The sequence below is a fragment of the Bos indicus genome, chromosome 14 (genome assembly GCF_029378745.1).
Source record: "Bos indicus isolate NIAB-ARS_2022 breed Sahiwal x Tharparkar chromosome 14, NIAB-ARS_B.indTharparkar_mat_pri_1.0, whole genome shotgun sequence".
Taxonomy (NCBI): Eukaryota; Metazoa; Chordata; class Mammalia; order Artiodactyla; family Bovidae; genus Bos; species Bos indicus.
Window position 1 is genome coordinate 45308884 of NC_091773.1, and position 72089 is coordinate 45380972.

At 41.6% G+C, this 72089-nt stretch overlaps 1 protein-coding gene across 1 annotated transcript; it reads right to left on the bottom strand.

Moving 5' to 3' along the window:
* Window positions 1-6502: 6502 nt before the first annotated feature.
* Window positions 6503-39736, bottom strand: MAL2 (mal, T cell differentiation protein 2). The gene is made up of 4 exons (XM_019974021.2): window positions 39521-39736; window positions 23757-23927; window positions 11422-11577; window positions 6503-8790 (listed from the first exon to the last, which is right to left on the bottom strand). Exons 1-4 carry the CDS (start codon window positions 39650-39652, stop codon window positions 8719-8721), a joined length of 531 nt encoding a protein of 176 aa, XP_019829580.1. The 5' UTR covers window positions 39653-39736; the 3' UTR covers window positions 6503-8718.
* Window positions 39737-72089: the final 32353 nt, after the last annotated feature.

The window sequence follows — 72089 nt, forward strand, 5'->3', positions numbered from 1 at the left end:
TAGATTCCTTGCTGCTGCTAAGTCACTTCAGTCGTGTCTGACTCTGTGCGACCCCATAGATGGCAGCCCACCAGGCTCCCCCGTCCCTGGGATTCTCCAGGCAAGAACACTGGAGTGGGTTGCCATTTCCTTCTCCAATGCATGAAAGTGAAAAGTGAAAGTGAAGCTGCTCAGTCATGTCCAACTTGCAGCGACCCCAGGGACTGCAGTCTTCCAGGCTCCTCCATCCATGGGATTTTCCAGGCAAGAGTACTGGAGTGGGGTGCCATTGCCTTCTCCGGTAGACTCCTTACTAGGTAAATATAATGTCCCTAACATAGGAGGATGTCTCCATGGAGAGGAATACTCTGGGTGATGTGATAACTCAGGTCTTTGAAAACACAGAGGAAATGACATATAAGATTATAAACACAGTGAGAATAACACAGCTAAAGAGCACACTCAAGATCTGGCGGGTTTACTGAATCGCAAAGGATTCTCTACCAAGGCAAATCTGCGATGCTAAATTCAGCATCCTGAGGAGGAAAGCCTGGGCCCTTGAAACATGGGATGGGGATGGAATATGTGTGCATGTGTAGTCATGTCCAACTCTTTTCGAACCCACGGACTGTAACCCACGAGTCTCCTCTATCCATGGGGATTCTCCAGGCAAGAATACTGGAGTGGGTTGCCATTTCCTACTCCAGGGGATCTTCCTGACCAAGGGATCAAACCCAGTCTCCAGCTTCTCTGCATCGACAGGAGGGTTCTTTACCACTGTGCCACCTGGGAAGCCCAGATATTGTCGAAGACTGTGGCTCTCTAGAATTCCCTGAAACACTTGGAGCTTTAGAGGTAATTCATCCCTCATCCTCCTTATTAAAAGTTAGTACTGATAGTGAGAGGGCAATTCTGGGAGCCCTGGAGGCGCATAGGAAGAGGCTCAAAGGAAGCATTGCTCTTTGTGAGGCATGTGTGTCCTGGGATCAAGGCTTACTAGAAACTTCTTTTTTTGCATTTGGCCTGTGCGGTGGGACTGATTGCTGTGGGGGTAGGGACCCACCTCGTCCTGAATTTATTTAAAAAAAATAAAAAAAAATAAAATAAAAGTTAGTACTTTCCCCTGCAGAAAGAAAAGAGAGGGGAAAGAAACTCTTCTCCAGGACATGTCCCCACCTTTCTACTGAACACCTCCCTCAGAATAGCCCTGCTGAATTCATGTTGGGTCTGATAAAAAAATAAAAAAGAAAGAAAGAGATTATACTCCAAGACAGTTGCAAAAATTAACTAGCATTTTATTCACAGGAGCAGGGGAGTACCAATGGAATTAGATCTTAAGGATGCTTGATCAAGAAAAGAAGAACATAAGAGCGAGTAAGAAAATTCCTTAACTCCAGGGGACAGTGCAGACCCCTCAGAGATGAGGGTTTGGGTCACAACACCGGGGACGTGAAAGATCTGAAAAGGAAGGTGCAAGGTAGATAATCACAGAGAGATTACGAGTGTCAGTTATGGCTCCAAGTCCACCTACAGTAATGAGGCTAGTAGTTTGGTGTAACGTCCCTGATGTAATTCTTCTCAGAGGCCCACAGGAACCCTGGAGGAGTGGCTCCATGACACACGTGGAGAAGTGGACTTGTATGACACACAGAGCAGCAAGTGGCAGTAACCAAGAGTGCCGTGCAGAGCTGCAACAAGGACCCACCCTCCGGGAGTGCAGGCACCTGACAACCTCCGGGTGCAGATGCCTTCCATCTTCCTTCATCTTTTCAGTCAGCGAGCTGAGGTCATAGTCTTTCTGGGCAACCCGCAGCCAGTGACTGAGCACGGTGTAGGCATAAGGGCTCATCTCTTCTAGCTAGTGTGGGATGCCTCTATGGTGCTGGAGCTCCCTGCTGAGTTGGTTGAGTCTTTCTCAGAGCTAGAACACAACCTGGAACTCTTCCTGACTACTTTTTCCCCCCTTTCCTCTTGACCTTTCATAGCATTACTTCCAATAAATTGCTTGAACTTTTAACTCTATCTTGGGTTCTTGATTCCCAAGGACCTACTGCCACAGGTTTGTAACTCTGCTCACCATTGACAGATGAGGAATAGGCTTGGATAAATGGACTCACCTCAAATCATACAGCTCTTAATGGAATATTATTTCCTATTTAAATGTTTATTTAGTTTCATGCTGAATAATATCCATGAAACCATACCTTTTATATGCAAATTATATTTTCCTAATTCACACTGAGGGCTTCCCTGGTGGCTCAATTTCTGCCTGCAATACAGGAAACATGAGAGATGTGGGTTTGATCCCTGGTTTGGGAAGATCCCCTGGAGAAGGGAATGGCTATCCACTCCAGTATTCTTGCCTGGAGAATCTCCTGGACAGAGGAGCCTGGCAGGCTATAGTCCATGGGGTTGTAGAGTCTGACACAACTGAAGCAACTTAAGACGCAAGCATAATCCATGTTGAAAGTATGACTATATATTAAAAAAACAAAAACAAAAAACTGAGGCAACTCTCACTCATTTTACATTGGAAAAGAGCCCTAATATATCCATGTGCTGAGAATTTATTTGTTCTTAAAAGTTTGTTTGGCCAAGAGTTGATTTCTGAGATTTAGACAACTTTTTCACTCAAAAGAAATGGAGGAGCTGTCATCTCACCAGGAATCTAAAGCCAAGGTATTGTTAAAGTCAAAGCCTTGTGGCCACCAGACCCTAAAATAGACATCTTCTCTTACCAAAATGTGTGTCTAAATAAGACATTAATTTAACACTTCTGTCAAACAAAATATAATATTTTAACTATTTTTTTTAATTTAAAATTAAAATGCTTAGGGAATTTCCTAGGGGTCCAGTGATTAGGACTCTGTGCTTTCACTGCTGAGGGCCAGTGTTTGATCTCTGGTCAGGGAACTAAGGTCTCAGAAGTCATGAGGCAGCCAAAAAAGAAAAAAATTAAAATGCTTTACTAATACTTAAAATAGGTTGACACTAGTTCATACATTTTATATGCTAAATAGGGTTCAGTTCAGTTCAGTTCAGTCGCTCAGTTGTGTCCAACTCTTTGCGACCCCATGAATCACAGCACGCCAGGCCTCCCTGTCCATCACCAACTCCCGGACTTCACTCAAACTCAAGTCCATCGAGTTGGTGATGCCATCCAGCCATCTCATCCTCTGTCGTCCCCTTTTCCTCCTGCCCCAATCCCTCCCAGCATCAGAGTCTTTTCCAATGAGTCAACTCTTCGCATGAGGTAGCCAAAGTACTGGAGTTTCAGCTCCAGCATAATTCCTTCCAAAGAATACCCAGGGCTGATCTCCTTTAGAACGGACTGGTTGGATCTCCTTGCAGTCCAAGGGACTCTCAAGAGTCTTCTCCAGCACCACAGTTCAAAAGCATCAATTCTTAAGTGCTCAGCTTTCTTCACAGTCCAACTCTCGCATCCATACACGACCACTGGAAAAACCATAGCCTTGACTAGATGGACCTTTGTTGGCAAAGTAATGTCTCTGCTTTTCAATATGCTATCTAGGTTGGTCATAACTTTTTTTCCAAGGGTACGTATGTTCAAAAATTGAGACAACTGTTAAACAGCCTAAAAGTATCAAATCTTTATTCAATTGCTGTTAAATACTTTATATACTTATATATGTAAATAAATGAGTTTACTCCACTTTAAAAAAATTTCCATACAAAAACTGCAGTGTATTCAGCAAGATGGCATACTTAAAAATCAATAGCAAGTAGAATTTCATAAAAAGGCAACGCGGCCCAGGATACTGATGCATCAGAACATCATTGGGTCAGCTAAACTGTACCTTGACTCAGGATATCAGGCCTACTTAGGTTGGCGCATTAAACTGAATACAGGGAATCCAACAACATCCTTCATCTAGAATACCTCTCATAAATACATACCCAAGGATAAACCTTGGAGTTGGGAGACATGGAAAATCAAAATGCCACCTTATAGATACCTCTACCTCTTGTTAGGTTTACAACAGTAACTCTCATAATTTCTGGCCAACACTACTAGCCAGAGCCCTCCACTCCAATCATTTATAGAAAAATGACAGTCTTTTTAACAATTAATTCTTAGTTCTCATGATACTTTCAGGATTATTTAAGTCAGTTGAGTGTACAGTTATATCTTTAGTCATGAAAATGTTTGAATACAAATTTAATGAGTTTATGTGAAATGCTAAATTTTTATTATTACAGTTTCTCTGCTATAGAAGACTGATTATACAACATTTTGGTTATATACATACATTTAATTAGTACATGACCTGTAAGGTTAGGCTTCACCCGAAATACATCCAGAACTAGGTGAAAAACATACCAGAAATTTTCAAATGCTGGTAAGATCAATTTTTATAGAACATATTGATAGAATACAAGAGTAAGTTATTGTCATTAATATTCATTCTCTAACTCAGTATATAATTACCAAGTACCTGCTCTTTGCTATGCTCTATTCTAGGCACCAGAGATAAAGCGCTAAACAAAAATATTCCTCTCCATAAGCCTTACACTCCAGTGGAGAAGAGGAGAAACAAAATAAACAAAATATGTGCTATATGTTGAAAATCCATATCATAAGTGCCATGGAGAAAATGCAGGAAAGAACAGGAGTGCTGGTGTGAGATTCAAGCTTAAACTCAGTTCTCAGGGAGGGCCTGCAAAGGTGACAGCTGCAAAGGTGAGACCCAAAGAGAGTGAGAAAGCAAGCCATGAAGACTTGACAAAAGAAGGCTCCAGAGAGAGGAACTTATTTACCTGTTGCTCAGGGTACAGCCTAATACATGCTCACTCGAAAAAGCTGAACTTTCAAAATACTATATATATATATATATATATATATATATATATATATATATATTCACCTGTCTCCAAAACCCTGGACCCTTCTCCCATGAATACATTCAGCTCCCATGAATACATTCAGCTGCCACCTGCAAAGCTGGATCACTTAGTGACAAACTTGAAGCATGATGTTGAGGATAGAACCTTCCATGATGATGACTTAGAATTCCAGATTCTGGCATATGCAGAGATGCATATTCATACTTCATGTGTAAAGGTTGAATGGTGTATCTCAGACTAGAAAACCTTTCTAATGTCAGTTCCAGGGGTGATCAAAAAGCCAGGTCAATTTAAGACTTGATGAATGAGGGCTAAACTGATATAAGGCAATGGAATGACTGAAGCCCCGAGTCCAGAACCAGAATGAATGGACCAGAGCAATATTCAGGTTGTCTGGATAACTTTGCAGACCACAGTTGCTTCACTTTTTCCCCCACTATGTAACTTTGGTCTAAGTTCTTACAGCTAAACTCGTGAACCCTTGGTTGTGACCAAAAAAAAAAAAAAAAGTTCTAGAAGGTAACATCTAAAATAAGCAGTTTTGTGTGTTAAGCATTCTAAAATCTTTGAAAGGCTGCTGCTACTGCTGCTAAGTCGCTTCAGTCGTGTCCCACTCTGTGCGACCCCATAGACAGCAGCCCACCAGGCTCCCCTATCCCTGGGATTCTCCAGGCAAGAACACCGGAGTGGGTTGCCATTTCCTTCTCCAATGCATGAAAGTGAAAAGTGAAAGTGAAGCCACTCAGTCGTGTCTGACTTGCAGCGACCCCAGGGACTGCAGCCTACCAGGCTCCTCCATCCATGGGATTTTCCAGGCAAGAGTACTGGAGTGGGGTGCCATTGCCTTCTCCGATATTTTGATATACTGGGTATTAGAACATGTGAACATATGAATCTGAGGGGAAAGAGTCATATTTTTGGTTATACAAAATTTGTAAAATCTGGGAGGACTAAGGGATCAACAACCATAACGAACCTGGACTTTGCAGCCAGACTGAGGTTTACATACCAGCTTTCCCACTTGATAGGCACATGACCCTGGGTGTTTCTTATGGTCTGTGTTTTGGCTCCCTTGTCTTTGAAATGTGACAATAATATCTACTGCATAGAGTTGTTACAATGAGGATTAAATTAGTTAATATTTGAAAAAAATGTTCAGAACACTGCCTGGCATATATTAAGCCTATATAAATGCTTTTAAAATAAAATAAAGTGTAATTTAAGCTTCCTTTATAATACTTCCCTAGTGGGTCAGACAGTAAAGTGTCTGTCTACAATGCAGGAGACCTGGGTTCGATCCCTGGGTCGGGAAGATCTCCTGGAGAAGGAAATGGCAACCCACTCCAGTACTCTTGCTTGGAAAATCCCATGGATGGAGGAGCCTGGTAGGCTACAGTCCACAGGGTTGCAAAGAGTTGGACACAACTGAGTGACTTCACTTCACTTCACTTATAAAACTTTCAAAGAGTTACCTCTTAAATCTTCACCAAAAATAAAAATAAAAAAGACTTGCTGGCAAAGACTGTCTTTTACATAGAAATGTTTAAAGCAGAACTCTGATATATTATGAGTCTAGAAGCTCCAAATCTGTCAAGTTTATATCAAATCTTTAACTGAATTTCAAAGTGAATTGTATAAAAAATAGATGACCCCCAAAGATTATCAAATGAATACTTTATTAGAGTCATAACACTTATAAAATAAATTTATTTTCATCATGGAGTTACCAGATTTTAAGACCAACCAACACGTTCTCATTTTTACGGCTAAGGTATACAAAGAAATTCTCAAATGCTATAATTTTTGTTCAGTGCTTTGTCAGTCAACTCCCAAATCTAGATCATGATTTATCTACAATTCTAAGTATTCACAGTTAAATGACTTCTAGGCTTGGTTCTTTATGATCGAGAAGCAATCCATTTATAAAAGTGCCACCAAGGCAGTTTCATGAAATCATTTAATTTAATGCCACCAAGCAGCATGGACCTGTTATACCTTGGAAATAAAAATAGAATCTCACGACTAAATCTAGCAGACTTTTAACAATTCCAGCCGGAATGGATGATATATCCTTATGGCACATTTATGACTTTGTAATAGACCATTTATAATACAGGTTTAAGTGTGTGGTATGGAACTGGAAAAACCAAGGAAGTTGGATTTTTATAGAAAAGCTATGATAAAGTCACAAGACTGGTTTCCTCTTGCCACATATTAAATATACCTTTTATCTTTACGGTTACATCACAAACCAAACCCTAATAAGATTCCTCTTCCTAAGGGATTGTTACATAAACAGCATTTGATCACTGAGCATTGATTATGCTGCTCATTCAGGATTGTTCCATGTTCCACGAACTCTAACTGCTCAATTTATACATGGCACTTGTAGGGGATGATTCAACCAAAATACAAAGGGCTGAAAGTATAAAACAATCAAAAGCCCTCTTTTCCCAGAGGTAGCCCTCTTGGGGCAAGAGATAAGTATCTCATTTGGACAGGTGGTGTGAGCTGGGGCCTAACTCTAACTTGTTCTCAAGCCATTTTGGCACTTTGTCATGACCAGGGTCTCTGAGGTGGGTTAAAATACTTTTCTGTGCTATTCAGCCAGAGATAGCTTTTGTGACCACTGTTGCTTGAAAACTGAGTCTGTGTATTTCTTACCAGTGCAAAACAACATAGGACTATTCTCTAGATGAGAATCTACAACTTTAAGTTACATCTCATGTTCTGTGTGAATTTAACTTAGAGTCATGTAAAAGAATTAGAAGTAAAAAGTTTACCCTTTGGAGAGCTCTATTGGGTAAAGCCTCAGATATCCACATAAAAATACTCACCTATTCATGCACAGGACAAACAGCTGCTATTTGAAGCATAAATAAACCCAAAGTAAAACATCAGGTACTGTATACCCATTTCAGGAGTGGCTTAGGGGTCTCTGGGGCTCTCGTTTTAAGAATGCCAGGTAAGCATTTTGCTCAGTTGTTAGGAAAACACTTAGGTGGATTAAGCCACTAGGGTTCACTTCATAAATTACTTTTTCTTGTACTCAAGACTCTGCTTGAATTAGCTTGAGATGCTATAGCTGCTTCAAGGGTAAGTGTTTGACCATTAACCCAAAGGCAATGTGATTATTGAATGAGACTAAATATTATGTGGCTCGTCAAATTCACTTTAGACCTTTGAGGATCAGTTCAATAAAATACAAAACCCATAACCAAGGTTTTAAACCAGAGGTCAACATACGACAGCCTGTATCCCACAGGCCAAGTCCAGCCTGCTGCTGGTTTTTGTAAATAAAGATTTATTGGAACATACAGCTACACTCACTCATTTCATATTGTCTGTGGCTGTTTTCATAGTAACAGCAGACGTGAGTACTTGTGACAGAGACTGTGTGGCTCACAAAGCCTAAAATATTTACTATCTGTACATTTAGAGAAAAAGAATGCTGATCTCCATTTTACACTAAAACACAGAGTTCGGCGGGAATCTTATTTTAAATGTGTTTTTCTTCGGGAGTTTTAGTTACCTATTAAAATTAAGGTTCAGGTGATTTGGCAACTAAATACAAGAGATACCCCTTTTTCATGAATGACGTCTATGTATTTTATGGATGTAAAGGGAAATTTTTTTTAAAAATGAGAAAAAAAGAGAGAGATAAATGTAAAACTAAAGGCCATTTCTCTGTTTAACATCATAATAAAATTTCCATCCATGAAATGAACCAAACTTATACTTAGATTCTCTCTGTATACCAAACAATTATTTGAGGGATATTGTTATATCTGAACAAAACGGTACCCAAATTGATCAAGACATAAAAAGTACACAAATGAAACTAACACACAAGCAGTTCGTCTTTAAGGAGTGTTACGGTCGCCATCTTCGTAAAGCCAGCCCCAAACTGCAACCATAACAAGCTGTCGTCACAAAGGCAAAAATCTAAGAAAGAAGAAACAAAAATTCTTATCAGATTTATAACACTGACTTTAAGAAATCATTTGTCCAAAGGAACAACTGTCTGAAAACTGATCAGCCTCCTTAAAGATACTTCAACACTTAAGAAAACTAAATCACTAAGATGATTTAGATTCATCTTTTTTTTTTTTTCTTGGATGACTTTAGCCCCTCATACCATTAACCCCTTCTTTTAAACATTCTAGCCCCTAATAATGGGATATCATTTGTGGACAGCCTTGGGTTGAGCTTTTGTTCACACACTGGACTCACTTGTTAGGCACTGGTGAGACCCCTAACATGGTGCATATTCAAAACTTCATGATGAGATGTCTACCTGCACAGTGATCTCACAGCCACACACAGTGCAGCTCTCAGGGCCCGAGGATGGAGCAGATTATTTCTGTGACAATGGAAGTGACTGTAGAGCTAAACAGAGAAAACCCACAGGAATGAATCATCAGGTTGGCGTGGGAGATAGTTCTCAAATGTGCATGAGTTCTGAATTACTGTCCTTCGTATTCAAAAAGGATTTTTTTAGCATCAACTATGAATGCATCGGTACATTTGGTACATACAGACAAGTAACAGGCATTGTCCTCACCCTTCTGGGGTTTATAATCCACAGAAAACTCCCCAAACCATTAAATATGTTAAAACATTATGATGTAGCACAGGAATCCTTTTTCCAGGAAACCAGAGCTCTGAGAAGGAATATCAGATCCACGTACGAAACATTTTTACAGTGTAATTACCATGCTGCTACTTTCCCCACCCTTCTTCCGCTGGTTGTCTCTCAGATACAGCTCTCTTTTTTAAGGAAACTTTCCTAGCGTACAGTTGCTTTCCAATGCTGTGTTAGTTTCTAGCGCACAGCAAAGTGAATCAGGAATACATTCACATACATATCTTACATCTCTCATCTAGACATTTCTTTTCTGTTGAAAGAGAAAGACCACTTTATTTTAAAGTACAAATGTGAATATTTACTTAGAACATGAAAAGAAATCACAACCGCCATGAATTCTGAAAAGCTGACAAATGTCACAAATATTCCAAATCGAAAACAACTTTGTTTTACTATCTGCCTGATAACATCTTACTTCTGAGGACCCACTTTCTTTGCTATCCTTTCACAAGACTATTTCAGAAGACAATAGCATGAGAGAGATTTTGTAATCTTGGATAAAATCCACTGTTTCTTCTTTGATGATTGATTAAAATTTGTTTTGTTTTGTTTCGATAACAACAAAAGTTTCTCTCGGTTTTATACGTATTTGTAGTAACATGAAAACTGTGCAGGTTTGTCAAATTTGAGAAACTCTCTATCATATTTCATACATGATTTATAAAATTTCAGGATATTTCAAAATTTCTTGAGGAATGATGCTCTTAAACCATAAATCTCAAAGTGTAAATCTTACCGCACTTTGAGTTGCTCATGTGTAGTTACAATTGCCCTCCATGTCTTCCTTGTACTGGCAGATGATGAAATTCACATTACCCCCATTGAATTCTGGGGGCCTTTATGCAAGTGGTTCCCTTAGTTCTATTTATAATACTGCTCTAATGTTTGCACGGAATTTCTGATAAGTTCCATCTCAAATGATTCTCATAAAAAAAAAAAGCCTGGTGCATTTTTTATTTTATGTCACGTATACAACTGCCAGGAGGGAGTTTCTGTTTTGACCAGGAGTCCACTTACATTTTTGTGCATCAGTTGATCTGATCTGCAAGGTGCTTCCCCTTGTTGTGAGTCAGTTCATCAGCTCAGTGGATTTCCCTCACCACTCTGGGCTGACTGGTCCCTGCATGAATGACTACTTTTGATATCTATTACTAGTGAAAAGGAGTTCTCTCTAAGGCAGAGGTCACCAACCTCCAGGATCTAATGCCTGATGATCTGAGGTGGAACCGATGAGAACAGAAATAACAGAAATAAAGTGCACAGTAAATGCACCACGAATGTGATGTGCTTGAATCATCCTGAGACCATCCCCTGCACCCCTGGGCCGTGAAAACACTGTCTTCCACAGAACTAGTCCCTGGTGCCAGAAAGGCTGGATGGAGACTGCTGCTCTAAGGTATACTGAAATGAAAAGTGAGGGACTCAGTAGAACATCACAAATGAATAGCTCATGCACTTAAGTGTTATTAAAACTCAGAAACTAAAGATTTACGTGTATGGGTAAAATGGGGGTTAATGCAGAACTTAAAGCATGGAGAAGTTTACTAAGGCAGCTTCACTTAGGCAGAAAAAGGGAAGGACAAATCTGTGTCTGTGACAAAGACCACGTCTGAAGCTACATGGAGTAGAAAGCACAATTAATTCTTTGCACAATGTAGACTTTGTTGCGCAAGGCCAACCACTAGCACTCATGTAGGTACGGTCTTATATAAATGTCAACCTCCTGGTGCTTCAGTTTCATCATCCACAGCACTGGGGTAATGACAGTACTTGGCTTGGTTCATAAGGTTAACTGTACAGATAAACAGCTATTATATGTTTAATGCTGCTGGCTATTATTAAAGAAAACTACTGTTGCCAGAGGAGTTTCTTAGAGACCTTGATGGGGGAGGGGAAGCGTGGGTAAACCGTGTTCACCCCACACTTACTGTGGCTGCCACGTTTATGTTATACTGGTTATCACTCAGGAGTGGCTGCACGGTCATGGTTCTATTGCAGCGTAGGTCGTGCAGCGACGTGGTGGCTGCCTCCAGCAAAAAGGCTCCAAAGTAGAATACGAAGACTGTAAAATGGTAAGCGAAGTCCTGAAACAGGATGGAAAAGAGAGTCATCTGCCAGTAAAGACAATAAGCTTTTCCAAGAGTTTCTTATTTCGAACCAAGTTTAGGTTCAGGAAAAACAGAACCTTTAATCAAACAGTCTTTAACCACATTGGCCATTTCTTTTGGCTCCCTTAGCAATGTCAAGCTGTTAGAATCCCAAGGAAAATCAACCAACTCGTTGTAATTGGCACAGTGGCAAACCTTCGGATAGACTGAATTTTATAAAATACATAATTCAGTTTAGATAAGGCACCACAGAATTCCTGTCCTTAAAATTCAAGTAAAACAGCATTTACATTATATCTTGTTAGAGTAATTATATAACTATATATAATAACATACACAAATTTCATAATTAAGTTTTTATTTTTGAGCAGTTTTTATTTTTATTCATTAGATTGCCGTTCCATACACTGAAAGATATAGAATATCTATGAAATCATTGAATTCAATACCATATCTCTAGACATTTTAAAAAGCAAAATAAATATATACTTCTACAAAAAGTAGAGGAAGTTTTCATGCAAAACTCAACAGTTATTAAGTTATTTTATCTGTCACTGGCATTAATGTGACACATAACTATTAAAATTCCCATTGTCTAACCTGACTCAATGTACCATCAACACACTGCTGGGTATTTTTGTTAACAATTTCTATAGCAGGCACTTCACATTTATTATTAATCACCCTTACAACCACCATTTATTATTTCCATTTAACAAACAAGGAATTTCCTCTTCTTTTTTTGGTGAAGTGATGAAATGACTGTCCCAAAGCCCCACAAAGCTGAACTTCTGAAGGGAGACCTCAAACCTACACCAGTCTGTCTGATTCCAAAGTCCATTTGCTTTCTTTTCTATCAAACTGTTCTTGATACAACTATAGTACAAAAAAAAAAAAAGGAACACTGCATGGCTTTTATGTAAATGCCCATTCAGCAAGCAAAACTGTCCAGAGAAATTGTTTTTATTCTCCCTAGAATAATAAGGATGAAGTTAACTAACTAGGAGTGAGAATAACCAAAGTACAATGGTAAAAATGCTTTCTACTTAACACTTCTCATTTATAAATTGACCCACCAGTGCCTTCAAAAGATGTAAGAAAAAAGTTATATAATATACTAGCCACATGTCTAATCTATAGGAGAAATGCTTAAACATTTACATGTGCTTAGTCAATAAATGTTCACTGATGAAGGTCAAAATCCAATGTCACTACTTTGAGAGAGAAAATGCAATAGTTGGGTCTTACTTAAGGTAGTAATGAAGACTGAGAGAAAAATACATTTCAGACCATTCAGACTCATCTAATTTACCAAAGGGGACTCTCAGGAATAGCTCATTTCATCCCAAAAGGAATGGGAAGAGTTGGATGACATGGCCTGAAACTCTTGGGATGATGTGGTCTTTGCCTTCTTTGCCAGCCTCATCTGATGTCACCATCTTTCCCCTTTGAACATCAGCCATGCTGGTCTCATTTTGGTCCCAAGGAATCACTCTGTACCTCAAGATTGATACTCTTTACACGTGGCAATCTCTCTGACTGAGTCTTCCCACAACCAATGACCACGTGCCCCTACCCTCCAGCCCTCTACACACACACACACACACACACACACACACACACACACACACACACACCCTCCAGCCCTCTACACACACACACACACACACACACACACACACACACACACACACACACACACACACACACCACTGTTCCATTCCTGCCTAATTTTGCCTCCTCCCTCCTTGGGCTTCCCTGATGGCTCAGCAAGTAAAGAATCCACCTGCAATGTAGGAGGCACAGATTCATTCCCTGGGGTGGGAAGATCCCCTGGAGAAGGGCATGGTAACCCACTCCAGTATTCTTGTCTGGAAAATTCCATGAACAGAGGAGCCTGGCAGGAGTCCATGGGGTTGCAAATAGTCAGACACAACTAAGCACATGGCACATATACTCCTTTACAGGGGCATCAGAACCGAGTTGTGGCAAAGGCTTTCAGATCCAATCCTGTATCCTCCCCCAACATCTTTCATAGGTGTTACCATCCAATAAACTTCCTGCACGTTCAGCTGTGTATGGCTTGGGTCATACCATCCCATCCTTCATATTAGCCTTAGGGTCCCATGTACCGCAAAGTATGCGTTTCCCAGGTGGTGCTAAGGATAAAGAACCTGTCTGCCAATGCAGGAGACTTAAGAGACGTGGGTCCAATCCCTGGGTGGGGAAGATCCCCTGGAGAAGGAAATGGCAACCCATTCCAGGATTCTTGCTTAGAGAATCCCATGGACAGAGGAGCCTAGTGGGCTATAATCCATGGGGTCACAAAGAGCTGGACATGACTGAAGTGACTCAGCATAAAAGTACCCTAAAATGTAAGAGGAACTCATGGCAACAGTGGTGAGAAAATCACTATGTCAGCTCCCGGAGTTATAGAATCAGGCATGTCACCTGTATTGGGGAATTACACATCTTGGAAAAGCATCTCCTGGTGTCCCCCTGGGCCCTTGTAGGGAAGGAACACTTGATCTTGAGACAACAAAAGATAAAGTATCCAGAACTGCCCATTATGAATGATGTTCTCTCAAAGCCACTAACTCATAGTCACAACACTGCTTCTTCAGGTGGGAAGGGGACATCAGAGTTCAAACTGAGCTGGGCTAGTGGGCCTGAGTCTGTTGTGTGAGCAGGTGGCCCAGGCCCCCATGTCACCCACCAGAATGGGACTGCCCTCCTCCCTCAGCCCAAGCCTATAGCCACATAAGGGAGGAGATCCCCAGGGTCCAGATGAAGGGGAAGAAAAACACCTAAGCTTGTTTCTCATGATGGGCTGTCACAAGGCGAAAAGGGATAGCAGCTGTATTGAGTTCAGTTCAGTCACTCAGTCGTGTCCAACTCTTTGTGACCCCGCGAATCGCAGTAGGCCAGGCCTCCCTGTCCATCACCATCTCCCAGAGTCCACTCAAACTCATGTCCATCGAGTTGGTGATGCCATCCAGCCATCTCATCTTCTGTCGCCCCCTTCTCCTCCTGCTCCCAATCCCTCCCAGCATCAGAGTCTTTACCAATGAGTCAACTCTTTGCATAAGGTGGCCAAGGTACTGGAGTTCCAGCTTCAGCATCATTCCTTCCAAAGAACACCCAGGACTGATCTCCTCTAGAATGGACTGGTTGGATCTCCTTGCAGTCCAAGGGACTCTCAAGAGTTTTCTCCAACACCACAGTTCAAAAGCATCAATTCTTCAGCGCTCAGCCTTCTTCACAGTCCAACTCTTGCATCCATACATGACCACTGGAAAAACCATAGCCTTGACTAGACGGACCTTTGTTGGCAAAGTAATGTCTCTGCTTTTCAATATGCTATCTAGGTTGGACATAACTTTTCTTCCAAGGAGTAGGCGTCTTTTAATTTCATGACTGCAATCACCATCTGCAGTGATTTTGGAGCCCAAAAAAATAAAGTCTGACACTGTTTCCACTGTTTCCCCATCTATTTCCCATGAAGTGATGGGACCAGATGCCATGATCTTTGTTTTCTGAATGTTGAGCTTTAAGCCAACTTTTTCACTCTCCACTTTCACCTTCATCAAGAGGCTTTTTAGTTCCTCTTCACTTTCTGCCATAAGGGTGGTGTCATCTGCATATCTGAGGTTATTGATATTTCTCCCGGCAATCTTGATTCTAGCTTGTGCTTCCACCAGTCCAGCGTTTCTCATGATGTACTCTGCATATAAGTTAAATAAGCAGGGTGACAATATGCTTTAGAGACACGTTAAGAGCTGGCTGTGGAAGAGCAGTTAGGGAACGTCTTCCTAATGGATGGAACTCTGAGTGGTGCAGCACGTCATACACTTTGTTAAGAAAGCAAAGTGGCCCAACGTGAGAACCCACAGAGACTCATCCGCAGTGGGGAAAGGTCTGGCAAGCTGGTCAGGGCCCTGGAAAATAAAAGTTCAGAGACAAGGAAGAATGGAGCAGCGAGATGGACATACGGGATTAAGCATGAAATGTGAAGTGTGACCTTTCTTTTATGTGGTCACATCCACTAGAAGCATCCATATGGAAGATGACCTGGCCATTTGATGCAACCAATTAAAAAGCAAGGGACATTACTTAGCCAACAAACATCCATCTAGTCAAAGCTATAGTTTTCTAGTAGTCACATATGGATGTGAGAGTTGGACTATAAAGAAAACTAAGTGCCAAAGATTTGATGCTTTTGAACTGTGGTGTTGGAGAAGACTTTTGAGAATCCCTTGGACTGTAAGGAGACCAAACCAGTCAATCCTCAAGGAAATTAGTCCTGAATATTCTTTGGAAGGACTGATGCTGAAACTGAAACTCCCATACTGATGGGAAGAACCGACTCCTTAGAAAAGACCCTGCTGGGGAAGACTGAAGGCAGGAGAAGGGGATGACAGAGAATGAGATGGTTGGATGCATCACCGACTCGATGGACATGAGCTTGAACAAGCTCAAGGAATTGGTGATGGAGTCCTAGTGTGCTGCAGTCCATGGGATAGCAAAGAGTTGGATACAACTGAGCGACTGAACTCACTGATCTGGTTCCTGGCATTTTGGGTACATGAACAGAGTGGCCATGGCTGGGGAGGCGCGTCTATGTCATGGCCCAATAGTGCGGACTCCCAACAGCCAAAGCTGACAAGCCTCTTATCCGTATACTTCAGAAGCCAGAAAGAATGAAAACCACAATCACAGAAAACTAACCAAACTGATCACAAGGATCACAGCCTTGTCTAACTCAATGAAACTACGAGCCATGCCATGTAGGGCCACTCAAGACAGATGGGTCACAGTGGAGAGTTCTGACAAAACGTGGTCCACTGGAGAAGGGAATGGAACACCACTTTAGCATTCTTTCCTTGAGAACCCCATGAACAGTATGAAAAGCTGACCTACCTCTTGCCTTTTCTGAATGTTGAATGTGCCAGCAACAGAGACTGATTCTGAGACCCTGACATGGTGCTTTTCTCACCTGGTATCAAACTGATGAAACTCAGTTCCCATCTTCCTGGGAGGCATAAAGTTTCATTCTCACAAAATGGACACTCACTGTGAGTATGGATTTGCTTTTCCTCTCTGCAGAACCTCTGCCACTACCACTGTCCAGGGACTTACAGAATATGCCTGATTTATCAGCATCCACTCAATACATCTGACCAAGGGATTAACTTCTCAGCAGAGGATGAGTGGGAATGGGCCCACAACCCTGAGTTGTATCCTATCCTGCACCATCTAGGACCCGCTGGCCTGACAGCATGCTGGGATGGCTGGCTGAAGGCACAGCCTGGAGGAACCACCCTGTGAGGATGTGTGGCCATACTTCAGGATGCAGTAGATACAATGAAGAAGAGTTTTCAACATGGCATCGTATCCCCACTGGAAGAGTGGGAACCAAGGGTGGAAGGAGTTTCTCCTCTTACCATCGTCACTCCCAGTGATCTCGTGAAAGACTTTTTTAACTGCTGTCCCTGCACTCTGGACTCTGCATGATCAGAGGTCCCACCCCGAGGGGTGTACTCTTGCTAGAGGATCCAGCAAGCAGCCCATTGACTGTGAGCTATGACTGCTACCTGTGTGCTTTGGTTCTTTGTGCTCAGGGGTCAAAAGGTGAGAGAGGAGGGGTCACCATCTTGACAAGAGTAGGTGTGGCTGCTGATACCCAGGAGGGCGGGAAGGAGTCTGTGTGGAACTTGGGCGCTCTACTCAGGGTCCTATTAGAACCCTCTTGCCCAAGTGTGAGTAAAATGGAGCAACACTGGCCTGAAAAGGATATAGTTACCAGAGGGGTTACAGTCCTTCAGGCAGAAGGGATTGGATTATACCACCAGGTAAACCGCAGAGACCAGCAGATGTGAAGTGGTGAGCAAGAGGAGTTTAAAATGGTCAACAGAGCCGGGGAGGTGACCGAGACCAGTTGTGGCTCTGAGACCAACTCAGTCAGAGGGGCTGCAGTTTGTCTCTGTAGCCTCTCTAAGTTCTGCTTCAGGAAGAGAGGTACACTGGGACCTTGGAGGAGCAACGCCCCACACATATATGGTGGAGTGGATCCACGGGCTGCAAGAAGTCTGGGGCATCTTCAGATGCACGTGTGTCCCTTCTAGACATAGCCTGATGTTCCACTGTGAGGACCATAGTCAGCTGACAGCTTTGGCTTCAGTGGATTTGGGATCTACTGCTGAGACTGGGCTAAGCCCATGTTCTTTGGCAGCCCACAGCCAGTGATGGTGCAGCGTGGACACTGACACCTGGCCACTTTCACCCAACACAAGAGTCTGAAAGGGAAGGCTGTGCTCTGAAGCTTCACACTAGGCTGGCGAGGACTTGGTCACACTCTAAGACTTCTTTGCTTTATCTTACTTCCTTCTTTTAAAGGTGTTGCCTCCTCCCCTTTCCCTCAAAAAACAAAACAAAACAAAACAAAACCCACACAAAAAAACTCTTGTACTTCAAAATCCATCTTAGAATCCATGTCCCGGTGGCCTGGAGATGACATATATATATATATATATATATATATATGCACTATTCTCATTCCCTTTTTGGCCATTAACATAATTATAATTATTGCATCAGGCTTCCAGGTGGCTCAGTGGTAAAGACTCCGCTTGCCAATGCAAGAGATGCAGGTTTGATCCCTGGATTGGGAAGATCCCCTGGAGAAGGGATAGGCTACCCACTCTAGTATTCTTGGGCTTCCCTGGTGGCTCAGCTGGTAAAGAATCCTCCTGCAATGCAGGAAACCAGGGTTCGATCCCTGGGTTGGGAAGATTCCTTGGAGAAGGGAAAGGCTACCCACTCCAGTATTCTGGCCTGGAGAGGTCCATGGACTGTAGAGTCCCTAGGGTCACAAAGAGTTGGACACTGCTGAGTGACTTTCATTTTCCAGTATTATAGCCAGGAAAATTTCATGGACAGAGGAGCCTGGCAGGCTGCAGGCTGCTGCTGCTGCTAAGTCGCTTCAGTCGTGTCCGACTCTGTGTGACCCCATAGACGGCAGCCCACTAGGCTCCTCTGTCCCTGGGATTCTCCAGGCAAGAATACTGGAGTGGGTTGCCATTTCCTTCTCCAATGCATGAAAGTGAAAAGTGAAAGTGAAGTTGCTCAGTCGTGCCCGACTCTTAGCGACCCCATGGACTGGAGCCTACCATGGACTGGAGCCTACCAGGCTCCTCTGTCCATGGGATTTTCCAGGCTGCAGTCCATGGGGTTGCAAAAGAGTTGGATGTGACTGAGCAACTGAGTACAGATACAATTCTTGCATCAGTTGTATAATCATTTCCTCACTGCTACTGTCCACTCCAACAAACTCTCTGAGAGCCACTCCCAGTCCTATCTTGTTCCCCATATTTCAAGAGACTTAGGAAGGATCAGGTACATCCTAGGTGCTCAGTATATCTCCCTCCACCCTTGCCTGGAGAGCCACACCTGTGTTTATATTTGGCCACTCTGGATATCTTATTCCAGTTCCTGCTCTGTGTGGGATGTGTGCACGAAGGTCTTCCACAATTTCACTCATTGTTTTGGACAATGAATGTTATTTATTCTAAGCCAGAGGGTCTCAAAAGTGAGTGTGCATCAGAAGCACTTGAAAAGTTTGTTAAAACACAGACTACTGGGCCCCAACCCCAGAATTTCTGACTTAGATGTCTGGGTGGAACCTGAGAATCTGCATTCCTAATACGTTCCCAGGTGATGACAGTGCTGTGGGGCAGGGACCACCCTTTGAGGACCACGTGCCTGAAGCCTTGGCACTCCTCTGTTAGCGGAGGAGCCCATCCCCTTTCTGAGTTTTCTTCACATACTTTTGCTTCTCTGCCAATCTTCCCAACACTCACACACCATAAAATGTAGCTCATCTGCCTTCACCACCAGTAAACTCAGGCTCAGCTACAGCCTGAATCTTTTCAGCAGCAAGTTATTCTCTCCTACAATCTTATCTCCAGACCATGTTTTGCTTCTTGGCTCAGGATCAAACTTTCACTAACTATTAAAAAAGAAAAAACTACACTGTATATAGAGGGATCTTCTTTTACACAATGGCAGCATGAAAAAAGGATAATAGTCACTCTGAGCTTTAATTTCCTCATTTGTAAAAATGAGGACAATGCTAGTTTCCCATAAGGTCAAACAGGCAAATGAATGTGACAACAGAAAACAAAGCTCAGGACACTTTAAGACATCAAGTGATTTCCACACTAGGCAAATGATCATGTGTGTGCCAGCTACATATTGAGGAATAAAGGGAAACCCCTTTAAAATTGTACAGGACCTTTTTTGGGGGGGATATCTTTTATTTCTCTAACATACATCTTTCCTTACCACTCCACCTCTCAAAAAAGGGAAAATAAATGTGATATCTCTTGTTTAAAGCTAGGTGAAATGACACCACCCTTATGGCAGAAACTGAAGAGGAACTAAAGAGCCTCTTGATGAAAGTGAAAGAGGAGAGAGAAAAAGCTGGCTTAAAACTCAACATTCAGAAAACTAAGACCATGGCATCTGGTCCCATCACTTCACGACAAATAGATGGGGAAACAATGGAAACAGTGAGAGACTTTGTTTTCTTGGGCTCCAAAATCACGGCAGATGGTGACTGCAGCCATGAAATTAAAAGATATTTGCTCCTTGGAAGAAAAGCTATGACCAACTTAGACAGCATGTTACAAAGCAGAGACATTACTTTACAAACAAAGGTCCGTCTAGTTGAAGCCATGGTTTTTCCAGTGGTCATGTATGGATGTGAGAGTTGGACTAGAAAGAAAGCTGAGCACCGAAGAATTGATGTTTTTGAACTGTGGTGTTGGAGAAGACTCTGGAGAGTCCCTTGGACTGCAAGGAGATCCAACCAGTCAATCCTCCAGGAAATCAGTCCTGAATATTCATTGGGAGGACTGATGCTGAAGTTCCAATATTTTGGCTAAATGATGTGAAGAACTGACTCCTTGGAAAAAACCCTGATGCTGGGAAGGATTGAAGGCAGGAGGAGAAGGGGATGACAGAGGATGAGATGGCTGGATGGCATCACCAACTTGATGGACATGAGTTTGAGCAAGTCCCTGTGGACTGCACACCAGGACAAGGAAGCCTGGTGTGCAGTCCACAGGGTTGCAAAGAGTCGGACATGACTGAGCGACTGATCTGAACTGAACTGAAATGGTATTATTACTTCTCCATCAAATACAATAAGAAAAACCATCTCAAAATTAAAATCTGCTTCTTTCCCCAAGTTAGAAGGGGGCAAGTTATTAGCACTTACTATATGTTTTTGTGTGTGTGTGTGTGTATGTGTGTGTTCTCTGTCCTGTCTGACTCTTTGTGACCCCGTGGACTGTAGCCTGCCAGGCTCCTTTGTCCATGGGCTTTTCCAGGCAGGAATACTGGAATGGATTGAAACTTCCTCCCAGAGATCTTCCTGACTCAGGGATTGAACCTGCATCTCCTGCATTGGCAGGCAGATTCTTTACCACTGGCACCACCTGGGAAGCCCAACATATGTTATCACATAGGATATTTTTATTTCACCATTTATACCAACACTAGAAAAAATACTGAGAAAAAAAGTCATGACTGAAGACATCAGTCATGAATGCTAATTAAATCTCGTATCAGTAAAAACTAGAAGCTATACATATTGTAGGTAACATCCCACAATGAACAGTTCTAGAAAATAATTTATCAAAATGCATTCCTACTTCCTTCATGCATGGCATACAGGTGACAGACATTAAACAATTATCATGGGGGGAACCAATAATTTTTTAAGCAATTAATGTTTAACAACTCCAGAAGGCAGCAATTAAAAATTGTTACCATCTGGTGACAACTGCATGATACGCATGGCTCAAAAATTCTCCTGGCTGAGTGTACAAAATAAATTACAAAACCTATCAAAAGCAACCATGTGGTCAGAAATGACTAAGAATGCAGAAAATCACAAAAGAAGGGGGAAAGGGTGCCCTTTCTAAATACTATGTAAGCATATAAGCAAATTTCTTGAAGGCAAGAGTTGGCTTTTTGAAACTATACCCACTATATGACAAGACAGTACTAATAAGCTCCATAAAGTGTACTGTGTGTTGCTGTCCCCAGCTTTCTCTCAGTAAAAGTGGACTACTCTAACTAAAAACCCATAGGATGAACTCTGCAGGTGACCTATGGAACAGACTGGTCATTTCAACTGCTCCTTTAATGAAGTGGGCATAATAAAAAAAAAAAAAACATGCTTTATTGTATGAACACCAGATACAATGCAACAAAAACTGTGAAGAAATACAAGTTTAGAAAACCTAATTAAACCTAATAAATTTAGAAAAAATATTAATGCTTGGGCTCAATACCAAAAATAAGGCTCAATATGAGCAAAAGAGAAAAAGAGGATATGAACGTACATCTAATAAAACCAGGAGTGATATTAGAAACATATTTTAACAATTGGTAAGACATGTGCCTCAACCAGTTAGAGAGAATGCTGAGCATTGCAGGATCCTGGAGACTCACTACTTTTCCAAATATTGACTCATTACTTGCAGGGCTATTAGGAGGTCCAGGAAGGTCCCAAAGAAAGGGTCAGGTTATGGGGATTAGGAAGAGGCAGTAGGTTGGGGCAAAATCTATATATTAATTTAGTACCAAAGTACCAGTAGAGCTGTTCTGCTGGTACATACTGGCCAAGTACTATCTTCAAGTCTGATATTAAAAGAGCTTGGTAGCACTCTCCAACATGAAGGATTGACTGATTCATTCATATGTTATTGAAAGAAAGTCAGGCATTTAGAAAAAGGCAATAAGCATCTATAATATTTATAACTTAAATGGGGATTTTTGATCTTCATCACTTGAACAATAATTAGAAATCTTTTCTCATCATTAATGAGAATCAAGGCAAACATGAGAAATACATTGTGTCAGCAACCTAAGAAATAGGACTTCGTAAGTTTCAAACTGCAAGCCTCAACACATTTAAGGAGTTCGATGATTTACTGATCACTTACTATAAATCAGACACAAAGCTGAACGCTTAACAATACATGGATTCCATTGTTTCTTAACAACATCTGGTGAGGCTGGTATTATTATTATCATTTTACAGAGGAAGAAATGAGGCTCAGTATTTTGCCCAAGGCTACTTGGTTAGTAAGCAGACCCAACTAATCTCAAAGCCTGGGCAGGATTATAACCAGTGCACTACACGTCCTCCTTAGCTGGCCCTGGCTGACTGAATGGGCAGTCACATTTGCTAGACTTCACTGCTGATAACATCTGAGATGATGCTCCTCAGTATGGTCTATAAATAAGTCAAGAACAGATATTTTTTCTTGATGCTGAATAAAACACTACCACACATAAAAGAAAATATAAAGCCTGACTGAAGGTCTGATTTAAGTTTCTAACTGCCAAAGTGTGAAAGAACCTAGCGGGGGTTCTTCATGAACCTTATTAAACTGATCACCGATGGACTGCCTTTCATGCTCCACTGGGCCATGGACAGATAACCCCAGAGAATGAATGACCACAAGCATGAAAGAGATTTGACTACATGATACGAGAAAAAGGAAATGTAAGTTGACCCAATATAATGGTATCGTAATTTTTAAAATGGTGTCAATTGCAAATTCATTTCTTAAAATGTATCTACTCTTGCTAATCTAGGACAGACATTGAAAATAAATGTAAAATATCCCCTTGACTTTTCTAAGTTATCTGAAGAGTAGAATACAGAGCTACTTGTTTTCTGAAAAGAATATATGTATTTGGTATCTGAAGCAGGAATCAATGGAAAACTTTAAGATATATGGCACAGCATCCATCTCCCAAATGCATCTGTTCAATAGTTCAATAACTGTAATGTGATTCATTTGTTGTGTGAAATAAAATCGTCTTTGCATAAAGGTCATCTAACTCATAAGGGAGTAACAGAGAGATGGTTGAGGTATGTCAACGCTGGAATTGCACAAACTGGGACCCTGCTGTCCAGTTGGGCCGGCCGCATGGCAACACAGCAGCCGCTGTGCTCTGACCTCTTCTCTCCCATTAGAGGCAATGGATAGAACCAGAGATCTGGCATCTCAGGACAAAACAAGATACTCATAAGTTTCTCGCATTTTCCAGAAAGAGACATAAAGATCCCTTACCAGGAAATTCCAATTGGCATTAATCTGAGTCACCACGCCAGAGAGGAACACGCCCAGGAAGAGAAGGGAACAGACGAAAGCTGTCACAGACACGAACATGACCCATCCTTGCAACAGAGGTAGAGGAACATTGGAGGAGGCGACTAGGATCCACACGAGTCCTCCGAACACCTGCAGGGGAAAAGAAACACAGTGACAGACTTGGGCACAGAACTGGACATGCCTGCATCAGGCTTCCTCGCTGTCTTAGCTCCTCCCCAGACCCCTGCATGTGTTCCTGCAACCCCGCCAGTGACTTGTCTCCATCATTACTGGAGATGCCTTCTCTCAGCTGCAAGCAAGAGCTTCTGCTCTGAGGCCTGATCCGACTCCACACCTATTTCTGAACCCGCCTTTCTGCTGGACTCTTGTCCTCAGTCTATGACCAGGTTCAGCATGCTTTCACCATCTAAAAGTGTTTTCCTTTAAAAGAATTTGAAAAAGAATAAATATATGTATGTGTATTATATAACTGAATGACTTCGCTATACACTGAAACACAACATTGTTAATCAACTATGCTCAAAAAAAAAAAAAAATTAAGCATTTTCCTTTGGCTTTGCTGCCTCTCTAGTTTCCTCTCTAAGAATTTCTTTTCAATTCACCGTTTTTACAAATCTATCTCTCCACCTCCTCTCCTTATTACCATCTACTGGCTTCTGCTCTCGCCACTTTCTCGGAGAGTCTATTAGCAAAGATCAGCCATAAATTTCCAACCTGTCACTTCTCATGGCCATGCTTCAGTCCTTATCATGACCTATTCACATAGGTGAGATTTGCCAATACGTGGTGACTCAGATGGTAAAGAACCTGCCTACAATGCAGGAGACCTGGGTTTGATCCCTGGGTTGGGAAGATCCCCTGGGAGGGAACAGCTACCCACTACAATATTCCTGCCTGGAGAATTCCATGGACAGAGGAGCCTGGTGGGCTATAGTCAGTCCATAGCGTCACAAAGAGTTGGACATGACTGAACGACTAATGCTAACTGAATAGCTGTAGTACTGTACATGATTGGAGAAGGAAACGACAACCCACTCCAGTATTCTTGCCTGAAGAATCCCATGGACAGAGAAGCCTGGCAGGCTACAGTCCATGGGGTCAAAAGAGTTGGACACGACTCAGCAACTAAACCACCACCGCTGTACATGATAGAAAACGATGAAATCTTATGTGTTGGACATAATAAGTACTTTAGGTATTTCTACACCTAATATTCAATAAATACCTATGTCTGGCACTGTGTTGGGTGAAAGGCATAAAACGGTAAACAATGGTCTCAGCCATCACAGAGGTCATAGTGTCTTATAGTAAAGGAAATTAAGTAAGTCTCTCAAATGCTGCTTCATGTGTGGCACAATTGGGCAAATGCTGGGTGCTAAATCCAGATGTGAAAGTCAGAAAACACTGCCTAAAAGCAACAACTCAAAGGACAGTGCAAGGGAGAAGGGCAGAGGGCAGAGGGTTTCAGGGCAGGAGGTAAACCTTGACATGATTTGGGGCAGGGGGGCAGAGGGGCTGAGAAACAGCCTGGCAGAGCTGAAAGGCAGAGCTCCGGGTGATGGAGCAGCAGGCTGGGACGTGACAGCAAAAGAACGGATGAAGAAAATACGCAGATTTATGGCTGGGGCAGGTAGCAGTGAGTGAGAAAACAGAGGAGGAGGAGGAGTTAGCAGGTGAAGACAGTTTTATGAATCTGACAGCAACAGTCTCCTCCATGCTACCACCAAAGAGATAAAGACTAGGGACTCTCCTAGTGGTCCAGTGGTTAAAACACCTCCCTGGTTGGGGACCTAAGATCCCACATGTCATGCAGCCAACAAAAAGAGAGAGTGTGAGATAAAGGCTACACATCCTTTACAGGGTGTTCCAGGCCCTTTATGAGCTAACCTGTCTTTTCCATACTTGTCTCTTGCCACTAAGCCCCTCACATCTTACATTATAGAAAAAGAAATGTACAGTCCAGAGACAAAGCTCTTTCACAGTTGAGTGGCCTGACTTATCTTGGCCCAGAATATTGTTCCTTCCCTATGTGTTTCTGAGAAACTCCCATGCATAGCTCACCATGGATAGCACATCAACCAGAAGGCCTTTCCTGAGTTCCATCCCACACTCAGGCCATCTTCCAGCCCTCTGGGCAAACTCCCTATTGTGGATTTGTTACATGGATGAGAAACATGTATTAATAATTAATGCCCCTGGCTTTCAGACCAACTTAACTACTAGACCTTCTTGGCAGCAGGCTGTCTTATATGCCTCTGTATCTAGTATCATTTATTTATCTACAAGTTAATTCTTGCCTAACTCTCGGTCAGGCATTGTGTCATATCTGGCAATGAAAACCTAGGTTATGGAAGTATCCTGGAGACACAAATAGGTAAGTGGGAATCAATCCCCAGCTCCACACACAATACCACAATATAGGTGACGTCATAGAAGCAGGTTATGTCTGGCGTATGGCAGGCTGTTAGATATTTGCTTCGTGAACAAACAAGCTCTTATTTCCCATGGGAGAACAAGCGGAGCACCAAGTATTAAAAAAACAATAATCATGTGTATCTTGCTAGATAATATCCAACTTGCTCATTAGAAGTTAAAAATACAAGTATTAATTCGTTTCTTAAAAAAAAAAAAAAAAGAGGCCCACACAATTCATTAGTACTTTGAAAAACATTTTGGAAAGCCTAAGTTATCACTTGAACAACAATAATGAAAGAGCCAGTCTAATAAATTGATAATAATGTTGTTATATCTCAAGTCCTAATTCCAAACGAAACATGAACAATCAACCCGGAAAGTTTTATGAAGTAAATCTAAGTCATGAATATTAATATATATTTTAAAATATATAACCATAACCTTAGTAGCTATGAAAGAAACAGTGTTCCTGGTAAAAGATTCTCTGCTCTTTCTTACTGTTTAATACATATTTGAAGGTGATAAGATCTTCCATTTTTTCTTTTTTCTCAGCCTCTTCTTCTTGGTACATTGTTCTTACTCTCCCCCCAACAAATAAGCAACATTATTTTAAATACTACTTAAGAAATATACATCACTACTGAATATCTATTAATTCAAGAATCATTTTTGAGACTCCAGGTGTCAAAATAAAGAATAATAAAGAACAACCTGCCACTGTCCATTGGGGACAAGCAGACTCAGAAGGATAAGCATCATTATACGATACAAATGTTATGATCACGTGACACCTCTAAAGAAGATGCTATATGATGTCTTGGAATTAAGCATAACATGTAATAAACCTGGACTGGACCTCAAACTGGCCAGCCTCAAATCTGCTGCCAAGCACTGTAGAAGGACACTGAGAAAAAAGGTGGAAAAAAAAAAGGCAAGGTTCTGTCTCCAGGAGCGCTCAATAAGGGAGAAATAGACACCATCAAATCTGATTCAGGAGCAGATTGTGGTGAGTGCTATAAAAAGAGCTCAACGCTGTGTGCTCCGGGAGATGGGGAGAGGGAAGAAGGAGCAGAAGGGGAAGAATGCAGAAGGCAGGCTGGGGAGGCAGGCCCTGAAGCAGGCTTTCAAGGCAGATGAGGGCTGTGACCAGGGATGCTAACGTGACACAGTAGAGATGAACTGTCCTTGTCAGACCCGAAACTACTGTCCTTCCCATACCTCAAAGGCTAGGAAAGGGAACTAAGTGTGTATATGAGAAGAGAACAGACTTGCGTTCCTGTCTGTGATGTGGGTATGGCTGGAAAGAGGGGAGGGGAGGCAGGAAGGTGTATGAATGCCTTCCCCTCTGCCCCCACAAATGGTTTTGCACGCATGCGCATGCACACACACCCACACTCTACATCCTCAGATCAGAGATTCTGTGAAACCCAGATTTAAGTCTTGCTCACTGCAGTAGACAGAGGATGGGCCAGAGAAGAGAATTAAGCCACTCTGGAGATCCACCTTTCTCGTTGCAAGACTGTCACATTGGTGAACAGGTCCATAGGGCCTTGACACAGTATTTCTCCTTACTCCACAATACACTACCTCTTCTTTTTGCCAAAAGCTACTTTTCTCCTGAGCATCCAAATCTGGCTCCAACTTTAAAAAAAACTGAGCCTTTACTAACATTACCAATGTTGAGTATATTCTCTTCACCTGATTCTAGGCATTCCTAAGTTCAGAATATTTACCAGCCACGTTAATTATCAGCATCCTTATTCAGAAGACGTGACTCTGGAGGAAGCTTTGTTTTTAGAAGTGAAAAGCAGAACACAAAAATGGTTAAAATCCGAGGGAGAACAGTCGATAACATCTTGCAGCAACTGGAGCATGCACGTGGCCTGAAGAAGCGGGGAATGCCAGTTCACTGGTGGTGTGTGTGCCTTGGATCTGAGTCCACTTCTGACCTCTTGTCTATTATGGCCTTCCACCACTCTCTGGTGTCCTAAAAAGTCTGATAATTACATACAAGACTCCTTAAGGCACCACCTTTTGAAATTTCTTCCAGGAATAAAGTCAGGGCTCATGACTTTGAATCTCAGCCCTGACAAGAAGACAATCCGACTTCCAGGTAATGCAAAAGTAAATAACCTCTTCAAGCAGGTATCGGTCTTCCCCTCTTACCCCTTGCCTCCTGAGCTCAAATTTAAGTGTACTTGGCATGCACCTTAAGTGCTCAAATACACCCCGAGTTGCAGTGACTAAGTTGCTACCCATTCCTAAACCCAGGGGTCTCCTTTGTGGCTTAGTGTATGCTCATCACTTCAGATTGGCTCCTACAGGCCAGAGGGTGTGACCTGGCTGAAGCCTTGCCATAAGAAAACCAGGCAAGCATTCATCCACACATCACACCAAACTGAACCCTCACAGTTGGAGCTAAAACATGTTTTCACTAGAAACTGTGGACAGACAAAAATACGTAACCCCACGGGAAACCATGGTCTTGAGTAACTGATAATTCTGGCTGCATGGATTACAGGCTTCTCAACTTGGTTCCTATTTGGATGGCCTTCCTATGTCCCCAAAGGATGCCTTTTGCAAACACCCTTTTTCTTTTCAAATGTCACTTATTTCCTAACAGCGTGCTTTTAAACATGCCCTCCGACAACTTAGCTAATAATTTCCAAACCACTTTGACACCTTCATCTTAGTATACTCTTATTATTCACTAAATAAACAGGCCAATTTCTATGCTGACCTATTTTCGGTCAATATTTGGAATGAGACCAGGAAAAGGTAAGTGAAGCTGAAGGTATGAAGGGCTGGTCAGACTGCCCCTAAGGAGAAACACTTCAATACTGTGAACTTTCTGTATGTAATGCATAACCCTCTCTTTCCAATTTCCCTACTATTTACATATTGGACATTTCATCACTTTATATCAGTGGAATGAAAAAACCAGAATGCCTAGAGGAAAAAAACGTCTCCCAACCTGGCTTACATATGAGGTTAAAGCTGATGAGGCTAAGAGAAATATGAGCTAGTATTTACCTAGCTCTTGTGTTCCAAGCACTGTTCTGAGGGTTTTATTTGTACCAACTTAAGCCTTACAAACACTGAGAGATAAGCACTATTATTATTCCCATTTTATAGATAAGCTATTCAAGATAGAGTCATTAATAACTTTCTCTAAATCATACAGTTAATAAATATTAGTCCTGGGATCTGAACTTATACTCTTAACATTATGCTATTCCAGCCCCCAAAAGTCTAATGTTTATTCCAGAGCAGAGTTTTTGTAATTTGGCCATGGATTGGCTTGGGGGAAAGGGCCAGACTGATTCTCCAAAATCATATCAAATTGTGTAGGTAAGTGCATATACATTTTTTCTGTATACAGTCTTCTGTATACAGTCATATATAGTCTTCAATGTCCATCAGAATCACAAAGGGGTTTGAGGCCCTCCAAAAGTTCAGAACACCTTATCTTCTTGATAATCTCTCCTATTTCAATGGATGCCGACCAATCGGGTTCCTGCACATGAAACAATATGGTTAAAGGACGTTTAACATGTTCAGACTATTTATCTTCTAGTGACTAGATCACCTATAACTCTGTTTTATATACAACATGTGTTCCAAAGAATGTTTTTAAGTGGAATATACTTCAGTCAACAGATACAATAACTGATAGATGTATTTACAAGGCAGCCCATAAAAGTGCAAAGTCATTCACGACATGACTGCAGTCCAGTGGAGATAGCACGGGGGAGACTCCTGTCAGCCTCTCCAAGCTCACCCTCTCCCCTGCGGTGCTCCTTTCCCTGCTGCTCTCTCTCTGCACTGCAGCCTCTGCCTTTCTTCCCCTGCATACAAAGAGGCCATCACACTGGTCCATGCTTCTGCCCAGCATGCTGCCTTGAGACTTTTTGTTGGATAACAAAACTCTGCTACCAAGTCTTAACAGAAAGACTTCCCTGAATGGTTGAAATCAGAGGCTCGCATGCATGTTTTGCCCACTGGATTGTGAGGTCAGAGTCGGCCACATTGCCTAAACATCTCTGTATGCTCAGAACCCAGGCCAGCACTTTATACTGAGGATGCTCAATTGCATTCTCTTTGAAATGAAGGAAACTCACCAGTGTGTTTAATAGATGGTTCTAGAGGACATTGCTCCAGAGGAGCAGCTTGAGACGCTGGGAACACACTGCTGTCTGGAGCTTGGCTCATTCCTTGGTACATGGTGGGTGTTCAAAAATAGGCATGAAGACTTGGGAAGCAGGAACATGTCCTTCTCAAATTTTAAGTTATTATTGGCAACACCCACAGCCTCGTACAAGATCTTAGGAGCCTAGGGTGGCAAGTTATGGGGAAGCTGGCACCTTTTGAAATCTAGCTCATGATACCTCTTTCAATCTTCTTTCTAATTCTTCATTTGAGCCCAAGATTTTATTCAGTTTACCTATTCTACTGCAATGGCCATGGGACGAGTGACCAAAGTAGTGCCTGTCTTGTGCCTTGCCCCATCTACCCTGGCTCCTCTCCATCAATCACCATCTGCCTTCTCACCATGCTGATTTCCATTCAAACTGTTCCTGGACTAGCCCTGGTACAGTTCTCAGAAGCAAACATTGTCAAGGTGTTTCGTTTGTTTTGTTTTTAATCGGGGAAAAAAAGGACAAATTCTGAGAAGCAACAAGAAATGACATCTACAGAAAAGACCTAATGCAAATGAGGATTTGCTATTTCAATTTACATTTGAAAGATTTAAAAATACATTTGACAGTGTCATCAAGAATTAGACTTTTTCCTTGTCCATCTGACCTAAACTTCCATTTTGGTTTCTCAAATAGCTGTTGCTGCTGCTGCTGCTGCTGCTAAGTCGCCCCAGTGGTGTCCGACTCTGTGCAACCCCATAGACGGCAGCCCACCAGGCTCCGCCGTCCCTGGGATTCTCCAGGTAAAAATACTGGAGTGGGTTGCCATTTACTAACCCTAAAATGGAAAGCCCATATTATAGGGAAGATGTATGTTCTGGCTCTTTTTTATTCTTATTTATAATTTCCCTTGATTTTTAAAATCTGTTTTTCATATGTTTATAGGTAGCAAGTTATCCTCCAGGTTAAAATGTTCATGCAGAAATACCAATGCTTTAGCATCAACAAGGACTGTACAAGTCATTGCCTCTTATCTTTCTTTTTATCCCCCTTCTTCTGAAAGCTATTACACAAAAGTTAGGAATGTCATCTCTGGTGACTATTCAAGGGCATGGCCCTTTTCATATAAAATAGGACACAGGAAAGTCAAGTAAACTATAAGCTCCTGAAGAAGAGTCATGACATTTTAGATGTTGGGCAATAATAAGTGCTGGAGAAGGTGTGGAGAAAAAGGAACACTCCTACCCTGTTGTTGGGAATGTAAATTGGTACATCCACCATGGAGAACAGAATGGAGGTTCCTTAAAAAACTAAAAATAGTGATACCATATAATCTAGCCATCCTACTCCTGGACAAATATCCTGAGAAAACCATATTTTGAAAAGATAAATGCACCCAAATATTCATTGCAGTATTATCAACAATCGCTAAGACACGGAATCTGTGTTCATTGACAGACAAATGGATAAAGAAGATGTGGTTAATACACACAATGGACTCAGCCATAAAAAGAATAAAATAATGCCATTTGCAGCAACATGGATGGACCTAGAGGTGATCGTACTAAGTGACGTAAGCCAGAAAGAGAAAGATGAGTATCACATGATACTGCTTATATGTGGAATCTCAAAAACGCTAAAAATGAACTTACTTACAAAACAGAAATGGACTCACAGATGTAGAAAACAAACTTATGGTTACCAAATGGGAAAGTGTGGAAGGATAAATTAGGAGATTGGGATTAAAATATATATACTACTATACAAAACAGAGCATCAATAAGGACCTACTGCATAGCACAGGGAACTATACTCAATATCCTGTAATAACCTATAATGAAAGAGAATGTAAAAAAAAATATGTACACTGATATATGGAGAAGGACATGGCAACACACTCCACAATTCTTGCCTGGGAAATCCCATGGACAGAGAAGCTGATGTGCTACAGTCCATGGGGTCACAAAGAGTTGGCTATGACTTAGTGAGTAAACAACAGCAACAATACTTATATATATGTATAACTGAATCACTTTGCTGTTTGTATGAAACTAACACAACACTGTAAATCAACTATCTATATTTCAGTAAAAAATTTTTTTGTTTCCTCTCCAATGTTTTATTATAAAAAAAAATCATAAAGAAAAGAAGACTGAATTTTACAGTGAATACTTACAGCACCTAGATTTTTCCATTTAGTTTTTACTATTTTCTTTTCTTATTTTTTTTTAATTATGAAAGTATGATAACACATTTACAGGAGACTTGGAAGATACAGAACAAGGTTACATATAGTTCCACTATATATATATATATATATCAATTATTTTTTAAGTAGATAAATTAAGATTTTTAGTTGGAATTTCAATATCAAACTCTCAAAAATTAATAGCAAGAATATACAGAGAAGCAGAAGAATATAACAGACTGAAAAGCACTGTGAATGAATTCTATATGAAGAGTTATACAATTTTCACACAACAATATAAATAAAATTTTTTTTAATAAAATGTTTCCTTTCTTCTAGAAAGAAATTGGACAAGCCCCAAGCATCCAGTATTGCACATCGAACCTGGACTGGTGACTCGTTTCATACATGATATTATACATGTTTAATGCCATTATCCCAAATCTTCCCACCCTCTCCCTCTCCCACAGAGTCCATCAGTGTCTCTTTTGCTGTCTCGTATACAGGGTTATTGTTACCATCTTTCTAAATTCCATATATATGTGTTAGTATACTGTATTGGTGTTTTTCTTTCTGGCTTACTTCACTCTGTATAATAGGCTCCAGTTTCATCCATCTCATTAGAACTGATTCAAATGAATTCTTTTTAATGGCTGAGTAATACTCCATCGTGTATATGTACCATAGCTTTCTTACCCATTTATCTGCTGTTGGGGCTGGTGCACTGGGATGACCCAGAGGGATGGTATGGGGAGGGAGGAGGGAGGAGGGTTCAGGATGGGGAACACATGTATACCTGTGGCGGATTCATTTTGATATTTGGCAAAACCAATACAATATTGTAAAGTTTAAAAATAAAATAAAATTAAAAAAAATAAAAACAACTAACTTGTTATAAAAAAAAAAAAAGAAATTGGACAAGACTTTGAGCAGGCATACTTCAAAGCTGCCCTTCCCAGCTCCAGACAGTTTCTCTGAAATATTTTCACACACTCTTCAATGTGTCCTACAGAACAATCACACAGCGTTTGTTAAGTACTGCACATGCGTGGTATTGGGTACACCAGCCTGGCTCCTGTCCCCTGTCATTACACAGTCTTTCCTCTTCAGTTGTATCAATGCAGACACACTCTGTCCCCGGCTCCTGCCACTAGGTACAACATTTCTATCGGACTCCACAAGACAAATCTCTCCTTTACCTTTTCCTTTGGAGCTCAAGGTCAAGGTTTTCAGCAACTTGGTTTAAAGTTTCCCATATTTCAGTTCTTCATATTTCTTAGGGAGCTGCCAATCAGGGCAAATGACTGCTGAAAATAATCTTTGGCAGGGGCTTTTTTTTTTCTCTTATGAAGTTTTAAAGACTCCTTTCTCATGGATAGAGATTCTCAACTCAGAGGCAAAGGAAAAATCTTACCTAAGAATTAAAATCCTTTTAACACAATGGCACCCCACTCCAGCACTCTTGCCTGGAAAATCCCATGGACGGAGGAGTCTGGAAGGCTGCAGTCCATGGGGTCATTGAGGGTTGTACATGGCTGAGTGACTTCACTTTCACTTTTCACTTTCATGCACTGGAGAAGGAAATGGCAACCCACTCCAGTGTTCTTGCCTGGAGAATCCCAGGGACAGGGAAGCCTGGTGGGCTGCCGTCTATGGGGTCGCACAGAGTCGGACACTACTGAAGTGACTTAGCACCTACACAGGGAAATATACTCACAGATAGCCCCATCTTCACCACTGCAGACACACAACGTCCCTTTGCAACCATTATCTATTTTCTGGGCAAGAGAGGAAAACTCTACACAGTGAAACATTTATGTGTTAGTCCATCTACAGTCAAAGCTGTGGGTTGAAAATAACCTGAAATCCTTGTCATAAATTTATCTGCATGACTGCACATGCCTGCTGCATAAGCCCATCCCTCCCCATCATCCTTTCATTAACATTTTGTTTTTCTGGTATAATTCCTCTGTGTTATATATTATACTCAAGTTTGGTCTAGGATCATTTCAGGCCACGTCACAACTTTACATCATGGTTGACCTTCTAAACATCAAGTCTCTGTCTCTTCTCTGCTTCTTTTCTTTGTCATACTTCTGGTTTGCATTATCCCTCATCCAAACTACTGCAGTAAGCCCCTTAGCTATCATCCCTGCCTTCAATCTCTCTGCATTATGACCAACCTTCACTACTCAAAGATTTCTACAACACAAGTCTGATCAAGTTTATCTCTGTCCTTCAGCAGCTCCCCATCACAGACAGAATAAATGTTATGCCTTGGCTGACCATTTCTCAGCAAACCACATCTTGAACTCTACCTGCCCTTTTTCCTTCCCTGCCACCTTCCCATGAGTCATGTAAAAAAACAAACATTGAAAAACACTAATTGTTGCCAGGACCTCTATGCCATGGTCTTTCTTGTCTCTGGGGTTTGCACATATTCTCGTTTCTATCTGGAATTCTCTTTCCCATTTTTTTTCTGTCTATTGAACCTCTACGCATACTTTCAGATTAAACTCAAACGTCACCGTCCCATTGAAGCTGCCTTATATGACCTTCCCAGTGGCCAGATGTACTCCACCCTGTTTTTAAACAGTACTTTTCATAGACCAATTTTATCACTTCAAACATAGCATTATAATTCTCTCCCGGCTTGTACTTCACTGTATAGGAATTTCTTTTAAGAGAAGGAGTTATGTTAATTGTCCTATTTTCAGGGCATAAAAGAAGGTGTGATACATAGCTAGTTCTTAATCATTTGTGGAATACATGAAAATTATTGTGGCATCCTAAACACTGCAGTTGGAAGCCTATGAATAAGAGTCCTAGACTATCTCACATAAAGAGAGATGTTCAGGATTATCCTGGGGGAGTGCAGATGGTTTCCTAAACACTGAAACTGTGAGTTTCAGTGGATGACGATGGATGGCATCACTGATTCGATGGATGTGAGTCTGAGTGAACTCCAGGAGTTGGTGATGGACAGGGAGGCCTGGCGTGCTGCGATTCATGGGGTTGCAAAGAGTCGGACACGACTGACTGACTGGACTGAACTGAACTGAACTGAAACTGTGAAACACACTGAGTACGATAACGACCTTTACTATTTTCCATGTGTAATACATTCGTACTTCTGATCTTCTTGTGCATTATATTAATACAAGACAAGCTCATTAAGGACAAGAACCGAAAACAGCTTGCTCAGCCCAAAAGTTCAGATGCTCCAATGGCATCTTCCTAAACAGACCTGCCTAGAGAGTGTTTTGCCTATAGTTCACTTTCCATGGTTGAGTCTTTATTCCCTGAATGGTAGTTATTTGGGGACATATCCTCTCAACCAGGTTACAAGCTCTTTCAGATGAGGCAGGGTCTAAACATCTTTGTTCCTAGAATGATGTCTTGTACACAATAGATATTCACTAATTACCTGGTGAATAATTTGGAAAACATTAATTCAGGAACCACTGAATCAAAGCATTAGATTTTGAAAATGATAACTTTTGAAGGGTTCCCATCTTAAACTAAAAAGCTTTGCTTTGCAAAACTAACTTAGTATTAAACTCTTCATAGCAAGCACATGTTGGTAAGTACAGCTGAGTGCAAAATGCCAGAGGAGGACGACTTAGGTGTCTAAGAGTTGCACTATCTCCACCTGGGAACCCAGCACTATAAACTACTTTACCTGGTGCATGGAGGCTGACAATACCTGTATCTTTTGAGTTATCTCCCCAACAACTGCCTTACACTTGAGAGACTGTGAATATGGTATAATAAGGTGAATTGAAATAAAATTATCGGAGCAAAGTTACTGCTTAGTGTGAGACATGAACTCCAAGATCATGGTTTCATCAATGATTGATAGTCCAGCCCATCTTTGTCAGGTTTGGTTTTCAAGTGTTCAGTTTTGACAGCACTGGACATAAAGAAATTGCAAGGACAGGTAGATCTGATAAAAGGTCAAAATTAAGGGGTCTGGGCATATTTAGAAACCTCTCAGGAGCTCAAATAAGGCCTCCCCAGAAAGGAGATCATCAGTGTTTAGAACTACTTCTCACATTAATTTACAGAGAAATTTCTGAAGAGGAGCCATGGGAGACTCAACAATTTCAAGGGATCAGAACATTAGAGGGAAATTAAGAAATCAAGGACCAAGGGTGCTTTAAAAATGTCTCCTTTGCTCATGTCTGTCCACACCTTCTCAGTGTGGACTTTCTAGATAGGAAGAGGGGACCAAGGTGGTCTCCATCTCAGCGCTCTTAAAGCACATAATCCAACAGCACTACGTGGTACATGATGAGGGTCAAGAAGGAGCTATACTTTGGTTCCAATGTGGTCTCTGCTTTCTCTAAGGTCACCAATTCCACTGAAATATTTTAGTCCTTTTATTTTTCATGGGTTGGGTTGGGAAGGAGGGATGTTGCTATCACGTGAAAGGTAATGGGGGGCTCAGATTTAAACCTATCAAGATATTTGGCCATAACAAGTGAAAATTAAATGCAAGTGGCTTTCGGAAGTGATGACGTTCTATCTAGATAAGGACCCTAGAAGTGCTTGTGGGATACGAAGCCAGAGGAAATGAAGAGACAAGAGGAAAGAGACTGGATATTTCTTGGATTGAAATATCCAGAAGTCTGGGACTTCTCCTGGAATGGAGTGAAGCAAAAGTTCTAGCAGGGAGAGAGGCTTCTTGTCAACAGAGTCCCATAAAGGTCTCCCTTGGTGGTTCTCAGCCAAGACTGCATTAGTACCTCTGAGGAGATTTTGAAAAACCTCATGGACTTGAGGTGCTCCCCTAGAGAGTCTGATTTAATTAGTCTGGCCTAGGGACTATTTTGATAATCTGCCTGAGCAATTAAGTATGGCGGGAGTTGAGAACCACTGGGTTAGATAAATAAAGAGGATACTGGGGTGGGAGAGAGGAAATAGAATAAATCATTTTCCACTTTTTTCCCTCAGAATTAAGCAGAGTTTCCAGAAAGTGTCACATAAACTCAGGTGGTTCTTGAGATGGCATGTGATTTGATAGCACAGGGATAAGCCTTCTTTGCATATATATACATATATTTATGTCACATATGGTTACATATACATGTACCTGCTCTGCTCTGCTAAGTCATTTCATTCTTGTCCAACCCTTTGTGACCCCATGGACTGTAGCCTGCCAGGTTCCCCTGTTCACAGGATTCTTTGGCAAGAATACTGTAATGGGTTGCCGTGCCCTCCTCCAGGGGATGCTCCCAAGCCAGGGATTGAATTTACATCTCCTACATTGGCAGGCAGGTTCTTTACCACTAGCACCACCTGGGAAGCCTGTATATACATACATATGCATATATTTACAAGTATCTATTTGAATAAATATTAGAAAAATATAACCAGCATATCACATTTGAGAATTCATGTTTTTAATGCTTAGGATGAGGGTACGATAAGGTTCTGAAGTGCAGAAGGTAAATGCATTTAAGTGCACAATCTGAAAATTCTAGAACAAGTGGATATGGCAAAAATTTCTGACAGAGGTATGCAAACAACTGGAGTTTGAAGAATAGCAAACTCAATTGGCTCAAAACCTGTGAATTCTTTCTTGCCAGGCCTCACTGGTCTACACTGTCTCCCTTGGCCTAGCGGTGCAGACCGCACAAAGCCACCCTTTCCCGGCTCTTCTCACCTGGATGCCCGTCCCTCATCCCAAGGTATTCAGATACTTCCAAACCGGGCACAGACTCAAATCGGCCTCTTCCAGCCTCGTAGTCACGATCCGATTACTGATGTTAAAGCCTGAAACTTGTCTCCTTTTTCAGATTCAAATCTGAGCTAAAACCTAACTTAGGGTGCCTTAGCACAATAGGGCGGAAAACCAATGCTCACCAGGCGTCCCAGCCCCGCAAGCACAAAAGTGAAACCGAAGCGACCCAAATCCAGGTTATGCAAGCGCAAAGGAGGGGGTTGAGGGGACGAAAGGAAAACTCCCCAAAGCGAGCAAACAAATCCCGCCTGCAGAAAAGGCGCCGACTCGCGAACGTTCCCCTCTGTATTTGCCGTTCTCAGGGCATGATGCAACCCCAGGTTGCCTAATTTATATTTGCACATTTTTCCTAGCGAGCTTCAAAACCTCCCAACTCCATAAAATGACGTTTTAAAAGTTCAAGTCTGCAGCCCAAAAAGCCTGCATGACAGGCCGGATAACTCGACGGTCACCTAAGCCCAAGGAACTGGGCTGAGTCTCAAAGGTAGACGAGGAAGGGAGAGGCGCAAAGGCAGGCAGCTAGGAACTTGACAGCCACGTCTGTACCTTTCCCCTACCAGCCTCAGTTCACTGGATTAGCTACTGCCAAGGGCAACCGTCTGTGCTTCACCTTTCCCCTGCTCTGCTTCTTGAGCCCTGCTCCTCTCCGGATCCAAAGGGCGCTCAGAGTGGCAAAACGAGAAAACTAAAACCCCCCAAAAAAGTGCCCAGGTCTTTAGCCTTCCTCCTCCTCTTTCTGGTACCTCCCGCTCCCGCTTTCCACATCCTGGCGGCCTCCTGGTCACTCAGTCATCGGCTACACCTTGCACCACCCAATAAAATGGCAGGTAGCAACAGGCGAGGCCTCCAGCCCCGCGCGCCTCCCACCCCGGGCAAGCCTCCTGGAGTCTCCGACGGTACCCCCAAACCCAAATAGCCCGTCTACTCTTCAAGTCCCCAATCCTCGGCCCCGCGAGGCCTCCTGATCGCTCTCCCGGGACCATTTCTGTCGCCAGCGGAGGAGCAGGTTGCCGCGTAACAGGTGCCAGGCGAGAGGGCCCGGGCGGTGGCGCCGCCGCCCAGATGCGGGCTGCGCTGGGCACCGGGAAGACCCCGGTAGGAGCGCCGGAGGAGGCCACGTCGGGGGGACGGGAGCCGGGGTACCACGCAGAGGGAGACAGCTCCCGGGGTTCAGGATGCGGCCGCCCGTCCTCGCCACCCAGGGCGCAACCCTCGCCCAGGCTGCCCCACTTACAATCTCCAGGCACACGAAGGCGCCCGAGTAGGTCCGCAGGATGTCGGGGCCGGCGGGCAGGGTGACCCGCGGCGCGGGGAAGGACATGGCGGGATTCGGGGGCGGCGGAACTGGTGCTCCGCCGGCCGACATGCTGCCGCTGCTGCGTCTCCGCGCGCCGCCACCTCCCTCCGCCCGCCTCCGCCTCCCGGGCTCCCGCCGCCGCCGCCGCTCGGGCCCGCCGGGTCCTGGCGCGCCGCTCGGGAGGGAGGGGGGCGTGGCCGCGCCGTCCTCGGCCAGGCCGGGCCCCGCCCCGTCACGTGGGCCCAGGTGAGCGCGCCTCCGCCACTGCGCCTGCGCGGGTCACGTGCACAGGTGCGGCGGCCACCTGGCCCGATTCTTCCGGCGCCCGTTCTCCCGGTCCCCTGTGCCACCCAGCGGCCAGCGCTCCTGGCTCCACTTCCCTACTCTTTATTTGCTCCCCTTAGTCTCCCTCCCCGTAGTTTCCACCTGTTTTCTTTCACCTGTCCCCCCAACTCTCACAGCTTCCCTATCCCACTTTCCTCAATGTAACTACAAATCAGGTCTTAGAGCTGCGACTCAAGGTAAAATCAAGGTCATCAGTCACACCTAAAAAAGGGAGTGGATCAATTTTAAATGGGACTCTTGTGGGATTTTAAAAACACCACTAGGACATTGTCGCCTGGTGGAGTCAGATGGGTCAGCGCCAACATCTGTTGGCGATGGATGTCGGGCAGGGAACCAGCTGCTTTGCATGCCAGTGATGTGCTCATCTGTGGAATGGGGTTGAGGTTATCTGCTCTATATGGATGTCTGAATTACATGATACAACATGAAAATAGTAAACTCCAGGTAAGCGCTCTTTAAATGGTAGCTGGTAGGATGATGACTATTTTTCTAATTTTTACATATGCACACATCACACTGTTCTGTAGACATGAAATTGCATAAGTTATATTTTCCACATAAAGCTTTACTTATTGGTTTCACCTGACTGAAACTTATGAATTGCTGTTTTTTTAAAAACTATTCATTTATTTATTTGGCTGCACCAGGTCCCAGTAGCAACCCACTCCAGTACTCTTGCCTGGAGAATCCCATGGACAGGGGAGCCTGGTGGGCTGCAGTCCATGGGGTCGCTAAGAGTTGGACACGACTGAGCGACTTCACTTTCACTTTTCACTTTCATGCATTGGAGAAGGAAATGGCAACGCATTCCAGTGTTCTTGCCTGGAGAATCCCAGGGACAGGGGAGCCTAGTGGGCTGCTGTCTCTGGGGTCACACAGAGTCGGACACAACTGAAGCGACTTAGCAGCAGCAGCAGCAGGTCCCATTTGGGGCACCCGGGATCTTTCCTGCATCATGCAGGAACTTTCCTTGTTTTGCAGGAAATCTGTAGTTGCCCCAGGAGGTCTTATTTGCTGCAGAGTCATGTGGGATCTTAGTTCCTCCACCAGAGATCAAACCTAGGCCCCCTGTGTTACAAGGTGGCTTCTTAAACACTGGACCGCCAGAGAAGACCCTGCTGTTTTCTTTTAAACACTTAGAAGGATTTTTTTTTTTTTTTTTTTAAGATTCTATGTATGGTTTGAATTCCCTGCCCCAATTTATCTCCATTTTATATTTGGCCTTTATGTCAATATTTTATAAGTAAAATAAATGAGAGGAGATAAATTTTCTCAAAGATCAGCTGAAGATAAGCAAAGCTACACACAGCAACATACAAACACATGTTGAGCAGGCTGAAAAAGTATTAGGCAAGATCATCAGACACTAATTGAATACTAATCTTGTCTGTCAGGTTTAGCCTTTGAGGAACCGTGTTTAATTGTATGCATTGGTCATCAGATTTTAGTCATTCTATCTCTTTATTATACTAATAAGCGAAACTCATAGGTGTGGTGGCAGCATCAGAGTAGAAACCATAAAACAGGGTGTGAGTGAAACCTTTTGTGTAGATCTTTTATCTTCCCACCTCTTCATGTCATCACTTCCTGATACTTAATGTGTGGCATTTATCTAATAGGAAATTTCGTTGGTTTGATCAATGAACCCGCTTTGAGTTTTCAGGCTCAGGCTGTCAGGGAATGATCTTTCATGATTGTTTTATTTTATTTACTGCCAAACAGCTCTCAGTAAACACTTCAAGTATGTCCAAAAGGAAGACCTCTTCAAATTATTCATCATGAGGATGTGCAGCTATAGTGATGGACCCCCAAAATTTCAATGAATAAGCATAAAATTGGAAACGACTCTGATGCTGGGAAAGACTGAGGGCAGGAGGAGAAGGCATCATTGACTCAATGGATGTGAGTTTAAGCAAACTCCAGGAGATGGTGAAGAACAGGGAAACCTGGGGTGCTGCAGCCCATGGCGTCGCAAAGAGTCGGACACAAATGAGTGAACAATAACAAAGCATAAAATGACTTTAAAGTTTCCAATATGCTCAGTGACTTAGAAGAGAGTCTTGATTGTGCTTGTTTAAAATTATCACCAAGGGGAAAACGTCATTGTGTCTCTTCTAGCACCCTCCTTGCTGTTCCATGCATCCCCTGCCATCCTGGACTATACCTGCTTTCTTCCTGCTTCCTCAATGACAAGCGGAATGAAAAATACATCATTGAGACCTCTTCTATTATTGTGACATATTATTTGTTAAAAAATGGATTCCTCCCTAGAATGGTTTTCTTCCCTCATGACCATGACCATGATCTGTTTACTCTTGATGACACCAGTTTCCTTCTAATGAAGGCAGCAGCTTTGGAAGCAAAGACAAGCACTCATCTCACCCCGGCCCCTCATCACTCTCTTCCTCCATACAGTTGACTGTGAGCTCTTCACACCTTCACTTTTCTGTTTTTCCGCATCCTGTTTCCCTGGTTTACTGATCCTCAACATCACCTTTACCTTGCTCACAGACTTCTTTTAGACCCCATGTTTTGGGATGTTATCCTTCACATTCATGACACTTTCAACAATTTTTTGCCTTACAACTTCTTGCTATCTTCAATGAGCTGAACCACACCTGAATCACACCTGGACCACCTTATTGCTTGGAATTTCACTCCTCTGTTTTCTTGAAGGTTGACATCTTCCATCCATCTGTCTTCTTTGTTTCTCAGTCCATTGACCTCTGGCCTTTCACTCCCTCCTAACTCTCTCATTTCTGGCTTCCCTATCCATCTCGTGCTTATGGGAAGGTATTTTAGAGATGCTTGTGCTCGTCTCACATGTTGCCTCCCATTTTGTACTTTACTATAAATTTATCCACATGGCCATATATCCTGCTGTGTAGGTTAAACCTATCAGCTGCATCTGCTCTCAGATTCTACTCTTAAGACTTGTGTTTCCATTATTAATTCATGTTATTTCGTCAGGGATTCCGAGGTGTCAATTTCTTCCACTGCCCCTCCCCCACTTCTCTCACTTATTATCCCATAGCTTCTTTCACTGTCTCCCATCTCTGTGCTTGGCACACGTGGACAATATGTTCAAAGTATGAAAACAAATTTAAGCCATTGCAACCTTCCCTACTTTCTCCTGCTTTACAAGGAGTTTTAGGATCTCTAACCAGTAATACTTGTTTCACAGGAAGCAGGACCATCCATCTATCCAGTTATCCAAGACAAACAGCAGGGTTTGTTTCCCTTGGTAGTCACATATTTAACCAGTTACAAGGTCTGGCAGTTCTACCATCTTATTCTCTAATAGTCATCTTTCCCTCTCTTGCATTTTCTACACTGCTCTCAGAATCATATCTAAACACAAAATTGATTGCAGTCATACCTCTACTTAAAACTCCTTCAGGATCCTCTACTGTCTCAGGGTCCATTTGAAATACCCCAGAATGCATTCAAGGTTTTTCTGGGATGTAGCTTCTGACGCATTCTCTGTCCTCCACCAGCTTTATTAATCCACCTACAGTTCCAAAAATTCTCTTGCCACCAGATCTTTACACATTCTCTTCCTTCTAGAGGAACAGCCGTTCTTCTTACCACTCCTCTGCTGCTGCTGCTGCTAAGTCACTTCAGTCGTGTCCAACTCTGTGTGACCCCAGAGATGGCAGCCCACTAGGCTCCCCCATCCCTGGGATTCTCCAGGCAAGAACACTGGAATGGGTTGCCATTTCCTTCTCCAATGCATGAAAGTGAAACGTGAAAGTGAAGTCGCTCAGTCGTGTCCGACTCTTAGCGACCCCATGGACTGCAGCCTACCAGGCTCCTCCATCCATGGGATTTTCCAGGCAAGAGTCCTGGAGTGGGGTGCCATTGCCTTCTCCATATCACTCCTCTACTCCATAACTATTTTCAGGATAGTTCCTTTGGGTCCTAAGAGCCAATTCATTATGGCAGCATTTCTCTGGCTATTGAAGATTAGGTAGGATCACCTCCCATCTGTGTTTCCCTAACCTGTTGTGCTTACTGCACTTAAAACTCTTACTTCACTAAATGGATATTGCTTATCTCATATTCCTTAGCTAGTGTTATGAAACAGGATACAAAACATTGAAAAGTTCAGTGGAAGCACCAAGAGACAAGGCACCCATCTCTCACTTCTATCAAGAATAAGAAAGCTCAGGAATGAGGATTTGGAAAGAGTGATTTGGGGAATTCATGCTGGGAGCCGCATTGCACTCTATCCCTCCTCCATCGCCTCTCCCAGCACGCAGGAAGTAGGTGAGCTTTATTCACATTACATAACAGGGGCTCAAGTAATATCAGCTGACCACGTAAACTCTGCATCTACATTTCTCTGCTTCATAACCATTACTCTCCCCCCTATTTTCCTGTTTCAAAAGAAGCATTTCTATCTCTATCACAGCTTTTCATTATTTCCCCTTTGTAATTCATTTAGGGAATTAATCCATTAATTTTCTCTTCTTTCTCTTCAGTTTTCAGTTTCTACTTTACACTTGATCTTTCTCCATCTATGAAGATATCCAAATTTCCCTCATCATCAAAACAGCAACAACACTTGACTTCTGCCCCTGAAAGAATAACCAGGACTGGATTTACCTTCCTGGCTTAAACAGCTAAAAACCAAACAAAATATGTGAAACACAGGTTTTCAGACATTGCATATCAAGTCATGCAGAATAGTGAGCCCGAGAGATGGGAAAGAAATGACAGGAGCCCTGTAATTTTCCCAGCTTATTGACTTTCCAGCAAAGGGGAAGAAAGACCCTGGTGAAGTACAGCTGTCTCTATCATCTCTATGAGTTGAGTTGGTACATCTGAGAATTTGAAGGGAGGGAGGTGCAGAGAGAACTAGGGTTCACAGAGCACTAAAGAGGAAAGAGTTGCATATAGAAAACGCTTAGAAGGTCAGCAAAGGGTCCCCTTAAATCTTCAGACGAATATTTATCAGCAAATAAAAGTAACTTATCTGAGTTGAAGGAAGAAGCATTCCAAAGGAGCAGAGGATTAATCTCAGGAATTCACACAGGGACAGGAATAGTTTATGTGTCCACAATCCAGAGTGTAATGTTGCCTAATTAATGGCTTAGTGGTATAGAATCTGCCTGCCAATGGAGGAGATACAGGTTCTACCCGTGGGTTGGGAAGATCCCCTGGAGCAGAAAATGGCAACCCACTCCATTATCCTTGCCTGGAGAATCCCATGGACAGAAGAGCCGACAGTCAGTGGGGTTGTACGAAGTCGGACATGACTGCATGACTGAGCATGCATGGATAGAGTATTCTGATAAGCGTTGCCTTAGTACTGGGGCAAAGTCAACTTTAGACAGCAGGCTGCTCTGGTCTTCCCTTACAAAGATTTTTAAAAAGCCTCAAAATGCTCAGACCATTTTCAATTAGCTGAATCACAGACCAAGCAAAAATATTGAGGAATACAAAATGTCCAGTACCCAATAAGATAAGGTTCACAATGTCTGGCATCCAATTAAAAATTACCAGGCATGCAAAGAAGCGAAAAATTTGAATCATAATGAAGATAGCAATCAACCACAATCAACAGACCAAGAAATGATATAGATGACTGTGTTGTGGAAAAAACATTGGCAGTTATTATAAATGTATTCCATATTTTTAAAAATATAGAATGAAATTGAGCATGTCATGTAAAAAGGACCCAGGTTGAACCTCTAGACATGGTATCAATGTCTGAGATGAAAAAAAAAGAAATTCTGCAGAGGATTAGCACTGGGTCAAACACAGAAGAAAATATCAGTTAAAATGAAGACAGAAAATAAAATGGAAACATATAGAGCAAAAAAAAAAAGACTAAAAAAGTGAACAACATAGTGAGTAGTGGGATATTTGCAAATGTTTTACTATACCTGTAATTACAGTTTCAGAAGGAGGAGAGAGAAAAAAATTTTATAGAAACAATAGCTGAAATTTTTCCAAATTTTAGCTAAACTATATCCACAGATCTAATTCATTCAGTGAACCTCAGGAATTAAAAACATGAAAAAATCCACAAGAAAGACACATCTTAATCAAATTTCTTACAAACAATACTAAAATTTTCAAAGTAACCAGTATAAAAGACACATGACATGCAGAGAAACAAAGAATGCAACAAACATCTCATTGGAAACAATGCAAGCAAGGAGTAGAACAGCACTTACAAACTACTAGGAGAAAAAAAGAAAAGGAAAAACTGTCAACCTAAAATTCTGTTTGCAGAAAAATGCCTTTCAATAATATAATAAGCACATCATAATAAAAGCAATCAGAAGACAACTTGGGAGCTATATTAATATCATACTAAATAGGTTTCAATGCCAAAATTTTTTACCAGAACTGTTATTTACCAGAGTGTTATTTAATAATGATAGAAGAGTCATTTTATTATGAGGACTTAAAAACTCCTAGTATTTGTGCACTTTATAACAGAGTTTTGAAAATAAGTGATACGAAAATAATAGAATACAAGGAGAAATAGAGAAATCCACAATTAGAGTCAGCTGTCTCATTACTCCTCTCTCAATAATAGATGGATACATTAAATTCTTGGAGAAGGAAATGGCAATCCACTCCAGTATGCTTGCCTGGAGAATCCCATAGACAGAGGAGCCTCACTGATGACAGTCCATGGGGTTGCAAAGAGTCTGACACAACTGATAGATCAACACACATATTAAATTCTAGGTAAACCACAAATTTCTCATAACTCTGATTATTCCAACTTCTGTGTCTTTGTTCATGCTTCCAATTGTCCAGCCCCTAGAATAATCCCTCTACAACCTCTGAATCTATATTTCAAGGTTCTTCCTGAAAGTCACATCTTCACAATGCCTTCAGTTCTTTTTTTGATCTAAATCATAAGGCTATTAAAAGCAAAAATGTCTTTTCAGGGTTCTAAATTGCAAGTAGCAGAAAATGAACCTGACTTAAACAGAAATGTAATTTATTACATTACACATGAAAAGACAGGAGGTAGTTTATAGATTTGGCAGGACATTTGGGAAGCCAAGCTCAGAAACCGGATGGGAATAACGGTGCGTGGTTTCCCTGGTGGCTCAGATGGTAAAGAATCCTCCTGCAATGCAGGAGACTGGTCTGATCCCTGGGTTGGGAAGATCCCCTGGAGGAGGGCATGGCAACCCACTCCAGTATTCTTGCCTGGAGAATCCCATGGACTGAGGAGACAGTCGGTCGGGCTGTGGTCCACAGGGTCACAAAGAGTTGAACATGACTAAAGTGACTTAGCATGCATGCACATGGCCCAAATTAAGCTACAAAACTAGTCTAATGAGGGGGCACTACTTGCAACTCCACCAATCACTGGAATCCATGACTTGGCACTGCTTACATTGGCAGAACTGGATCAAGGATTCTATATCAGCCCAGTGCTGTTGATGCCTCTGTGATCCCTCATAACTGAATGTCAGCCAGTCTCACCACTTTGGAATAAACCTTTCTAAAAAATATTTATTTATTTGTTTATTGGCTGTGCTGGGTCTTTGTTGCTGCACAGGGACTTTCTCTAGTTGCAGAGCGGGAACTACTCTCTGGTTGAGGTGCATGGGCTTCTTGTTGAGGTGGCTTCCCTTATTGTGAAGCACAGGCATGAGGCCTTCAGGAGTTGCAGTTTCCGGACTCTAGAGCGCAGGCTCAGCAGTGTCCTCAGCATGTGCAGTCTTCCAAGACCAGGGATGGAACTGGTGTCCCTTGCATTGCAAGGTGAATTCTTAGCCACTGGACCACTAGGGAAGTCCTGGAATAAATCTTCTTTTGTTTATGCTTCTTTGAGTTATTAGCTTCTCATTTGAACCTGGAAGGTGTATCTAATTTGCTAAACCTAGCACATTCATCTGCACTGTAGATGAAAGGAAATCTAAGAACGTGTCTTCTTTTAGCCCTCCACCATGGAAATAAGCTTTCTTTCTCACTATATCTTGTACTTTGGGAAACTGACCAAATAAGGAATTGGTCCCTCCACAGCACAGCCAAAAAGATCTTGATAAATGCTTTCTCTATATATTGAGCATATGTAAGATAATAACAGTCCATGGGGTTCGCTAGGAGTCGGACACGACTGAACGACTTCACTTTCACTTTTCACTTTCATGCATTGGAGAAGGAAATGGCAACCCACTCCAGTGTTCTTGCCTGGAGAATCCCAGGGACAGGGGAGCCTGGTGGGCTGCCGTCTATGGGGTCGCACAGAGTAGGACACGACTGAAGCGACTTAGCAGCAGCAGCATGATAATAACAGAGTCTTCTAATGAGAGAAGAAGTTGGGGAAAGTGACCTTCATTCAAGAAGGAGCTTGGTGTTCAGAAATGGAGTGAAATCAGTGGACTTTGAGATGAAGCCTGGGAGTTAGGTAAAGGTTTGGTTTCTTTCTAGAGCCTTCTACGTCATGTTTAAGCCTATGAACTTTATCCTAATGACCCGATAAGCACAGTGCAAGGTTAGGGTGTGGGACTGAACTTATGAAACACAAGCTTTAAAAAGATAACTCAGGTAAGGAATAAACTGACACTCAAGTGCTAAAACCATCCAACAAGTCTGAGAGAGCAGTGGGGTGAGGAAGTAAAATTAGAAACTTCCAAGCAGAGACTTGCTTGTCTTGAGCAAATCAATTAACTTTCCTGATGCTCACTCCTCATCCATAAAATGGAGGTTATTTTCCTGTATTTCTCTACCTTCTAGGTTATCGTGAGGTAAGATGAAATATAAGATAAGATTTCGAATTGTAGAATGCTCACAAATGTGATGTTCTGAAAAATATTTAGTGAGTGCTCAATTATTTTGCTAAGCGTGGTGGAAGGTATACAAATTTATTAAACTTAGAGGAAAATATTTTAATTTTACATTTTAAAGAATGTTTCTTATTATCATTAGTCCCTAGTCTCTATATTTTTAACTACACTTCTATAGAGAGGCAGTATTATTCTGCAGATTGGCTAATATATGTGGATCATTTATTGTAGTAACTATCACAAAGTAAGTACCTGATAAGTATTAAACATCATTAGTAATACATCATTAGTAATACATCATAGAAATTATTCCTGAAAAGGATGTGTGTGTGTGTATTTATATACATATATGGGCTTCCCTCGTGACTCAGATGGTTAAGAATCTTCTTGCAATGCAGGAATCCCAGGCTTGATCCCTGAGTTGGGAAGATTCCCTGGAGAAGGGAATGGCTATCCACTCCAGTATTATTGCCTGGAGAATTCCATGGACAGAGGGGCCTGGCAGGCTACAGTCATGGGGTTGTAAAGAGTCAGAGACACTACTGAGTGACTAACACTAACACTTAAAATGCACACACACACACATATATATATTTGATATTGGTTCTTCATTTTGATAATTGTTTAAAGTTATCCAATAGAAAATGACTTTACAATCTACAGAGCAAAGGATTGGTATTTATAAAGACAGAAAAGAGTAGTGTTGCCAATATTTTACAAAAAAAAAAAAATCCAATAAAACCATTTTGGATAGCCAATTTTGCATTGAGTACCTCATCACACAGGAAAGGGAATGGAATCTTTCCCCAGATAATTTGTACTTTCAATGTTCTTCAAATCTTATACATAATCAGATCTGATTTTACTAAAAATTATCCAATGATAGATATCACCTGTTAAGCTAATTTTCCTCCAGTTACCACACATATAAAGGCATAGCCCTTTGAAAGCTCGTAGTAGAAATCAGTAGCTTGTGGTTTCTAAGGAGGCAAACAGATATGTACCAAAATACATTTTTTGAAGTGAGAAAAAAATTGACAGAAAAGTTAGATAACACAACAAATATTTGGCATGTGTTGTACTTACTGGAAAAGATCAGTTTTCATTCCAATCCCAAAGAAAGGCAATGCCAAAGAATGCTCAAACTACTGCACAATTGCACTCATCTCACACGCTAGTAAAGTAATGCTCAAAATTCTCCAAGCCAGGCTTCAGCAATACGTGAACCATGAACTTCCTGATGTTCAAGCTGGTTTTAGAAAAGGCAGAGGAACCAGAGATCAAATTGCCAACATCCGCTGGATCATGGAAAAAGCAAAAGAGTTCCAGAAAAACATCTATTTCTGCTTTCTTGACTATGCCAAAGCCTTTGACTGTGTGGATCACAATAAACTGTGGAAAATTCTTCAAGAGATGGGAATACCAGACCGCCTGATCTGCCTCTTGAGAAATTTGTATGCAGGTCAGGAAGCAACAGTTAGAACTGGACATGGAACAACAGACTGGTTCCAAATAGGAAAAGGAGTACGTCAGGGCTGTATATTGTCACCCTGCTTATTTAACACCCTGCAGAGTACATCATGAGACACGCTGGACTGGAAGAAACACAAGCTGGAATCAAGATTGCCGGGAGAAATATCAATAACCTCAGATATGCAGATGACACCACCCTTATGGCAGAAAGTGAAGAGGAACTAAAAAGCCTCTTGATGAAAGTGAAAGTGGAGAGTGAAAAAGTTGGCTTAAAGCTCAACATTCAGAAAACGAAGATCATGGCATCCGGTCCCATCACTTCATGGGAAATAGATGGGGAAACAGTGGAAACAGTGTCAGACTTTATTTTGGGGGGCTCCAAAATCACTGCAGATGGTGACTGCAGCCATGAAATGAAAAGACGCTTACTCTTACTCCTTGGAAGAAAAGTTATGATCAACCTAGATGGCATATTGAAAAGCAGAGACATTACTTTGCCAACAAAGGTCCATCTAGTCAAGGCTATGGTTTTTCCAGTGGTCATGTATGGATGTGAGAGTTGTAAGAGACTGTAAAGAAAGCTGAGCACCAAAGAATTGATGCTTTTGAACTGTGATGTTGGAGAAGACTCTTGAGAGTCCCTTGGACTGCAAGGAGATCCAACCAGTCCATTCTGAAGGAGATCAGCCCTGGGATTTCTTTGGAAGGAATGATGCTAAAGCTGAAACTCCAATACTTTGGCCACCTCATGCGAAGAGTTGACTCATTGGAAAAGACTCTGATACTGGGAGGGATTGGGGGCAAGAAGAGAAGGGGACTCCAGAGGATGAGATGGCTGGATGGCATCACTGATTCAATGGATGTGAGTCTGGGTGAACTCCGGGAGTTGATGATGGACAGGGAGGCCTGGTGTGCTGCAATTCATGGGGTCACAAAGAGCCGAACACGACTGAGCGGCTGAACTGAACTGAGTTGAACTGTACTTACTACCCAGCACTCATGACAGACATCAATGATAAATCAGCCCTCTTTCCCTTGGAACAGCTGGCACTCTGAAAAAAATAAATATTTTATTCTTGTTCTAGGTGTTGATAAAAGGGTATTAATTTGCTAATAATCATTCTGGTAGAAGGATGAGATATACCAGAATGATTAGGAAATAGTTGGCCGAAGACCTTTTTTCTTTAAAGAAATATCCTTGAATTTCCATCTAACAGTGACTAATTGATGTGTTGATGAACTTATCTTTTACATTCCTAGAATCTCTCACATTCCTGGCTTATGTCAATGAGTTGTTGTTGTTGTTTAGTCGTTAAATTTTGTCTGACTCTTTACGACCTCAAGGATTGCAACATACCAGGCTTCCTTGTCCTTCACCATCTCCTGGAGTTTGTTCAAACTCATCTCCATTGAGTTAGTGATGCCATCCAACCATCTCATCCTCTGTTGTCCCCTTTTCCTCCTGCCTTCAATCTTTTCCAGCATCAGGGTCTTTTCCAATAAGTCAGTTCTTAAATGAGAAATAAGGATAAATGAGTCCAAGAATAGTCCCTTGCAGACTAGCTTCCCAGAAAAGGATCTGGCTGTCTGTAAACTGCCTGGTATCTGGCCATGGCTCAGTTCTCTGGGTGAGCAAATCTAGTCAAAAGTAAGGCTTGGACTTCAACCTTTGGTTGAAGGACTGATGCTTTTCCAGGCATAAACCTTGATGTTGAAAGTCCTACTGCTAGTTTGGTGTATCATCTAACTGGAACTGTAAGGTCTGCACCCCAGCACCAAGGCAAATGGTAACCGGTGAGTCTGCAGAAGAAACCAGATGTGATCTAAACATCTCACATCTTGTGAATGCTAAACGGGTAGGATACAGCTGAAGTTCAGTTTCTGCCATACTACATCATGGAATCATACCAGGAAAGAACCAGTACTTAAAAGTTAAAAATGTGTAAAAGCCAGTGCTATCCATGCAGCTTACAAGCTCATGGTTTAGGGTCATCAAAGTCATGTATCTGGACTTGTTAAATGAATAAAACAACTGGGAACCTATATATTTGCTACTAATTCTATACCTAATAGTTTTTCCTAGTGAATACTTTCTAGTTCATGTGTTTGTGGGGTACAAGTGAGTAGAGAGGTATGTATGTATATGTGTGTGTATATAACATTTGCTCTAGTATTAAAAATGTTAAGTATACCTCTATGTAAATTTTTAAATTTGGTTTCTTTCCTTTTTAATATGAGATCAAACATTGAAGGTTTAAAAACTAAGAATATAGAAAGAAGAGAGAATTTCAGAAAAAAAACAGGTTTTTGTTTGAAGTGAGATAGGGTAAATGCAGAGATCAGTGTTCTGGCTTTAAACGCATCTTCCCTGTCCATGCCTAGGATCTGCCTTATAAAACCTTCTAATCTACTTACTTCAGTCCATTTCTGTAGTTTCACCCCCACCCAATTCTTTACAGATTCTTGCTTTGTTTGCTTTTCTAAGTTCTCATCTCAATAGCTCCTAGCCAAGATCCTGATTTCTCTCTACCTAGCTTCTTTAGAATGACAACCTGTTTAGATCACATCTGGTTTCTTCTGCAGACTCACCTGTTACCACTTTGCTCTGCTCCACACAACAGCTTGAGCGCCTCGCTCCAAAAGCGGGCTTTTTTCAACATGACTCCATTTCCATCCAAGGCAGAGGGGAGCTTCGATTTATAGTGCATGCTGATTTCCATGGTGCAAATATTTCCGCCATGGTCAATTTCAAACTACCAATATGAGATCACTGAAAGTGGAGTTATAAAGAGATGTACAGCAGTAGGTAGTATATTCTTTGTACATATCTAATAGGTGGAGATAACCCCAAAAGCTTAGATAACAAAAGACTGCCAAATAATTAGGTAATATTGAGTATTTGTTATCTGTATTTTGGGTATAATTTATCTACCTGTACATTTATACAAGTTAAATTTTAATGATGGTTGTGTACAATAAGCAGCTTGCAAGTTTCTTAAAAATTTGAGTCAGCTCTGATGAGCAGGACACCCTTACTTCCAGAACAATACTGCTTCTATCCCATCATTCAGCAAGAGGCAAGAGAAGCAGGTGGTTTCAGGACAGGAAGTGCTCAGAATAAATCATGATAGATTATCCCCCACACTTAAATTTTCTTGAAGGTCTGTCTGATAACACTACCCATACTCACACGCACACTAATATATGCTCATAGGAATCAAGAGGCAGAATTGGTCACGTTTTTGTAGCCCTGGATTGAAACTCTCATTTCTACTCTCCTCTAGCTGCTTTAAGTAAGTACACCCTGTCCACTGAACCATTAATGGTGCTAAAAATGTGCTTTATACCTTATTCCTAAGTCCCACCACAAATTGGAGCTGTAAGGGCTTGGTTGATCTTTTCATTCTGTGAATGGACGTTAGTGCCGATATCCTGAATGAGGACTTCCCCGGTGGCTCAGCCGTAAAGAATCCATCTGTAATGCAGGAGATGAGGGTTCGATCCCTGGGTCAGGAATATCCCTTGGAGGAGGGCCTGGTAACCCACTCCAGTATTCTTGCCTGGAGAATCCCGTGGACAGAGCCTGGCAGGCTACCGTCCATAGGGTCGCAAGAGTCAGACACAACTGAAGCGACTAAGCATGCACTCAGGCACACATCTACATCCTGAATGAAACTGCTTAGCATTTCACATTTTTCTACAAATGTGTATGAAAGTGTATTCTTTCCAAATTCATATTAAAATATATTAAAATGGTTTTTCTACAACTTTCTTTATTTCCAAGTACTTTCTTCTCTGTTGAGCTAAGCATTGCCTTAAAGAATCTACAATACTATATTAAAAGAGCCTAGGAGACTTCCCTGGTGATAGAGTAGTTAAGACTTCAAGCTTCCATTGCAGGGGGCATGGGTTCAATTCCTGGTTGGGGAACTAAGCTCCCACATGCTGCACAGAGCAGCCAAAAGAGAAAAAAAAAAAAAAGAACCTAGGAGTGCTATAATGTTAACTTTAAACTACAATGATAAATGCATATATTTACCCTCCTTGTGTAAACGTTCCCTGCAGCCTTTATGTGTATTGTCTTTATCAACCTTCGGGGTTTTCTAAATAGTTTACAGTCAGTATAATCATTAGATAGCAGACGTCTTTTTAATTAAACATATTTCATTACAATAATTAGTCTGCTGTGTACTCATTAAGTAGAATTATCTATCATTTTGTTCTAAACATTGAATTTGTTTCACAGCCTTAAACTGTCTCAGGGATCCTCCCACGCCAAGAACTTATTAACCTCAATTCCAAGGCATCCTCATTTGAACATTAATGAGCTCAGTTTTGTTTTTTTTTTTTCCCCTTTGGAGTCACCAGTATTACCCTAAAAGCAGTTTCACTCACTCCTTTTTGTTTAAATGACAGTTTAGCTCTGCAGTTTTATAGAAACTGATTTTTCAACTGCTGTTACTAATGGATGTCAAAATACCAAATGTATACTGTTGAGAAAATGTACACATGTATATATGTTTTCAATTGCACACAAGTGACATTTTGATACCCACCAGTGAAAAGAGTTGAAAAATCAGTTTCTATGAAGTTTTGGAGTTAAATACTCTATATAAGCTGAGTATCTAGTATCTGAGTATCTAGTAACTAGTATGTAACTAGTTACATAGTTTGCATGTATGTGAAATATAATGTTTGAAATTCACATTTTATATTATATAAGCTATATAGTCTATATTTATATGTATATATGATATATACTAGATGTTCATAATGGGCTTCCCTGGTGGCTCAGACGGTAATGGATCTACCTGTAATGCAGGAGACCTGGGTTCGATCCCTGGGTTGGAAAGATCCCCTGGAGAAGAGCATGGCAACCCACTCCAGTATTCTTGCCTGGAGAATTCCATGGACAGAGGAGCCTGGCGGGCCCCGGTCCATGGGATTGCAAAGAGCTGGACACTGCTGAGTGACTAACACACTTTCACTTTTCACTGCTTATCAGGAGCGTCACTTGGAGCAAGTACCTTTACCTCTTTGTGTCACAGTTTCTATTCCTGTTGAAAAGGAATAATAATAACACCTTCCTCCTGATGTCAGAATGAGTGTTAGTGTTTAATCAGAGAGGAGAACCCAATGAGTGATGATTAAAGGCTACATTGCAGGAACTCAACCTTATACACTGTGGGAAGAATCTGGGGAGTAAAGGTTAGGAAAAAGTTTTTAACCATCTTCCCGGGCCTGGGTGAATGAGCAGGAGATTTCCAGAAGCTAGACACCTCCAACTGTGTAGAAGTCTATAGAGGCTGTTGTCTCTTGTGACGGCTGCCTCTGTGAGTTCTCAGGAGAGACCCTGGAGGTAGGCCTATATATTAAGAATTATAAAGTGCAGAATGCCCAGTTAAATTTGAATTTCAGATAAACAACAAATAATTTGGGGGGTACAAGTGTGTCCCAAATACTGCATGGGACATACTTAAACACCTTTTAAAAATTGCTGCTTATATGAAATCCAAATTCATCTCAATGTCTCTGTATCTTTATTTGCTGAATCTGGTAACCTTAGGCTTAGGTCACTTTTGGTCAGCAGGGGCAGCAGTTGGGATGGAGAACTGGACATGGAAGAGGGGGAATCAAGAATAAACTGGAAACTACCAACACCTTTGCCCCTGCCTCTCATCACCTCTAACCAATGATGACAGAGCACAGTGGCTGCTGCTTCACTTCAGTCTCACCAAATCTCACCCAAATCTTTCCTGTAACCAATCTTGACCTGGAACTATACAAGGGAGGGACTCCAGGAAATCAAGTTCCAGCTTAGCTAAAATTGACCAAAATTCCACGTTGTGGAGTAAATGAATTCTCAGGCAGCGCCTATGCATGATACACACAAAGAATACTAGGAGGCATTCTTACAGGTGCTGTTGTCTTAGCAAGTCTGCCAGATGGCACCTTGGGCTGAGAAGGGGCATGGAATTTGGTGAAGAGCTGTGAATAAGAAGGAAGATGTGGAGCTTACTATCAACCCACAAAAAGTTTCTTTACTGAGACAAAAGACAGCTGCCTTATGAGGATAAAAAGGAACTCTTTCCAGGCAGTAGATAGCTTCTCCCAGATGGCCCGGGGCCTAAAGGGCAGGCCAGGGAAGAGTATGATAACCCTGGGCTCTTGGCCGCTGGTGCCTTTGGTCCTGTCTTGATGATTGCTGTTGTAATGACTACTGGACACTTTAACCTTGGTGGTGCCTTATAATCCTTTCAGTGCAGACAGAAGTGTTTGAAAATGGGCTGGGAAGAGGTCGTGCAGCACTGTTTTACATACATGCTCCTAGACATGGGGACTCCTGGCAGCCGGGCAAGAGACAGATGCTACCTGAGCACCTTACTACCTCGGTCCTTGCAGGACCATTTGGCATCCGTTGTCCCTCTTTCTAGTATCAGCAGCCTAATTTTGCTTTTAAGGAGCTGCCTTTCAGTCATCCATATAAAGATTGATGTTCCTTGGCTCGGGAGTGACCATGTGATCCACAATTGCCCAACCTGATGTGTGCTTCCTGGCATAAAGACCATCACCAATGACAACAGAAAGCAGGATTTGATTTTCACCATCAACAAAACTATGACTAGACCATCATAATTTTCTGCCACCTAGATCCTTTTTAAAAAAAAATATATTGAAGTATATTTAATTTACAATGTTGTGTTAATTTCTTCACAAAGTGACTCAGTTATACACTGCTGTTTTTGTTCAGTTGCTAAGTTGTGTCTGACTCTTTGAGACTCTGGACTACAGCTCGCTAGGCTTCCCTGTTCTTCCCTATCTCCCAGAGTTTGCTCAAACTCATGTCCATTGAGTCGGTGAGGCCACCCAACCATCTCTTTCTCTGTTGCCACCTTTTCCTGCCTTCAATCTTTTCCAGCATCAGGGTCTTTTCCAGTGAGTCTATTCTTCTCATCAGGTGGCCAAAGTATTGGAGTTCCAGTTTCAGCATCAGTTCTTCCAATGAATTTTCAGGGTTGATTTCCTTTAGGATTGACTGGTTTGATCTCCTTACTGTCCAAGGAACTCTCAAGAGTCTTTTCTAGCACCACAGTTCAAAAGTATCAGTTCTTCAGTGCTCAGCCTTTATGGTCCAACTATCACATCCGTATATGGTGACTACTGGAAAAACCATAGCTTTGAATATACAGACCTTTGTAGGCAAAGTAATGTATCTTCTTTTTCATATTCTTTCCCATTATGCTTTGTCATAGAAAATTGTTCCCTGTGCTATACAGTATGACCTGTTGTTTATCCATCTTATATATAATAGTTTGCCTCTGCTTATCCAAAACTCCCAATTCCTTCCCTTCCCTACTGCAGCCATGGGTCTGTTCTCTATGAGGCTGCTGTTTTTTTGTTTGTCTGTTTAAATTTTTATTTATTTAATTTTTTAAATTGCACTGGGTGTTCGCTGCTATGCAGCAGTGTGCAGTCTTCTCATTGCAGTTGCTTCTCTTGTTGCAAAGCATGGGCTCTAAGGATGTGGGCTCAGTAGTCGTTGCTCACAGGCTTAGTTACCTCAAGGCATGTGGGATCTTCCTGAAGCAGGGATTGAACCTGTGTCTCCTGCCTTGGTGGGTGGATTCTCAACCACTGGACCACCAGGGAAGCTCTGAGGCTGTTTTTGTTTAATGGATGTGTTGATTTGTATCTCAGATACAATCTGAGAAAGATCACACAGATCTTTCTCTGTGTGAGTTACCTCACTTAGTATGATAATCTCTGGGTCCATTCATGGTGCTGCAAAAGTCATTACTTCACTCTTTTTAATGGCCATGTGGAAGCCTGACGTGCTACAGTCCATGGGGTCACAGAGTTGGACACGACTGAGTGACTGAACTGAACTGAATGGCCAAATAACACCACCGGTACTTTTTTTTTTCTTCGCTGCATGACTTGTAGGATCTTAGTTCCTTGACCAGGGATTGAACTCATGCCCCCTGCAGTGGAAGCATGGAATCCTATCCACTGGACTGTGAGGGAAGTCCTGGAACAGCCCCACTTTTGACTGTTTGGCGTGCCTTTTCCCCTTTTGGTATTAGGTGATTACATTTTCTTTAATGAGGTATATGTTTCCAATCTCAGTCCATGTAGCTTGGGCGAGGATAATACCATTCTTACCTCCAATGTTAAAAATGTGGCGGAAGCTTAGGCAATCTTCATATTTCATTCATAGCTCAAATCAGCCCTTTGAGGTTCAGTTTTGTGATTCCTATTGGAATGTATGGGAAAGAGAAAACTTGCTTTCACTGGATTTACCTCTAAAGATCCTGTGAACCCGGATGCGCCTGGGACCATCTTATGGAACTAGAAGGTGTGAAAGCAAAAACAAAGAAGTAAGTGGTCTATAATGAGCAGAGAGAATGCATCATAATTTGAGCTTTTGGGTCCAGTTTTCAGTTAAAAGGGTCAATTCATTTCCTCCTCTCGAGTAGGTTTCGGTTGTGCACACATTTAACACAGGCAAAGCCAAGCCTGGTGCCTAAGCGATTTGACTGGTGAAGACACAGTGAACCACTTTTAGAATTAGACAGCTTATTACCTACACAGAGAGCAATTGGAAGAGTAAGCCAAAAGTCTTTGTAAGAGTAAGCTACACCAGTCTTTGTCCCACACACCAAAAAAAAGTAAAATGTTACTCTCTCAGTTGTGTCTGACTCTTTCGTAACCCCATGGACTGCAGCCCACCAGGTTCCTCTGTCCATGGGATTCTCCAGGCAAGAATACTGGAGTGGATTGCCATTTCCTTCTCCAGGGGATCTTCCTGACCCAGAAATCAAATTCAAGTCTCCTATATTGCAGGCAGATTCTTTACCATCTGAGACACCAGGGAAGCCCCACACATGAGAAAGGATGACATGGAAGCAAAAGGAGCCAGATGAATGAAACCCAAGTTGTGAAATACACTGTTGCTGAAGAGCCCATTCTAGTTGGCAACTATTGAGTTTTCTATGCTGCATCTCAGTTCTGAGGAGACTGGAGCAAAAGTCTTACACTTCATCCGAAGCCCGGGAGGCAAGGAGGGAGATAGGAAGGCAGGCGGTCCATGGCCTTATAGCTGTTTCTTACAGACCTTTCATCCCCTCGTGTACCTGGGGAAGCACAAGTTCTTCTGCCAAGACTCAGATAAGCCATGACTTGAGCCTTTGCCTCTGTGGAGGCATGCTAGGTGTCCAGGGCACCAGGATGAACTGTTCCCTCAAATGTCCATCTTCTGTTTTGGACATTTGTCCTTGTTTTTGTCTACAGTGCAGGAATCTCCTTCCTAAAGTCAGGACTTCTTCCCTCCTTGAAAAAGAGACCATCTCCCATTACGGAAGTTATCAATGTTAGATGCTTTCTAAAGTCCTTTGCAGTTGGGATTAAGCAAGTTACATACCATCTATCACCTATCACATGCTCTCATTTCCAACTTTGACAAAGAACAAGTGTCAAAATGAAGCTGAGACCCCATAGAATCTATCCTGATAAGAGTCACCATTTCTATAGCATAAATATTGAACTTGCAGTGGCTGCAGTGGAAGCTTTCATCATGGGAAGCAAAGGGCAGTGACCCAGACCAATGGAGGCAGGAGAAATGTCTTCATCACATATTTAGAATGATTTTCACTGTCATTTTGGGTGCATCACTTGCCACCTTTATCTTTGGACTCTCCTGGAGATTTAGTGAATTACTCAGTATCCTTTAAGAAAACCATTTTATATTTAAAATAGTTAAAGTATTTTTTTCTCAATGGCATATAGGGTCCTTAAATGATACATCCTCTAACACAAAATTTCTACAGCTAACCTGCCACCTTCCATTTTCCATTGATAGTACTCAGGCAGCCCATCCATCCATCCATCCATCATTAAGCCATCTTAATATGTGTCTTGGTTATCAAATACCTCAATATCTAAAGAAATGCAATTCTAGTGATGGCATCTCAGGTTTCAAGATTGAAATTGTGTTTGACTAAAAATGATGCACATTTGGAGGCAGTATGGAGCATACATTATATGGAACACATATTAGAGCAGAAAAAAAATCATTCATAATCCTGTCAGGCAATACTTTTATTTTTTCTTTCCTATCACTTTTTTTTCATACCAATCAAGGAAATTTAATATTTTCTTTGAATTACATACCACATAGACGCTATAGCAATTTTTTAACACTCATAATTGAGTTTGTATTTCTTAATAAGAACAGCTACTTTGACTTATTCTCCAGCATTTTTCTATGCTGTTTGAGATTTTGCAAAGTTCTTTTGCTTATTCCAGTCACTTTTTGATGCTTATTTTCACAGTACTGATAATAGCATCTCAAGAGCTTCTTTTTCCTTTTATAAAATATAACCATTTCTCATAGTATTTAGAAAACTAATTGGAGGTTACTTTGCCTATTGTGGTTTATAGGCTGTTTTCAGTATTGCATTATTGTAAATACCTCATGTTTTGAATATATTTGTTCATAAAATATTTTTATGTTTCAGGTGAGTTTCTTAGCATGTATTCAGCCCAGATATAACTGCTCTTAACTTTTTCTTCTTCCAGTGACCTTGGGAAGTAATGATGGATTTGCCCCTTACTTGCAGACAGCATGCCTGATATAAGTGGGACAGGATTTTTACAGCCAGAGATTTATTCTTCCAGGTCACATTTATCTTTTCTGGAAGACGATGTCTCATCCCAACACCCTTGTCAGTAACGGTAGCCCAGCATTGCTGTTGCTGTTGTTTGTTATTGCAAAATGGCTTCCTCTTTTCTTTGCATCGTGGGTGGCATTACTTGATTTTCTTGTTGATGCATATTTTATTGGCTGCTTGTTTCTTAATGTGTGTACATTTCCCCTTTACATTGTACATTTAAAAATGCCTCTTGTAGGCATATCGAACTTCTGACCTTACCAAGCTTCATATTTTGTATGAAGCTAAAGAAGGGATGTACTGGATGCCTTAGAAGTGTATTGGTCTCTTTAAAGCAGGGGTCACACATTAGCTTATCATGAGTTGTAAAGGCCCATAGACATGTTTGCCATGAAATATGTAAACAAAAGCAAATCACCAATGTTTAAAAAGTGTGAGATTTTATTTACAAGTTCATATTTCAGCTTCCTCTCTGAAAAAAAAAAATTCTTATGATCTGGGAACACTGAGTCCACATTTTTTTAAAACGTTTAGACTGTTGCCTGCACATAATAGCTGCTTAAGACACATTGGGTGTCATTATTAACTGCCTGGTCCTGTAGCGGTTGAGTCTGCAACCTTGTTTTAGAATCTCTAAATCTGGCTTGAACATCCCTCACTGATGCAGTATGTTCAAAACAGAATGAAGATTTCCTTGTGGGAATTTTCACTTTCTTCTCAATAGAACCTCATTGAGAAAGGTGGTCTTCCCCATCACCCACAGACAGACAGACATACACACACACTACCACCACCACCACACCAGGTGTCAAGATGGATACTACTACAATACTGGAGAGAGTTAGGGATCTCTGAGCAATGTCTTTTCAGCTAGACAGCCCAACAACTGCTGCCCTTAGATTAAGGGAAATCCAAAGGCAGAGTGTTTATTTTTATTCTTCCTTTACATAGAATGGTGGTCTCTTATGGAAGGATAATCCCTTTTATTTCTCTAGATTCCACCTCCTCTTACACCTTCCTCAGTCAATTTTTTTTTTAACCACAACCACTCTTTTGTATTTTCCCCTCCTATTATTTCATTTCCTTTAGCTCAAACTCCTCTGAGTTATATTGTGGGTTTTTTTTTTTTTTTCCCTCTTCACAGCTAGACTTTTTAAGAAAGAGATCTATACTCATTGTTTACACATTCCTTATGTTGGCTCTCTCCCAACTCAGATTGAAGTTGTTCAAGCCAAGGTCACTAGTTACCTCCTAGGTGTGAAATCTAATGCTGTTTTCCTTTCCATTTTTTTTTCAAATTGTATTTCTTTTTGTGTTTATTTTTTATTGTGCTGGGTCTTCCTCGCTGCATGGGCTTTTGTCTAGTTGCAGCAAATGGGGGCTACTCTCTAGTTGCAGTGTGCAGGCTTCTCATTGCAGTGGACTCTTCTGTTGCTCAGCACAGACTCTTGGGCACTTGGGCTTCACTAATTGTGGCTCCCAGGCTCTAGAGCACAGATTCAATAGCTGTGGTGCATGAGCTTAGTTGCCCTGCGGCCTGTGGCATCTACCAGGATCAGGGATCGAACCTATGTCTCCTTCATTGACAGATGGATTTCTTTACCACTGAGCCACCAGGGAAGCTCCTCTATTTTTAATATAATACCTTTCTTAAGATATAAATCGTATCTCTCACATTTTACCTAAAGTATGCCATGGAATTGTTCTTAGGATACTCAAAGAATCCTTCAATCATTACCACAATCACTTTTAGACCATTTTCATTGTCTCAAAAAGAAATTTCATACCTGTAAGCTTCCACCCCACCTCCTGCCCAGCCTCAGACAACCACTAATCTATATTTTCTCATCTGTATATATTTACTGATTCTGGACACTGGATGAAAATGGAATCATCAATATGACCTTTGCAACTGGCTTCTTTAATTTAGTATAACATAGCCAAGTTTCAAACATGTAGTAGTATATAGAATCAGTGTGTGTGTGTGTGTGTGTGTGTGTGTGTGTGAGTACTCAGTTGTGTCTGGCTCTTTGCAGCCTCATGGACTGTAGTCCGCCAGGCTCCTCTGTCCATGGGATTTTCCAGGCAAGAATACTGGAGCAGGGGGCCATTTGCTACTCCAGGAGATCTTTTCGACCCAGGGGTTGAAACTGCATTTCTTGTGTCTCCTTCATTGGCACACAGATTCTTAACCACTAGCACCAGCTGGGAAGGCCATAGTATCAGTGCTTCATTTGTTTATATAACTGGTTACTATTCCATTGAATGGAAATATGCCACATATTGTGCATTTATTTATTAGATGACAAGCATTTGAGTTGTTTCTACTCAATGAGTCTATTGTGAATCAATCTATTAAGAATAATGTTCCTATGATCATTTGCATGCAGTTTTTCATGTGGATATATTTTTTTAATTCTCTTGGGTTTTGGTGAATTTTTAATTTGTATCTTTCATCTCTAGAAATTCCGTTTGGTTCTTGAATGTATTTTCCAGTTTTCTTCTTTCATGTTTATGTTTTAACTTTAGGTCCTTGAGCATATTGAACATATCTACGGTAGCTATTGTCTGCTAATGTCACCGCCTTTATCATTTCTATGTTTCAATTGATAGACACCTACTTATAGGTTACATATTTCTGCTCCTTGGCATGGCTACTAATGTTTGCTGGGTGGTGGACATTTTAAGTGTTATATCATTGTCTAGATTTTGTTTCATTTTCCTTTTCATGTGGCAGGTAGTTCTTACTTGTAGATGGATTTTATACTTTTCAGGCTTATTGGTCAGTCTTGCTACAATGAGTTTAGAGTAGCTTTTTCTCTAGTTCAACTTTAATCTTAACAACTCAAATACAACCCTCCTGGAGTCTCTACTGAATGCCTTAGTTATTATCATAGTGTGGTTCTTTGAACCAGCAATGTGGGCATCATCTTATTCGTGATAATAGTAGGTCTAGTCCCACTCTAGACCTACTGAATCAGAAGCTCTGGGGTTGAGGCCCAGTTATCTGTGTTTTAACAGGTGCTCTGGTGCATTCTAATGTCTGACAACCATTATACCAGAGCAATCCTTCTCAACGCATTTTCTGATTCAGTAGTCTGGATAATGTCTAAGATTATAAAGTTTTGACAGGCTCTTAGATACCGGTGTTGCTGCTGAGCCTCTGATCTCAGTTTGAATAGCAAGGGCCTAAAAACCTTGCTTTCAGCCAAGGAGTCCAATTTCAATGTCACAAGAGTGTTTCCTTTTTAAGTATCTACATAATGATAAGCAATCTATTCATGAATTTCTATATTGAGGCTACAAAAATAGGAGCCTTACTGGATAAGTGAAAGTGAAAGCCACTTGGTCGTGTCTGACTCTTTATGGCCCCTTGGTCTATACAGTCTGTGGGAATTCTCCAGGCCAGAATATTAAGGGAAGCACACTGATTGAAACCACCTACACTGGCCAGGCACCATAGTAACCATTTGCATGAGTTGTTTTATGACAGGATGTTCTGGTAAGGAACATGGAACTAATAAGCCACCACCAACTGGAAGAGTTCCGGAAAGCTCAAAAGGAGACACCACATGTCCGACCACCTCCCAGAATCCTTCTCTCTGGCATCCATCTTGGCTGAACAAGGTGTGCACCACCAGGAAGGACTCTGAGTCAGAATGATTGGCTAAAGACAACCCGGAAACTAATCCCATCACCATAAAACCCGAGACTGCAAGCCATGTGACAGAGCTGTACTCCTGGGTTCCCTTACCCTACTGCTGTCCACCCGGGTGCCCTTTCCCAATAAAATCTCTTGCTTTGTCAGCAGATGTGTCTCCTCAGACAATTCATTTCTGAGTGTCAGACAAGAGCCCAGTTTCAGGCCCTGGAAGGGGTTCCCTTTCCTGCAACAAGAATACTGGAGTGAGTAGCCCTTACCTTCTCCAGGGGATCGTCCCAACCCAGGGATCGAACCCAGGTCTCCCTCATTGCGAGCAGATTCTTTCCCAGCTGAGCCACAAGGGAAGCCCATTACTGGATATATCCAGTAATATACTGGTAGCATATTACTGGATATGCAACCCATAAAAATATGTATTTTTAGGTGGAAATAGAGTAGGTATTTCTTTTAATTCCTAAATCTAAGTGCAAATAGGATAAAGACATTGAACTGGTAATAAGGATAAAATGTTATTTGCTAAAAATTTTTATATTCTAGATACTGCCTAATTCTTTAAATCCTGACATTAACCTGAAGAGGTCAATATCATTATTTTTACTTTTTTATATTTCCTACTTTAATCCCTCCAATGGAAACTCAGATTAAACTACTCATTTGATGCCATCCAGGATTGTCAAAGACTTCCCTGGTGGCTCAGACGGTAAAGCATCTGTCTACAATGTGGGAGACCCAGGTTCGATCCCTGGGTGGGGAAGATCTCCTGGAGAAGAAAATGGCAACCCATTCCAGTATTCTTGCCCAGAAAATCCCATGGATGGAGGAGCCTGGTAGGTTACAGTCCATGGGGTCACAAAGAGTCGGACACAACTGAGCTTTCACTTTCAGGACTATAAAGTTCAAATCCCAATACTACAGTGTTTTTGTCTGTTGTTTTGCTTTAGTGTTTTAGTTTGAATGCAATATTAAAGTGAAAAAAAAAGAACCAATGAACTTCCTATGTGTTAAATTATCGTGATTATTACAATAAATCTAAATTAAACATGGATTCCATGTAATGCCATCCCACAGACTGCGTGTACTGCTCTGCGTTCATGTTGGCCAGTTTTAAACAAGATTTCCATTACCTCAAAAAGTCATGTACTGGCACAAGTATTGTATTATTTTCTTTATATTAACCAGCAGAACAATGCCTCTGTTTTAATAAGTAGGAGGTTAATCTTGGCAAATAAAGGAAAGACTTTGAAAGGACAGGCAAAAACTGGAGCTTTGTATACTGTGGTTAAAGCTATGTCACCTCTGTTTCAAAGTCAGGACACCATGGTTGGTAAATTGAAGTGGTTCAGTGAGGGCTCCAGTGAAGGAAGACGTGGGTTTACCCAGTGTGCACGGCAGCACACTCACTCTCTTTTTCTCTTTCTCTCTCTATCTTGTTTAAACACAGGCAAAACTCTATTCTGAAACACAGATTTAAACTCTGTTCTCTGCAGCAGTTATTCTTCTGTAGCCTGAAGTATGAGATTTCATGATTAATATCTTGGATAAGAAAACAAATTATTATTAGTTAAAAAGTTAAAAAAAAAAAGCGAACCAGAACTGTGCTTTCTAGTTTTAGCTATTACATACTGAATTTTACATCTTGGGTAAATGCCACTGGAAAGACTTTCTCCCTTTATAAAAATCATTCAAACTAATTTTTTTTTCTTTTTTTGTAACTGAAACTCTTTCTTAAATCTCGTTCCTTAAATCTCCAGTATGAATGGCTTGAGGTGAAAGATGTCCTAAACAGATGATCCCCTGAAGATTTTTTTGTAGAAATGTGATTCACATTCTCTTCCTCCCTCCCTGTCGCCCCACCCATAAACTTTAGCCTGTTCTTACCTGAGGATAAAAGGCAGGCTAAATGGCCATTCAGAGATCTCATAGCCTTGTGATACTGTAACTATCTTCTTGGGCCAAATTTATACATAAACCAGATTTCACTGTCTGGGTATTCAGCTTGTAAGAAGTAACTGGGTCTAATCATATCCTACGTCCTTAATCAAAACAGAGAGCTTCAGTGTCACATCACAAAGCTCTTTACAACTTAATTTAGAAAAATAAGGCAATATTATTTTCTACATGCTCAGTGGTAGGAGCTGGTGGAAACAGAGATGTTTCTAAGGATGTCTCTTGTTAGGGGTGAGATGAAAAGGACTGGCAGGCCTTGGGTTGGAGAGCCCTATAGATGCTTGGCAACCTGGAGGAAACTGGGTTCTGCCTGGGTGGTGCTTGGCAGGTGGGGCTTTGAGGGGACAGAGAGGAGGTGAAACACTGGAATATGGGTAGCCCAGAGTTGGGCATAACCCAAGGAGGAAACAAGGTATACCCAGGTGAACAGTTAGGACTCAGGAGGCTAGATACCCGAGGGCAAATTAATATGAGAACTCCAGAGTCTGAGCCGGTAGGTAGTCATAAACTGAGAATGCCACACGGAAGCAAAGCCAGGGAACCAGAAACTTGGCAAGCTGTGTGAGCACTGGCATCAGTAACTAAAGACCTCAGTCACAGGAGTGGAGCCCTGTTTATGATGTAGTTGGAAAGGCATGAGCTGAAAGAATCTGACCTCAAATCCCTCCCCACCACACCCTGTGACCCTGAACTTGTAGCCCAGTGCCCCAGTGTCCCGCACTGTGAAAGGAGAAATGAATCACCGTATAGTCCAATCTCTAACGTGCAGTTTAGGGACTTTACCTGCCTCACAGGGTTGCTAAGAACAAAATGAATGTAGTAAAGGGATCAGGAAATACCTAACATGCCTTGAACAGGTGTTCTGTAAACACAAGTCCCTCTTTCTTCCTTTCAGTGATGATCTTCCATATTTACTTTCACCTGGGGCTGGTGACAAGGGATGAATGATGAGAGCAAGTAAAGGCTAGTGATTCATGCAGCTTGAAAGGGAGTGAGAAGCAGGAGAGACAGACTAATGCTGACACAGGGCTGGGGATTCGTTGGGGGAGGTGGTGTATTTAAATTGTTGATAACTTTCAGAAGCAAGTTCTAGCTGGAAAGTCCTGTTAGGACAGGATGATGGAGGGATATTTTCTATTTTGAATTAAAATAACTTCCTGCTTAAAAAAGAATCCTGATCTGTTTCTGCTTGTGGTCACTTGACTTTATCTCGATGGTCAGTGAACTTTCTTCTAGGAGGAGATGACAGTCTGGTGGGAACTGTGTATGTATCCATGTGCAGTGGCTGAGATGGAGAGATGGAGGGATCATCTTGAAGATGTTTTTGCAAAGCAAATCTACTGTCTTTACTTACATAGTGTGTTGCTGAGGGTGGTTTTTCAAAGGGAGGAGAGAGTTTAAAGAAGATAACTTTCCACTACAAAAAGTTGTTCTAAAATTAAATTCTGATGATGCTCTTCCCTTGGTTATAACCCTCAGTGACCCAACCTCCCCTCCTTCCCACACTGGTGCCCCAAGGATAAATTCCAAACTCCTTAATATGACAGATAAACCTTCACGATCTATCCTTATTATGCTCTGTGGCCTCATCGGTCACTTCTCCACCTCCCGCCCACTAGCTTAAATCTGAACTAAACTATTTAAGATTCCAATAGTATCCCATGTTCTCTCCACATCCTTATAAGTGGTATTCATACTACATGTAATATTTTTCTGCTTTACTCTGTTTATCTTTAAACTCCTGCTTGTGCTCTACATCCTAGTTTGAAAGTCACTTCTTCCAAAAAGTCACCCCGAATCCCTTAAGACTAAAACCAACTGTTCTCTTCACCACACGTGTCTATAGTACCCTATGTTTATTCCTATTGCAGTAATAAATAAATAAATCATATTGTGTGGTAATTACCTAAACACTAATTTTTCTCTCCCACAAAGCTGTGGATGCTTAAGGGACAAGAACTGCCTGGTCAACCCCATACTAGGAGCACCTGAAAGATAGTAGATATTCAGTAAACACTTGTTACATAAATAAAAGAATGAACTGAATGTGAACAAAAAATTTCCTAACAACAACAAAAATAATCCAAAGCAATTTTAGTGCTAATAAAGCACATACTGGAATATCAGTGGCTCTTGAGGAAAACTGATTTAAAGTTATGCAGTGGCACATGAAGATGCTCAACATGCTAATGATCATGCTTCATGTCTGCTTAGTTGATCAGTCATGCCCAACTCTTTGTGACTCTGCGGCCTGCCAGGTTCCTCTGTCCATGGAATTTTCCAGGCAAGAGTACTGGAGTAAGTTGCCATTTCCTCCTCCAGGGAATCTTCCCAGTCCAGGGATAGAACCCATGTATCCCGTGTCTCCTGCATTGGGAGGTAGATTCTTTACCACTGAGCCACTAATTATCAGAGAAATGCAAATCATGTGATCCAACCTATTAGGTTCTTAATAAAGATTGTTGAATTTACACATTAAGGGAAAGAGGTTTTTTTAAGTCTCAGTGGCTGGGCCTGAGTCCAGTTGCCCCCTCTTGCTGTTCCCTAATCAGAAAAGCCAGAAAGATCACATGGGTGAGCAAGTCCCACTGCTAGAAGTCACTTTTCCTGTATTTTCTTGCTCTGTAAATTTAAAAGCTACAATCAATTATGGAATGTGAGCAAACGCCTAAGACAAAGACCAGAAACCTTGATCTCATAAAGTGTTTTGCAGGAATTTGCTAAGCAATCCTGGCAACAGCCCTGCAAGTAGATGCTATTTTATTCTCACTTTACAGACAAGGAAATTGAGACAGAGAGTTGAAGTAACTTGCCCAGAGTCGTGTTTCTTGAGAGTGGCAGTGCAGGGATTCAAGCTCAGTGTGACTCCAAAGCCCACCCTCCATGCCTTTGAGAGGCACCAGGTGGAGGAAACACTGGTAGCACAAGATAACATGTGAGAAACACGTGTGTGACCTCCTGCCCTTGCTGGGATGGGTGTCTCTGAGTCCTGGCATGCTAAGGAGGGGTAAGGTCTTAAAAAGGATTGCCTAGTACAGCTGAGCACGGTGAGCCCCATTATTGGTGAAAAAACATAATGCTGCTGCTAACTTCCTCCTGCAAAATAGTGAGTTCAAGTTTTCTGCAAGCATAGGAGCTAATATTTATTGCCATAAAACTGACATTTTATAAACCTGTAAGTTTAAACAGTTTAGAAAGTTCAGAGAAAAGAGGAGCCAAGGAGAACGGGTCTGTTTGAAAATAAAATAATTGCATACAAAACTCCTTGAAGTACTCATCTATTAGGGTGAAACTAAGAAATGTCAATGAGCAAACTCCTGGAGACGGTGCAAGACAAGGGAACCTGGTGTCCTGCAGTCCACAGGGTCGCAAAGAGTCAGACACGACTTAGCAACAGAACAACAACACCAACAAAAAGCAATGTAAACTATTATTGTGTCAACATCCATAATTTTATTAGGATAATTTTACTTGATATGTTTATTTGTGTCTCAGACTTATTAAGGTATAATTGACAAATAAAATTGCACATATTAAAGGTGTACAATGTGGTGATTTGATATATTATAATTGTGAAATGATTACCACAATCAAATTAACTAACACATCCATCACTTCATAGAGGTACCTTTTTTATTTTCATGGTGAGAACATTTAAGATCAAGTCTCTTAGCGAATTTCAAGTGTAGAGTACAGTATTATTAACTCTAGGTACCATGTTGTACATTAGATCTCAAGAGTCTATTCATTATATAGTCAAAATTTTGTACCCTTTGACTAACATCTCTCTATTCTCCCGACCCTCAGCCCCTGGTGACTACAATTCTAGCTTGTTTCTATGCTATTGACTTTTTAGAGTCCACAAATAAGTGATATTGTATACTATAGGTCTTTCTTTGTCTGACTTACAATAACTAAATTTTCATATTTTTATATTGCAGACAATTTCCTGAGAGTTATCATTTTGCAAAATCAAACAAGGTCTAGCAAAAATATAATCAATGGGTTTTAAATAATAACAATGGTAGATATAACATTGCCTTACTGGCAGCTTGAGTGTGCTAATTCAGAACTCTGGGGTTTTGTTATAAAAAGGCTGTTAATCTAGTCTTCTGAAACTAACAACATGATGCTGCTGTGTGTCTCATTGCAAACCTTTGAAGATACAAATGTCTAAGATTTTTTTCTGTTGTATTTAGTTGACTTTCTAAATATCAAGAGAAACAGTTTACAAGGCAAATGAATGACGCCAAAGGTAAAGGAATCTGCTGTGTTTCATCTCGTGGTGTGTTTTACCAAGGAGTAATATCCTTTTTATGACTGAGGAAGCACTGGTGTTCAAACTCTCATTGTGGTGTCCACTTGCAATTTCCTTCTTTATCATTCCAGAAAAGAGACAGACAGTGAGGGGCACTCAGGACCCTCATTTACTCTATGCGTAACACCGCAGGTTAAATGGAACTTCTGATTCAATTTTGTCAGATATGGTATTTGTTGAAAGTCAGCTATTTATGAAACAGATTGAGAGTTGCTGCAAACAGCTAGAGCTGTTGATTGATTGCTATTATTCAACCTCTTCTCCTGGAGCCCATCAAAAGTCAAAAGGACTGGCTGTGAACACGTATACCTGGAGGCTGGGTAAAAAGAACTTAGTCAGAGGTGTGCTTCCATGGACCCAAGTCCCTGCTCAGGAATTCACTCGAATGAATGAGTTTGGTAAATATGTACTGTGTAACTATTTTGTGCCTATCTCAAAACACAAGTGCCAAATAATTCATTCAGTGGGCACGCAATGTGTATTTATAGAACTCCTGTCATATGCCAGGCACTGTTGAGTGTAGGGCATTCCATATACAGCAATAGAATTTGCTTCAAAAGATCCACAAGATAACAAGTGCAACAAAGAGGTGACAGCAAAATGAGTCAATAACGGGGGTAGATACCAGACAGCAGAGCCTTGGGCAGTTCAGTGTTCAGCAGGAGTATCTTGGGAGTTTCCCTCACCCGTCTTATAAATGGTTCCTTTCTTCATCTGTTCTCAAATGTCTCCCTGTGTGCTGCTGACACCCAGATGGTACAGTCCTAAAATTACCAGGTAAAGTGGAATCTTCTGCTGACCTAAAGCCAACTGTTGTTGGCTTATGCCTCTGAATGGAGGTTAATTGACAGCATCGCTAACAGGACTGAGGCCATGTGTGAGGGTCTGAAATACCATCCAAGTCTACAGGATTAGAAAAGAGCATCTCAACAGTGTGGCTTTCTCAAAAATAAAAGAATACATTTTGGAAGGGAATGAAGTATGTAAACAGGCTCCATGCTTGAGGGGTAATCGGAATTTGACATACCTGATGGCTGAAAACAGAATTTGCAGCAAGATGCCTCTCTTCGATAGCCCTTTGAAGAGCTGAGCTCAGTCAGGCACTAGACATTTAGATATTTCTTCTTCTGATCCCCCTCAGGTGGTTTCTGCCAGATATGCTGCGGGAATGTGGTCCTGACATTCTCCCAAATAGGAATCCAAAAAAGTGTGGGGAGCACTGCTTATCTTCCTTTTCCATTGTTTTCCTTCAGTGGAGAGTTGAAGCTCACTAGAATATAAAGCAGTTTAATTCAAATAGAAGAGTTCAACTTTTGCCAGG

Coding starts and splice junctions, on each gene's coding strand:
- MAL2 (XM_019974021.2), bottom strand. CDS start 39,652: ATGTCGGCCGGCGGAGCACCAGTTCCGCCGCCCCCGAATCCCGCCATG. Junction 23,928..39,520: donor CCTTCGTGTGCCTGGAGATT/GTAAGTGGGGCA, acceptor TTTCCCCTGCAG/GTGTTCGGAGGACTCGTGTG. Junction 8,791..11,421: donor ACATAAACGTGGCAGCCACA/GTAAGTGTGGGG, acceptor CTTCTTTCTTAG/ATTTTTGCCTTTGTGACGAC.